The sequence below is a fragment of the Pleurodeles waltl genome, chromosome 12 (assembly GCF_031143425.1).
Source record: "Pleurodeles waltl isolate 20211129_DDA chromosome 12, aPleWal1.hap1.20221129, whole genome shotgun sequence".
In the NCBI taxonomy this organism is placed as follows: domain Eukaryota; kingdom Metazoa; phylum Chordata; class Amphibia; order Caudata; family Salamandridae; genus Pleurodeles; species Pleurodeles waltl.
The window spans coordinates 240,749,973-240,821,205 of record NC_090451.1 but is presented as its reverse complement, the minus strand read 5'-3'; the positions used below and the strand labels follow the sequence as shown (position 1 = coordinate 240,821,205).

At 49.4% G+C, this 71,233-nt stretch overlaps 1 protein-coding gene across 1 annotated transcript; it reads left to right on the top strand.

The window, feature by feature from the left end:
- Positions 1-45,034: 45,034 nt before the first annotated feature.
- On the top strand, positions 45,035-56,017 carry LOC138267114 (cytochrome P450 2D6-like). Its single transcript, XM_069215964.1, has 5 exons — positions 45,035-45,085; positions 49,882-50,023; positions 50,977-51,164; positions 51,797-51,938; positions 55,809-56,017. Exons 1-5 carry the CDS (start codon positions 45,035-45,037, stop codon positions 56,015-56,017), a joined length of 732 nt encoding a protein of 243 aa, XP_069072065.1.
- Positions 56,018-71,233: the final 15,216 nt, after the last annotated feature.

Here is a 71,233-nt window from a genome sequence, read left to right as displayed (position 1 = left end):
TTTCATTTTACTTGCACCCCTTTCCTATCCCCACCTAAAAAACTTTGATTTCGTTTAGCTAGAAACATTTTTTTATTAAAAGCTGCCGGTTATTCAGACAGTGAAGGATTATGTGGCAAATGCACCAAATCCCTAATTATGCAGAAAAACTCGACAGAGGCAGAATCGCATAATTTCTTGGTGAAGTTGTTGTGAAAGAGGCGGACAAATATATACTGAAGACAGTTTTATTGGGGAAACACCGGCAAACAGGTACACAGTAACACACTGACAGGTGAACATAAAGAAACAGTACAAAAGTACAGTTTCTTGCAAGCCGCCCCCGCCACTCACCAGTTTGGTGCCTGACACATCGACACGCCCACACGCAGGGGAATGCATCCTATAACGAGAAGCTGGGGCATCAGAAGGGTAGACATGTGGTAGGCAGGCAGAGGTTGGCAGGAAAACGGTTGAGGAATCATACTTTTGCCATGCAACAAACACAATGGGAAAGCTCTTGCATATGGGAGCCACGCCCAATCCATGTGTTAGTACTTGTGTATGTGTGTGGGAATGGGGCTTGAACCCGATTCCTCCACCGTGCCCCTTCTCCATCTACCACTGACCCAACAATACCAGCCGCCACTGTGGCCAATGCAGCCAGTTAGAACTGACAAACGCTGGCCTGTCGATCTAGCACTGCACGACAACCCAGTCTGTGGCTCTCTTGGCCCCTGCGAGTCCCCGTTCCTTTAGTCCTCTACTCCAGCCTCCAAATCTCCCCCTGCACCACAGTCTCTATTTCTTTTCACACTTATATTGATCACATCTTATGACGTTACTGTCTCTCTCATCCCCCCCACAGCTAGTCCCTCTACCCCAGCCTCTGCCTATGACCACACATTCACCACAGCTGCACGCCCTTCGCTTGACACTACAGCATCTCGGGGTCCCATGAGCCCCAAAATGCCTTGCCCTACCACTCTAACTAACAATGTCTGCCAGGACTCTCTCCCAAAACCCACAAATCTTTCCTCTGACTTCCCAGCCTCTACCCACCCACTTGACTCTCCACTGAAGTCTCGCTTCATCTGACCCCCTCCCCCAGCCTCTTCCCATCCCTATGACTCTCAGCAGAGGTCTCCCTTCCTCTGACTCCCCTCTCTCTACCCATTCCTAACTCTCCGTTCAGGTCTCCATTCCTCAGCCTCCCCAGCCTCCACCCATTCCTGACTCTCCGGTGAGGTCTCCCTTCCTCCGACTCCCCAGCCTCCACTAATTACTGCCTCTCCACTGAGGTCTCCCTTCCTCCGACTCCCCAGCCTCCACCCATTCCTGACTCTCCGCTGAGGTCTCCCTTCCTCCGACCACCCATCCTCCACCCATTCCTGACGCTCCGCTGAGGTTTCCCTTCCTCCGACTCCCCAGCCTCCACCCATTCCTGACTCTCCGCGAGGTCTCCCTTCCTCCGACGCCCAAGCCTTTACCCATTCCTGACTCTCCACTGAGGTCTCCCTTCCTCCAAATCCCCAGCCTCCACCCGTTCCTGACTCTCCGCTGAGGTCTCCCTTCCTCCGACTCCCCAGCCGCCACCCATTCCTGACTCTCCGCGAGGTCTCCCTTTCTTCGACTCCCCAGCCATTACCCATTCCTGATTCTCCACTGAGGTCTCCCTTCCTCCGACTGCCCAGCCTCCACCCATTCCTGACTCTCCACTGAGGTCTCAATTCCTCCGATTCCCCAGCCTCCACCCATTCCTGACTCTCTGCTGAGGTCTCCATTCCTCCGACTCCCCAGCCTTTACCCATTCCGGACTGTCCACTGAGGTCTCCCTTCCTCCGACTCCCCAGCCTCCACCCATTCCGACTCCCCAGCCTCCACCCATTCCTGACTCTCCTGACTTTCCGCTGAGGACTCCCTTCCTCCGACTCCCCAGCCTCCACCCATTCCTGACTCTCCAGCCTCCACCCATTCCGACTCCCCAGCCTCCACCCATTCCTGACTCTCCGCTGAGGACTCGCTTCCTCTGACTCCCCAGCCTCCACCCATTCCTGACTCTCCGCTGAGGTATCCCTTCCTCCGACTCCCCAGCCTCCAACCATTCCTGACACTCCGCTGAGGTCTCCCTTCCTCCGACTCCCCAGCCTTTACCCATTCCTGACTCTACGCTGAGGTCTCCATTCCTGACTCTCCAGCCTCCACCCATTCCGACTCCCCAGCCTCCGCCCATTCCTGACTCTCCGCTGAGGACTCTCTTCCTCCGACTCCCCAGCCTCCACCCATTCCTGACTCTCTGCTGAGGTCTCCCTTCCTCCGACTCTCCAGCCTTCACCCATTCATGACTCTCCGCTGAGGTCTCCCTTCCTCCGACTCCCCAGCCTCCATCAATTCCTGACTCTCCGCGAGGTCTCCCTTCCTCTGACTCTCCGCTGAGGTCTCCCTTCCTCCGACTCTCCAGCCTCCACCCATTCATGACTCTCCGCTGAGGTCTCCCTTTCTCGGTATCCCCTGCCTCCACTCATTCCCGACTGTTCGTCCAGGTCTCACTCTACCCCTTTGCTGATCTTCATAGATAATCTCCATTTTATCAGATTCTCAATTTTTGCTCTTTTTCTTCCAGTTTAAATGTCGACTCATCTATTCAGCTGTCTTCTGTCTCCACCCCCACCCCTCTGTGCACATCTCCCACGATTGTTTCTCTATCTGGTTGTTTCAATCTCACCCAATCTCAATCTTTATGTTCATTTGGTGCCTTTCCCTCTCTGTCCGCATGCATATTCCCTTCTCATCTCTTTACCTGCCCTTCTCTCCACCTATATATTTGTCTCTATCTCGAGTTCTCCAGATTCTATTATCTGTGAGGCGTCCTGCACATCTCATGTTCCGTGACCTTTAGTCCACAACCCTCTCAGTACCCTTTTGACTGCATCCCTCCCCATTGCCTCTCCCCATCAATAATCCTGTATCACTGAATTCCCTGTACATCCCTCTCTTTGCACTCGTCCTGTTTTTATGATTCCCCCATCTCTGTGCTTCTTTCACTGTAACTACCACTTCCCATTCTCAAACGATTGTCGCTCCATTAGTGCCCAGCTCTCTCTTCTAGTTTGTCTCTTTCTTTTTTTCAACTGTTTCTCTTTTGCTTACTTTGCTCACCCAGCACCATATTTTTTCTGTCATCTCCTTGTTTCCATGTTTCCCCTTCTTTCTCCCCAGTCACTCAGCTGATTATGGGGCCCATCCATTAACATTTCCCTATCTACGACCATCTCGTGCAGTCCTCTCCTCATCTAAGTATAAAACAGCACAGTAGCCTGGGGAAGAGACACTGTGGACGAGGTAGGCCTCAGCCCTGTAGCCCTGCCCGGCGTGTCCAGCCCATGGGAGCTGAGGAGAACTGACGGCCTATTAACCCAGTGGTCGTTGCGCGCCTAGAGCACGGCAATGCGCCTAATGTTCAACATATTTATTTTAAACAAAGTCTGAGATAACTCCACATTTTAAATTATTACAAAATACCCCCGCCCTCCAGAAGCAGAATCCTGTGAATGGAACCCTATGACATGCAGGACCTCCAGTGTGACGTCAGTAGGTCCAGGCTATCGCGGGGTAGGGGTTTCCGCCGCAGCAGGGAGACAGGAAGAATAAAATCCCACTAAGGGGGAGAGTGGGATCACTTTTTGGTTCATCGCAGGATCATTTTCGTCACTAAATGGTTGTTTATTTTCAGGAAACTGAATTAAACCCGTGCAATGCTTGTTCCCCGTTAAACTGAAGCACGTGGCATCACCCATAAACCTGTGACGTGTGATGACAGGTTGAAAAGTCTACATTGTGACGTGTCCTTGGTATAAGAGGCCGGTATCCAGGCAGCTGCAGCACTGCGCGCGAGGACACCGGAGGAGGCGGACACTGCTGGCTCCGGAGCTGAGGCCAGTGAGAGCCCGAAGCCGCAGGGGCCTATCAGGCTCCAAAACGGACAGGCAGGGGTGGGTCCAAGGGCACGAGGTGAGTATATAAACCAAACGAAAAGCGAATTGAAACTGAACTTGAAACCAAACTGAAAACTAACTTTAAACTGGCTTGATACTGGCTTGCAACTGGCTTGATACTGGCTTGCAACTGACTTGATACTGGCTTGAAACACCAGTTTCCCTTCCCCTTCTTCCCTTCCACTCCCCGTTCCCTTTCTCCATCCCCTGTCCCTTCCCTTTCTCTTTCCCTCACCCTTTACCCACACCCGTCCCCTCATTCCCTTCTCCATCCCCTATCCTTAACCATCCCGTAAACTTTCCTTCCCTGCCCTATCACCCTTGCCTTCCTCATCCCATTTCCTTCCCATCCCCTTACCCTCCACTCCCCCTCTTCCTACCCTTCCCTTCATTTACCTTCCCCTTTCCTCCTTTCCCCTTCAATTCCCACCCCTTCCCTCCCACTCACCCTTCTCCTTCTTTCACTCCCTTCCCTCCTCTACCCTCTGCACCCCTAACATTCCTACCTTCCTTTCATTTCCCTTCCCCATCTTTCTTTCACCCTTGCCTTCCTTTAATTCTCTACACTTCCCTTTCCCATCCTCTTCTCTTACTCACCATACTCAAGCGCCTTCCTTTCCCCTCCCCTCCCCCCTTCCTTTACCCTTCCCTTCTCTCGCCTTCTCTACTTTTCCCCTTTTCCTTCCCTTCCCTCCTGTACTCTCCCCCTATTCATCCTTTCTCTTCTCCCCCTCCCTCCCCTTTCCCTCCCTTCTTCCCTTTCCTTTCTACCTCCTCACTCTATCCCTTTTTTCCTTCACTTGCCCCCTCTTTCCTCCCCCTTCCTCTTTCCCCCTTTCCTTCCCCTTGCCCACCCCTTCCCCATCCTCTTACCTTTCGTTTACCACTATCCCCTCACCCTCCACATCCCCTCTTACACCCCTTCCCCCTTCCTCCCATTTCCTTTCCCTTCCTTTTCCATTCTACCCCTTCCCTTCCCCTTTTCCTTCACTTACCTCCTTTCCCTTCCCCTCACCTCCTTTCCCTTCCCCTCCTCTTCTTCTTGCCCATCCACTTCACTTTCCCATCCCCTTCCCTACCCCTTCCTTCCCTTCCCCTTTTCCTTCACTTACCTCCTTTCCCTTCCCCTCACCTCCTTTCCCTTCCCCTCCTCTTCTTCTTGCCCATCCACTTCCCTTTCCCATCCCCTTCCCTACCCCTTCTTTCACCCTTTTCCTTCTGCATCCCATAGCCTTTCCCTTCTTCTACCCCTAACCCTACCCCTTCCCTTTCCCCTACCTCCTCACCCTACCCCTTCCCTTTTCCTTCACTTACCTCCTGTTCCCTTTTCTGCCCTCTCTTCCTCTTCCTTCCCTTCCTGCCCCCTCCATTTCCTTCCCTTTCACTTCCCAACCTCTCCCTTTCTTTCCCTTTCCTTCTTTCCTTTCCTTTCCCTTCTTTTCTTTTCTTCCCTTCCCCATCCACTTCCTCTTCCCCTCCCTCTCCTGTCCCCTTCCCGTCTTCCCTCTACCTCTCCTTCCCCACCCTCCTTTCCTTTACCTTCGCTTTTCTTCCTTTCCTTTCCTACCCTTCCGCATCTCCTCACCTTCTCTTCCCCATCCCCTCACCCTCCACTTCCCCTCTACCTCTCAATCCCCTTCTCTTCCATACCCCACCCCTTCCCCTTCTCCCTTCCCCATCCCCTCAACCTAACCTCCCCTTCTTTGCTCCTTCCCTTACCCCTCCCCGTCTCTTTCCACTGCTCTTCCCTTCCCCCACCCATCCAGTTTCTCTTTCCATTCCCCTTTCCATTCCTTTTCACATCCTTTCTCCCGCCAACCCTCTTTCCTACCTCTCTCCCCATGTCCCTCCCCTTTCCCACCCCTTCCCTTACCCTTTCCTTGCATTTCCCCATCCTCCCTTCCCTTTTCTTCTTCGTCTCATACCCTTCCCAATTCCCTCACCCTTGCCTTCCTTTAATTCTCTACACTTCCCTTACCCATCCTCTTCCTCACCATACTCAAGCCCCTTCCTTCCCCTCCCCTTCTCTTCGTTTACCCTTCCCTTCTCTCTTCTTCTCTCCTTTCCCCCTTTTCCTTCTCCTGTTCTCTCCCCCATTCATTCTTTCTCTTCTCCCCCTCCCTCCCCTCTCCCTCCCTTATTCCCTTTCCCTTCTACCTCCTCACTCTACCCCTTCCTTTTTTCCTTCACTTGCCTCTTTCCTCCCCCCTTTCCTTCCTCTTGCCCATCCCCTTCCCCATCCTCTTACCTTTCCCTTACCACTATCCCCTCACCCTCCACATCCCCTCCTCCTACACCCCTTCCTCTTCCCTCTTCCTTCCCTTTCCTTTTCCATTCTACCTCCTCACTCTACCCCTTCCCTTCCCCCTTTCCTTCACTTACCTCCTTTCCCTTCCCCAGCCCCATCCCCCAGCCCCATCCCCTTCCTTCTCCCTTTTCCTTCTGCATCCCATAGCCTTTCCCTTTCCCTTCTCCTACCCCTCACTCTACCCCTTCCCTTTTCCCATTCCCTCACCCCTTCCCCCTTCTCCTTCCCTTTCACTTCCCAACCAATCTGTCTCCTCCCCTTCTACCCTTCCTTCTTTCCCTTCCCTACTTTCCTTCACTTTCTTCCCTTCCCCATCCACTTCCTCTTCCCCTCCCTCTCCTCCCCTTCCCATGTGCCCTCCACCTTTCCTTTCCCTTCTCTTCCTTTCCTTTCCTTCTCCATCCCCTACCCTTCCCCATCTCCTCACCCTTTCCTCCACTTCCCCTCTACCTCCCAATCCCCTTCTCTTCCTTACCCCACCCATTCTCCCTTCTCTTCCCCACCCCTTCCATTCCCCACCCCTTCAACCTAACCTCCCCTTCTCTGCCCCTTCCTTTACCCCTCCCCGTCTCCATCCCTTGTCTTCCACCACCCATCCCATTTCTCTTTCCACTCCCTTTTTACATCCTTTCCCCCGCCTCCATCCTCTTTCCTACCTATTCCTCCACATGTACCTCCCCTTTCCCCACCCCTTCCCTACCCTTTCTTTGCATTTCCTCCTCCCCTCCCTTTTCTTCTGCTGCATCCCATACCCTTCCCCATTCCCTCACCCTTTCCTTTCCCTTCTTCCCTTCTCCTACCTCCGGACCCTACCCCTTCCCTTCCCCTTCCCTTACCTGCCTCTGCCCCTCCCCTTTTTTGCCCCCTCTCTCCCTCCACACTCCTTTCCTGCCCCCTCCCTTTTCTTTTACTTCACTTCCCAACCCTTCCCTTTCTTTTCCATCCCCTTCACTTTCCCTCCCCCTTCCTCTCTCTTCCTCCTTCCCCTCACCCCTTCCTTTCTTGCACTTTTCTTTATGCCTCCACCTCTCTTAACCCTTCCCCTCACCCTCCCACTCCCCTCCCTTTTGTCCCTTCTCGTCCCTTCTCTTCCCCATTCCCTCTTCTTCCCCATCCTCTTCACTTTCCCTCAACCCTTCCCCTCTCCCTCCTGTCTTGCCTTCCCTTCTCTCTTCCCTATCCTCTTCCCCTTCTGTTCCCCTTCCCTTCTCTCCATCCCCTCCCTTTCCGCTGCCCTTCGCTTCCCCAAGTCCCTTCCTTTTCTCCTAACCTTCTCCTTTCCCACCTCCCTTCACTTTCCCTCTCCTTTCTTTCTTCCTCTCACTCCCTTCCTTTCCTCCTCTATCTCCAACATCTGCACTTCTCATCACCCTTCACTTCTCCCTATACCCGGGCCTTCCCCACCCCCTCACCTCCCACTTCCCCTCTAACTCCCAACCCCCTTCTCTTCCCCACCCCCCAACCCCCATCCCCTCAACCTAACCTCTTCTCTGCCCCTTCCCTTACCCCTCCGTTTCCTTCCCCTTCTCATCCCTTCCCCCACCCACCCGTTTCTCCTTCCATTCCCCTTACCATTCATTTTCACATCCTTTCTCCTACCCCAACCTATTTCCCACCTATCCCTCCCCATGCCCCTCCCCTTTCCCACCCCTTCCCTACCCCTTGCATTTCCTCCTCCCCTCCCTTTTCTTCTACATCCCATACCCCTTCCCCATTCCCTCATCCTTTCCGTTCCCTTTCCTTATTCCCTTTTCCTGCCTCCTGACCCTTCCCCTTTTCCTTCACTTACCTCCTTTCCCTTCCCCTCACCACCTTTCCCTTCCCCTCTTCTTCTTGCCCATCCACTTCCCTTTCCCATCCCCTTCCCTACCCCTTCTTTCACCCTTTTCCTTCTGCATCCCATAGCCTTTCCCTTCTTCTACCCCTCACCGTACCCCTTCCCTTTCCCCTACCTCCTCACCCTACTCCTTCCCTTTTCCTTCACTTACCTCCTGTTCCCTTTTCTGCCCTCTCTCCCTTCCCTTCCTGCCCCCTCCATTTCCTTCCCTTTCACTTCCCAACCTCTCCCTTTCTTTCCCGTCCAATCTGTCTCCTACCCTTCCTTCTTTCCTTTCCCTCCTTTTCTTTTCTTCCCTTCCCCATCCACTTCCTCTTCCCCTCCCTCTCCTGTCCCATTCCCGTCTTCCCTCTACCTCTCCTTCCCCACCCTCCTTTCCTTTCCCTTAGCTTTTCTTCCTTTCCTTTCCTACCCTTCCGCATCTCCTCACCCTTTCCTTCTCTTCCCCATCCCCTCACCCTCCACTTCCCCTCTACCTCTCAATCCCCTTCTCTTCCATACCCCACCCCTTCCCCTTCTCCCTTCCCCATCCTCTCAACCTAACCTCCCCTTCTTTGCTCCTTCCCTTCCCCCTCCCCGTCTCCTTCCCCTGCTCTTCCCTTCCCCCACCCATCCTGTTTCCCTTTCCATTCCCCTTTCCATTCTTTTTCACCTCCTTTCTCCCGCCCCCACCCTCTTTCCTACCTCTCTCTCCCCATGTCCCTCCCCTTTCCCCTTTCCCACCCCTTCCCCTATCCTTTCCTTGCATTTCCTCATCCTCCCTTCCCTTTTCTTCTGCGTCTCATACCCTTCCACATTCCCTCACCCTTTCCTTCCCTTTCCTTCTTCCCTTCTCCCTTTTTTTGCCCTCTCTATCCCTACACACTCTTTTCCTGCCCCCTCCCTCCCTTTCCTTTCTCTTCACTTCCCAACCTTTCCCTTTCTTTTCCATCCCCTTCTCTTCCCCATCCCTTTCACTTTCCCTCACCCCTTTTTCCTTACCTTCTCCTTCCCCACCTCCCTCCCCTTTCCCTCCCCTTCGTCTCTCCTCCTCCTTCCCCTCACCCCTTCCTTTCCTTGCCCTTTTCTTTACACTTCCACATCTCCTAACCCTTCCCCTCACCCTCCATTCCCCATCCCCTCAACCTAACCTCCCCTTCTCTGCCCCTTCCCTTACTCCTTCAAATCTCCTTCCCCTTCTCTTCCCTTCCCCCACCCTTCCCGTTTCTCTTTCCATTCCCCTTCCCATTCCTTTTCACATCCTTCCTCCTGCCCAATCCTTTTTCCCCCGTCTCCCTCCCATGTCCCTCCCTTTTCCCCCACCTCTTCCCTACGGTTCCCTTGCATTTCCTCATCCTCCATTCCCTTTTCTTCTGCGTCTTTTACCCTTCCCCATTCCCTCACCTTTCCTTCCTTTTCCCCTTCTCTCCCCCTTCTACCTCCCCACCCTACCCCCTTCCCTTTACTTACCTCCTCCTCCATTCCCCTCACATTTTTTGCCTCCGCTCTCCTTTCCTGCCCCTCCCTTTCCTTTCCTTCCCTTTCACTTCCCAACCTTTCTCTTTCTTTTCCATCCCATCCCATCCAACCTGACCATTACCTCTTCCCTCTTTCCCTCTCCCTCGTGCCCCCCTCCCATTCCCCCTCTTTCATCCCTTCTGTTCCCCATTGCCTTTGTTCCCCATTCCCTTCTCTTTCCCATCCACTTCACTTTCCCTCACCCCTTCCCCTCTCCCTCCTCTCTACCCTCCCCTCCCCCCTTCTCTCTTCCCCTACCCCCTTGCCTTCTAAAACCCCTCACCCTTCACTTCCCCTTTACCTCACAATCCCCTTCTCTTCTTTTACCTACCCCTTCTCTTCCCCTCCCGTTCCGCTTCCCTTCTCCCCATCCTCTCCCCCTGCTCTTCACTTCCCCATCCTTCACCCTTCCCTTTTTTTCCACCCTCCCCAAGTCCCTTCCTTTTCTCCTCACCTTCTCCTCTTCCTCCCTTCACTTTCCTTCTTCCTCTTCCTCCCTTTCCTTGCCCTTTCCTTCTCTGTCTGCAACACCTGCACATCTCATCACACTTCCCTTCTCCATATTCCCGGGCCTTCCCTCCTTTCTCTCCCCTTTCCTTCTCTTCCCCGCACCCCTTTCCCTTCCTTGCTCTTTCCTTCTCATTCCCATCCCCTCACCTTCCACTTCCCCGCTCAACCCTCCCCCACCCTTCCTGTTCACATCCCCTCTCCCTTCCCTTTTGACCTCCCATCCTTTCCCTTACACTTCCGACCCGTTCTTACCGTCCCCGAGAGGGACGTGAATGGTTGAGGGGAAGGGAGGGGTGGGATGGGAAGGGAGGAGGAAAAATGGAAAGAAGGTGGGAGGCAAGGAATACAGGGAAGGGATAAGGAAGGGGATGGAGAGGGGAGAAAGGAGAGAACAGGAGGGGAGGGAAAGGAGAAGGGAAGAGAAAGTGACTGGGTGGGGAAGGGAAGAGAGGAAGGGAATGTAAAGGGGAAGGGGAGGGAGGGGAATGGGAGAGAGGGCAGGGGAGAGAGAAAGGAGGGTCAGGTGAGTGGGGTACAGGAAGGGAAGAGAACAGACGGTTGAGGGAAAGGGAAGTGTGAGGGGGAGGCAAAGGAAAGGAAAGGGTCAGTGGAGGGGAAGGGGAAGTAAAGGGAGGGAAGGGACAGGAGAAGGGAAAGGGGAAGAGAAGGGGAGGGAGAAAGGGGGAAAGGAGAGTGGAAGAGGAGCAATGGGAACTTAGGTTGAGGGGCTGGGAATGGAAGGTGAGGCCGTGTGCCTGCCTGCCCCCCTTCTCTTATGTACCCCGTGTGAGTGGTTTTCTTATTCTTTTTTTGCCTTCCATTTTTCGATCGTCGCGATCGCCAAAGGGCTCCGCAGCCCCGTTTTTTCCCGCCGCTGCCTCCTGTGCGGCCCGCCCCCCTGCTCCCATTCGCTGTCCTACCCTCTTGCCTCCCAGCTGACCCCTCTTCCCCTCCTACCCTCTTATGGCAGCCGCTGCGCGGCAGAGACAGCAACCCTTGACCCTTGGGTAGGTCGCTTCCCCACCGCTGCAGCTCCGCCTGCTCTGTCCGCTGTGACCTGCTATCTTCCTGATCGGCGCTGAACGCCTGCACGATCGCCGCCTTGGTTCCCCACTGACTGCCTGTGCCCCTTGCTTTCTATGCCCCGTGTGCTTGCCTGCCCCCCTTCTCTCATGTACCCCGTGTGAGTGTGAGTGGTTTTCTTATTCTATTTTTTGCCTTCCATTTTCCGATCGTCGCGATCGCCAACGGGCTCCTCAGCCCCGTTTTTTTCCCGCCGCTGCCTCCCGTGCGGCCCCGCCCCCCTGCTCCCATTCGCTGTCCTACCCTCCCCCTCCCAGCTGACCCCTCCTCCCCTCCTACCCTCTTATGGCGGTCGCTGTGTGGCCGCACAGCTGGCGCGCTGCTGGTGCGCCAAAGGCAATCCTGTCTGCGCCTGTCCGCACCTGGACCGCGCCCAGCACCAGAACCCCTGGCCCCCACCGCACACAAAGCACCCGACTGAGATACGACTCCGCCTCCCTCAACGCCCTCAACACCGGACGAATAGCCACCTGCTACCAAGCCACCCCAAAGCGAACCCATGGACCCTTCACCGGTCAAGCCTGCAAATACACATGCCTCCAAACCTGCAGACCACCCACCGGCCCTCGCAACAACAACCACCTCAAGTGCATCCTCCTCAACACACGCTCCGTCCATAAGCACGCCATCGAACTATGGGACCTCCTGGACACAACAGCACCAGACGTCGCCTTCATCACGGAAACCTGGATGAACGCTTCCTCGGCCCCAGACATCGCCATAGCCATCCCCGACGGCTACAAGATCGCCCGGAAGGACCGTGTCTACCAAACCGGAGGAGGAATCGCCATCATCTACAGGAACACCATCAACATCACGACACCCACCGAAGACACACCCCTCACCGTCGAACACGTACACTTCCAGATTCACAGCGACCCCAAGACCACCCTCAGAGGAACACTCATCTACAGACCCCCGGGTCCACGCGTGCAATTCAGCGAAACCATCGCAGACTTCATCAGCCCGCACGTCCTAGCCTCACCAGAATACATCCTCCTCGGGGACCTGAACTTCCATCTGGAGAAAAACGACAACAACACCACCACCCTGCTCGGCAACCTCGCCAACCTCTGACTCGAGCAACTGGTGATCACCCCCACCCACATCGCTGGCCACACACTCGACCCCATCTTCGCCAGCAACCACGTCTCCTTCAGCCACTCCTCCGGACTACACTGGACCGACCACAGATGCGTCCACTTCACCTTCAAACGGGAGACTCACCACCATCGCACACAACAAATCCCCCGCAGATGCTGGAGCAAAATCACTACAGACCAGCTCCTCTCAACACTGAGCCAGAACCCACCAGCCAACATCACTGACGTCAACAACGCAGCCCACAACCTCACACAGTAGATCACCAACTGTGCCGACAACCTCGCACCACTTAAGAACCCCCCAGGCGGGACCAGCAACAGGAAAACCCCATGGTTCACGGACGCCCTCAAAGAATCTAAGAAATCCTGCCGAACCCTCAAAAAAAACCTGGAGCAACGAACGAACCACAGAAAACATAACCCTCAAGATCGCCACCCGTGAACACCACCAGCTGATCCGCTCCACCAAAAGGACATCATTCAAAGTGCGACTAGACAACAACTCCCACAACAGCAAGGAACTCTTCAACATCGTCAAAGAGCTCTCCAACCCCAGCGCCAGCTCCAACGACATTGCATCGTCACAAGAACTCTGCAACTCCCTCGCCACGTTCTTCCACCGAAAGATCACAGATCTACACGACAGCCTCGGGACCCAGACCCCGCCTCCTACCACCGAACCAGCAGCACCCACCACTACCCTCAGCTCCTGGACCCCTATCAGCTCAGAAGAGACCATAAGCATCATGAACACCACTCCGGCTCCCCCTAGGACCCTTGCCCCCATCACATCTTCAACAAAGCTGACACCATCATCGCACCCCATCTCCGGAACATCATCAACAGCTCGTTCGCATCAGCCACCTTCCCCGAGAGCTGGAAGCACGCAGAAATCAACACCCTCCTTAAAAAACCCACGGCAGACCCTAATGACCTGAAGAACTTCCGCCCCATCTCTCTTCTTCCCTTCCCGGCCAAGGTCATCAAGAAGACCGTCAATAAGCAGCTGACCACTTTCTTCAAGGCTAACAACTCACTCAACCCATCCCAGTCTGGATTTCGAGCCAACCACAGCACAGAAACCGCCCTCATCGCAGTCACCGACGACATCAGGACCCTGATGGACAACGGAGAAACAACCGCCCTCATCCTCCTGGACCTCTCGGCAGCCTTCAATACCGTGTGCCATCGCACCCTAGTAACCCGCCTCTGCACCACTGGAATCCTAGGAAAGGCCCTGGACTGGGTCATCTCGTTCCTCTCCGACAGAACCAAGAGAGTCCGCCTCCCTCCCTTTCGCTCAGAACCCACTGAGATCATCTGCGGAGTACCCCAAGGATCCTCGCTCAGCCCAACCCTCTTCAATATTTGCATGAGCCCCCTCGCCGCCATCGCACGCAAACACAACATCAACATCATCTCCTACGCCGACGACACCCAGCTCATACGCTCCCTCACCAAAGACCCTGCCACCGCCAAAACCAACCTACAGGAAGGAATGAAAGACGTCGCGGAATGGATGAAGCTCAGCCGCCTAAAACTGAACTCAGACAAGACGGAGGTCCTCATCCTCGGACAATCCTCATCCGCCTGGAACGACTCCTGGTGGCCCACGGCGCTGGGCACCGCACCAACCCCCTCGGATCACGCATGCAACCCCCTCGGATCACGCACGCAACCCGGGTTCATCCCGGACTTCCTCCTCACAATGACCAAGCAAGTCAACGCCGTCTCGTCATCATGCTTCAACACCCTACGCATGCTCCAGAAGATCTTCCGGTGGATCCCCACAGAAACCAGAAAGACGGTTACTCATGCCCTTGTCACAAGCTGACTGGACTACGGAAACACCCTATACGCAGGAACCACCGCCAAGCTTCAGAAACGACTACAACGCATACAGAACGCCTCTGCATGCCTCATCCTCGACATTCCTCGCCACATATCCGCCCACCTGAAACACCTGCACTGGCTCCCCATCAACAAGAGGATCACCTTCAGGCTCCTCACCCACGCACACAAAGCACTCCACGACATGGGCCCGAATACCTCAACAGCCGCCTCTCGTTCTACACGCCCACCCGTCAGCTCTGCTCAGCCGCCCTCGCCACCGTCCCACGGATCCACGGAACCACCGCCGGAGGAAGATCATTCTCCTACCTGGCGGCCAAACCATGGAACTCACTCCCCGCACACCTAAGAACTACCCAGGACCATCTCACCTTCAGGAAACACCTCAAGACATGGCTCTTCGAGCAGCAGTAACAACCCCCCCCCCCCTCCAGCGCCTTGAGACCCTCACGGGTGAGTTGTGCGCTCTATAAATGGACTGATTGATTGATTGATTGAGGGGAAGGGTTAGGAGATGTGGAGGCGTAAAGAAAAGGGCATGGAAAGGAAGGGGTGAGGGGAAGGAGGAAGAGAGAGGAAGGGGAGGGAGGTGGGGAAGGAGAAATCAAATCATAATCATAAACATTTATAAAGCGCGCTACTCACCCCTGCGGGTCTCAAGGCGCTAGGGGGAAGGGGTTACTGCTGCTCGAAAAGCCAGGTCTTGAGTAGTCTCCGGAATGTGGAGTGGTCCTGGGTGGTCCTGAGGATGGTGGGGAGGGTGTTCCAAGTCTTGGCCGCCAGGTAGGAGAAGGACCTCCCACCCGCCGTGGAGCGGCGGATGCGAGGGACGGCGGGGAGAGCGAGGCTGGTGGAGCGGAGAAGACGGGTGGGAGCGTATAAGCTGAGGCGGCGGTTGAGGTATTCTGGTCCCTTGTTGTGGAGGGCTTTGTGTGCGTGGGTGAGGAGTCGGAAGGTGATCCTTTTGCTGACGGGAAGCCAGTGCAGGTGTCTCAGGTGTGCGGAGATGTGGCTGTTGCGGGATATGTTGAGGATGAGGCGGGCGGAGGCGTTTTGAATTTGTTGTAGACGTTTTTGGAGTTTAGCGGTGGTTCCTGCGTATAGGGTGTTGCCGTAGTCCAGGCGGCTCATGACGAGGGCGTGGGTCACACTCTTTCTGGTGTCGGCGGGGATCCAACGGAAGATCTTCTAGAGCATGCGGAGGGTGAGGAAGCAGGAGGATGATACGGCGTTGACTTTTTGGTCATGGTGAGAAGTGGGTCCAGGATGAAACCGAGGTTGCGTGTGTGGTCTGAGGAGGTCGGTGCGGTGCCAAGGGCCGTGGGCCACCAGGAGTCGTCCCAGGATGTCGGGGTGTTTCCGAGGATGAGGACTTCCGTTTTGTCTAAGTTCAGTTTCAGACGGCTTAGTTTCATCCAGTCTGCGACGTCTTTCATTCCGTCTTGCAGGTTGGTCTTGGCGCTGGTGGGGTCCTTGGTGAGGGAAAGTATCAGCTGGGTGTCGTCGGTGTAGGAGGTGATGATGATGCTGTGTTTGCGTACGATGTCAGCGAGGGGGCTCATGTAGACAATGAAGAGTCGGGCTGAGCGAGGAGCCTTGTGGGACGCCGCAGATGATCTCGGTGGGGTTTGAGCGGAAAGGTGGGAGGTAGACTCTTTGGGAGCGGTTGGAAAGGAAGGAGGTGATCCAGTCTAGGGCCTGTCCTTGGATCCTGGTGGAGCGGAGGTGGGTTATTAGGGTGCGGTGGCAGACGGTGTTGAAGGCAGCCGAGAGGTCGAGGAGGATGAGGGCGACTGTTTCTCCGTTGTCCATCAGGGTTCTGATGTCGTCTGTGACTGAGATGAGGGCGGTTTCTGTGCTGTGGTTGGCTCGGAATCCAGACTGAGAGGGGTCGAGAAGGTTGTTGTCTTCAAGGAAGTTGGTAAGCTGCTTGTTGACGGTCTTCTCTATGACTTTGGCAGGGAAGCGGAGGAGCGAGATGGGGCGGAAGTTCTTCAGGTTGCTTGAGTCAGCCGTAGGTTTCTTCAGTAGGGCGTTGACTTCAGCGTGTTTCCAGCTCTCAGGGAAGGTAGCAGATGAAAAGGAGCTGTTGATGATGGTCTGGAGGTGCGGGTGATGATGTCGTCGGCTTTGTTGAAGATAAAGTGTGGGCAGGGGTCCGAGGGGGCACCGGAGTGGATGGAGTTCATGGTGGCTTTGGTCTCTTCCGTGTTGATGTGGGTCCAGGCGTTGAGGGTGATGGCTGGGGTTGTGGGTTCTGTGGTGGTCGGCTGGGTCTGGTGTCCGAAGCTGTCGTGTAGGTCGGTGATCTTACGATGGAAGAAGGTGGCGAGGGAGTTGCAAAGGTCTTTTGAGGGTGTGATGGCATTGGCGTTGGAGAGCTCTTTTACGATGTTGAAGAGTTCTCTGCTGTTGTGGCTGTTTTTGTCCAGTCTGTCTGTGAAGAAATTCCTTTTGGCGGCGCGGATCAGGTGGTGGTGTTCGCGGGTAGCGTTCTTGAGGGCAGTCATGTTATCTGCGGTGTGGTCCTTACACCAGGCTTTCTCGAGAGTGCGGCAGGTTTTCTTTGATTCCTTAAGGGTGTCAGTGAACCAGAGAGGTTTTTTGGTGTTGGTCTGTCTAGGGAGGCGTCTGAGAGGAGCGAGGTTGTCTACGCAGTTAGTGATCCAGTTCGTGAGGCTGAGGGCTGCGTCATTGGGGTCGGAGGAGAAGGTGGGTTGGTTGTCGATGAGAGTGGAGAGAAGCTGTTCTTTGGGGATTTTGTTCCACTTTTGACGTGGGATGGGTTGTGTGCGGAGGTGGCGAGTCTCGCGTCGGAAGGTGAAGTGGACACATCTGTGGTCGGTCCAGTGTAGAGCGGAGGAGTGGCTGAAGGATACGTGGTTGCTGGCGGAGAAGATGGGGTCGAGCGTGTATCCGGCGATGTGGGTGGGGGTGTTCACCAGTTGCTTGAGACCGAGGTTGGCAATCAGGGCGGTGGTGTTGGGGTCGTTGTTCTGTTACAGATGGAAGTTGAGGTCGTCGAGGAGGATGTAGAAAGGGGTGAGGGAAAGTGAAGGGGAAGAGAAGGGGATGGAAAAGAAAGGGAAAGGTTGGGAAGAGAAAGGAAAGGGAGGGGGTAGGAAAGGAGTGTGGAGGGAGAGGGGGGCAAAAAAAGGGAGGGGAATAGAAGGGCAGGTAAGTGAAGGAAACGGAAGGGAAGGGGTAGGGTCAGGAGGCAGGAGAAGGGAAAAAGGGAACAGAAAGGGTGAGGGAATGGGGAAGGAAGGAAGGGGTGGGGAAAGGGGAGGGGCATGGGGAGGGATAGGTGGGAAAGAGGGTGGGGGTGGGAGAAAGGATGTGAAAAGGAATGGGAAGGGGGAATGGGTGGGGGAAGGGATGAGAAGGGGAAGGAAACAGGGAGGAGTAAGGGAAGGGGCAGAGAAGAGGTTAGGTTGAGGGCATGGGGAGTGGAAGGGGTGGGGAAGAGAAGGGGGTTGGGAGGTAGAGGGAAAGTGGGAGGTGAGGGGGTGGGGAAGGCCCGGGAATAGGGAGAAGGAAAGGGTGATGAGAAGTGCAGGTGTTGGAGATAGAGAAGGAAAGGAAGGGAGTGAGAGGAAGAAAGAAAGGAGAGGGAAAGTGAAGGGAGGTGGGAAAGGAGAAGGTTAGGAGAAAAGGAAAGGAAGGCCAGCGGAAATGGAGGGGATGTAGAGAAGGGGAACAGAAGGGGAAGAGGATTTGGAAGGTAAGGGGGTAGGGAAGAGAGAAGGAGAGGCAAGACAGGAGGGAGAGGGGAAGGGTTGAGGGAAAGAAAGGAATGGCGAAGAGAAGGGACGAAAGGGAGGGGAGTGGGAGGGTGAGGGGAAGGGTTAAGAGAGGTGGAGGCATAAAGAAAAGTGCAAGAAAGGAAGGGGTGAGGGGAAGGAGGAAGGGGAGGGAAAGGAGAAGGTAAAAAGAAAAGGGGGAGGGAAAGTGAAGGGGATGGAAAAGAAAGGGAAAGTTTGGGAAGTGAAGTAAAAGGAAAGAAAAGGGAGGGGACAGGAAAGGAGTGTGGAGGGAGAGAGGGGGCAAAAAAGGGGAGGGGAATGGAGAGGTAGGTAAGGGAAAGGGAAGGGGTAGGGTTCGGAGGTAGAAGGGAAGAAGGGAAAGGAAAGGGTGAGGGAATGGGGAAGGGTATGGGAAGCAGAAGAAAAGGGAGGGGAGGAGGAAATGCAAGGAATGGGTAGGGAAGGGGTGGGGAAAGGGGAGGTACATGTGGAGGAATAGGTGGGAAAGAGGATGGAGGCGGGAGAAAGGATGTGAAAAGGGAGTGGAAACAGAAATGGGATGGGTGGGGGAAGACAAGGAAAGGAGACGGGGAGGGGTAAAGGAAGGGGCAGAGAAGGGGAGGTTAGGTTGAGGGGATGGGGAATGGAAGGGGTGGGGAAGAGAAGGGAGAATGGGCGTGTAAGGAAGAGAAGGGGATTGTGAGGTAGAGGGGAAGTGGAGGGTGAGGGGATGGGGAAGAAAAGGAAAGGGTGAGGAGATGGGGAAGGGTAGGGGATGGAGAAGGAAAGGAATAGAAGCTAAGGGAAAGGAGGGTGGGGAAGGAAAGGTGGAGGGAACATGGCAAGGGGAGGAGAGGGAGGGGAAGAGGAAGTGGATGGGGAAGGGAAGAAAGTGAAGGAAAGTAGGGAAGGGAAAGAGGGAAGGGTAGAAGGGGAGGAGACAGACTGGTTGGGAAGTGAAAGGGAAGGAGAAGGGGGAGGGGAAGGAAAGGGTGAGGGAATGGGAAAAGGGAACCGGTAGAGTGAGGGGTAGGAGAAGGGAAAGGGAAAGGCTATGGGACGCAGAAGGAAAAGGGAGAAGGAAGGGGATGGGGCTGGGGAAGGGAAAGGAGGTAAGTGAAGGAAAAGGGGAAGGGAAGGAGTAGAGTGAGGAGGTAGAATGGAAAAGGAAAGGAAAGGGAAGGAAGAGGGAAGAGGAAGGGGTGTAGGAGGGGATGTGGAGGGTGAGGGGATAGTGGTAAGGGAAAGGTAAGAGGATGGGGAAGGGGATGGGCAAGAGGAAGGAAAGGGGGAGGAAAGAGGCAAGTGAAGGAAAAAGGAAGGGGTAGAGTGAGGAGGTAGAAGGGAAAGGGAATAAGGGAGGGAGAGGGAGAAGAGAAAGAATGAATGGGGGAGAGAACAGGAGAAGGAAAAGGGGAAAAGGAGAGAAGGAGAAGGGAAGGGTAAAAGAAGGGGAGAAGTGGGAGGGGAAAGGAAGGGGTTTGAGTATGGAGAGGAAGAGAAGAGGATGGGTAAGGGAAGTGTAGAGAATTAAAGGAAGGCAACGGTGAAAGAAAGATGGGGAAGGAAAGGGTGAGGGAATAGGAAAGGGTATGAGACGCAGAAGAAAAGGGAAGGGAGGATGAGGAAATGCAAGGAAAGGGTAAGGGAAGGGGTGGGAAAGGGGAGGGACAAGGGGAGAGAGGTAGGTAAGAGGGTGGGGGCGGGACAAAGGATGTGAAAAGGAATGGAAAGGGGAATGGAAAGAGAAACAGGATGGGTGGGGGAAGGGAAGGAGCAAAGAAGGGGAGGTTAGGTTGAGGGGATTGGGAAGGGGTGGGGTATGGAAGAGAAGGGGATTGAGAGGTAGAGGGGAAGTGGAGGGTGAGGGGATGGGGAAGAGAAGGAAAGGGTGAGGAGATGCGGAAGGGTAGGAAAGGAAAGGAAGAAAAGCGAAGGGAAAGGAAAGGAGGGTGGGGAAGGAGAGGTAGAGGGAAGACGGGAAGGGGACAGGAGAGGGAGGGGAAGAGGAAGTGGATGGGGAAGGGAAGAAAAGAAAAGGAGGGAAAGGAAAGAAGAAAAGGTAGGAGACAGATTGGACGGGAAAGAAAGGGAGAGGTTGGGAAGTGAAAGGGAAGGAAATGGAGGGGGCAGGAAGGGAGAGGGAGAGAGGGCAGAAAAGGGAACAGGAGGTAAGTGAAGGAAAAGGGAAGGGGTAGGGTGAGGAGGTAGGGGAAAGGGAAGGGGTAGGGTGAGGGGTAGAAGAAGGGAAAGGCTATGGGATGCAGAAGGAAAAGGGTGAAAGAAGGGGTAGGGAAGGGGATGGGAAAGGGAAGTGGATGGGCAAGAAGAAGAGGAGGGGAAGGGAAAGGAGGTGAGGGGAAGGGAAAGGAGGTAAGTGAAGGAAAAGGGGAAGGGAAGGAAGGGGTAGGGAAGGGGATGGGAAAGGGAAGTGGATGGGCAAGAAGAAGAGTAGGGGAAGGGAAAGGAGGTGAGGGGAAGGGAAAGGAGGTAAGTGAAGGAAAAGGGGAAGGGAAGGGGTAGAATGGAAAAGGAAGGGAAAGGAAATGGGAGGAAGGGGGAAGAGGAAGGGGCATATGAGGGGATGTGGAGGGTTAGGGGGTAGTGCTAAGCGAAAGGTAAGAGGATGGGGAAGGGGTGGGCAAGGGGAAGGAAGGGGGGAAGAGGAAGGGGGAGGGGGAGGAAAGATGAGGCAAGTGAAGGAAAAAAGGGATAGAGTGAGGAGGTAGAAAGGAAAGGGAAGAAGGGAGGGAAAGGGGAGGGAGGGGGAGAAGAGAAAGGATGAATAGGGGGAGAGAACAGGAGGGAAGGGGAGGAAAAGGGGAAAAGTAGAGAAGGTGAGAGAAGGGAAGGGTAAAGGAAGGGGGAGGGGAGGGGAAAGGAAGGGGCTTGAGTATGGTGAGTAAGAGCAGAGGATGGGAAAGGGAAGTGTAGAGAATTAAAGGAAGGCAAGGGTGAAAGAAGATGGGGAAGGGAAATGAAAGGAAGGTAGGAATGTTAGGGGTGCAGAGGGTAGAGGAGGGAAGGGAAGGAAGTGAAAGAAGAAGGGTGAGTGGGAGGGAAGGGGTGGGAATTGAAGGGGAAAGGAGGAAAGGGGAAGGTAAATGAAGGGAAGGGTAGGAAGAGGGGGAGTGGAGGGTAAGGGGCTGGGAAGGAAATGGGATGAGGAAGGCAAGGGTGATAGGGCAGGGAAGGAAAGTTTAAGGGGATGGTTAAGGATAGGGGATGGAGAAGGGAAAAGAGAAGGGAATGAGGGGACGGGTGTGGGTAAAGGGTGAGGGAAAGAGAAAGGGAAGGGGCAGGGGATGGAGAAAGAGAACGGGGAGTGGAAGGGAAGAAGGGGAAGGGAAACTGGGGTTTCAAGCCAGTATCAAGTCAGTTGCAAGCCAGTATCAAGTCAGTTGCAAGCCAGTATCAAGCCAGTTTCAAGTTAGTTTTCAGTTTGGTTTCAAGTTCAGTTTCAATTCGCTTTTCGTTTGGTTTATATACTCACCTCGTGCCCTTGGACCCACCCCTGCCGTCCGTTTTGGAGCCTGATAGGCCCCTGCGGCTTCGGGCTCTCACTAGCCTCAGCTCCGGAGCCAGCAGTGTCCGCCTCCTCCGGTGTCCTCGCGCGCAGTGCTGCAGCTGCCTGGATACCGGCCTCTTATACCAAGGACACGTCACAATGTAGACTTTTCAACCTGTCATCACACGTCACAGGTTTATGGGTGATGCCACGTGCTTCAGTTTAACGGGGGAGCAGGCACTGCACGGGTTTAATTCCGTTTCCTGAAAATAAACAATCATTTAGTCACGAAAATGATCCTGCGATGAACCAAAAAGAGATCCCACTCTTCCCGGCATTCTCCCCCCTCAGTTGCCTCTCCTTGCCTCTCTTTCTGCGGAGGAGCCCCCACCCCTGCACATAGCCTGCACCTAGTGACGTCACACTGGAGGTCCTGGCATGTCATACGTGTTCCATTCGCAGGATTCTGCTTCTGGAAAGGCGCGGACCTTTTACATTCATTTAAAATGTGGAGCTTTCTCATACCTTGTTTAAATAAATGATATTTTCAACGTTAGGTGCATTGTTACAATTTGCTTGCACAACAGGCACAGATACACACATACAGACACATTCAAACACGAGCGCACACTCGCATAGAGGTGTCATGCTCCAGTCTTTATCTTAAGAAGAGAGCCCAAAGAGGGCCGCTTTTCAGTGACAATGAGATCATTTCAAACCAATCACATACAGGAGCAATGGCTGCTTCTCTGCTGATAGTGGGGCTCGTCTCCATGGGGATGTATCACTGGCTCGGGTATCTAGGGTTCATTACCAGACACAATAGATCTTGTTCTCTAGCGCACTCTAGTGGTTTCCAGAACAAATCTTTCTGTGGGTCGTCCCTGGTGCTTTTCACTTTCCCATGTGAGTCTTAGGCATAGCTGCCAATTTTCCGAGGTCCTTGCGTGGTGTGCTGCTCCAGTTAAGGTTTTTCCTTTTGAATTCACAAATGAATAAACACGACTACAAGTCCCAGAATGTGAAGAAAAAATATGGACTGCAGCAGCACATCATGGATGGATTGGCAAAACTTGGCAGTGCTTCTTAAGTTGTCTTTCACCGACCTACCCTAGTGAGACTGAAGGGTTCCCTTCACTACTCCGGAGTGTAGACAGAAAGTAATGAGACAAAGGCGTGGGTGAGCTGGTTTGAGGGATGAACCTCCTCGCTCCTTCAGGCGCTCACTGAAAAATGTGCTGAGACTCGGCTCTCAATGTGTGGGCTATTGCCTGGTGTTTAGAAGTATGCAAGGTGTGGAGCGCCCTCAACCCTCCAAAGAAAGTAGCAGAGTCCCACCTGCCCTCATTCCCAAACTCTGGAAAGCCCCCTCCCAGGTTAAGACAATAAGGGAAATCACACCTTCTCAGCACCCCTGTCCCCTTCACCGTGTCTACCTTGTGCATTGGCTCTTATGGAACTGACAGATTCAACATTCTCTCCAAACATATTGTCACCACACTCCAAGTATACAACCAATCAGACACCTGCTGGTGCTGTCAGTCATGCTGCACTCAGCCTAGGCACACCCCGGACACACCATCTGTCCCTCCTATTGAAATACTTTAGTGCACCCAAGAAATTGTGCCAGATACCTGCATGCCCACAGTAATGAACGAACACGAGACCTTGAGCCCAAATATTTACTTCATGCGTACCTGCAGGAAGGAGCAGCCAACGAATGAATCAATCAGTGTTTTGGCATTGTACAAGGACATGAGGCTACTTTGAACTCTAGAATTGTTTATTTCATATATTTGATCTCACGTTTGTATGCTTAATTCCACATTAGTAGTTTGAGTCCATCATCAGTCACATTTTTTTTTTTTCAAAATAAGACTTCATAACTTGTCACTTCCTCAGGGCACAAAAACATATGAATAACATTTGTGTTTCGAACTAGTGGTTTTGCAGTAGGCTCAGAGATGGGAGTAAGTGAACAATGTTCATATTTGAAACCATCCTTATAGCTCTGTGTTAAAGAGTTAGGGATGATTTAATCTAATTTGAAGTAATGAAGTGCACGTTGAGGGGCAAGACCTTAGTTCTTTAGTACATGCCATGTTGGGGAGTGGTTAGGTCAACAGTAACTAGTGCCTGCAAGTCAGCATTGAGTCATCACTGCAGTGCTATCTGGTGAGGTAGTGTGAGTTGCCTACGTTCTTCAAGGCGCTGTGGGTAGACAGTGAATGTGAGTCTTCTGTGTTCTTGGTGCACATGTGTGCTTGGGAGTGTCTGTGTGTGTCGTTCGTGTCTATGCATGTGCTTGTTTGTATGTCTGTGTTTGGGTATGTCCGTTTTTATGTGTTTGTTCTTTTGCATGTGTGTATATGCTTGACTGCATGGCTGGGTGTATCTCTGCCCCTTTGTGCTCCTTCTTTGAAGGTGTGTGTGTGGAGGGGAGCACCCACGTGCAGGCCGGGCCCAGTGTAAGCAATGTTGGGTTCTAGACTGCATCCTGGTTTCCTGCACTATGAACCTCGGTATGAAACTACGTACATTGATTATTTGTATGGTACTTTTTTTTGTTTACAAACTAATTTTGTGTGATTATAATTCTCCATTAATGAACAATGGAGGAAAGGACACAATCTTTGCTGCCTGCAAGGATAAAGCTTGATTTTGGATCAGAATGAAATGTCCACATGCCCCATGGCCATCCCTAAGACAAGCACATGGCTGGTCCCTTGCTGCAATCTCCAACTTAGTTCGAGCCTGCTCCCCTCCCCCTACCCCCGCCAACAGACTGCTTCCCGGCAAACAAGAGACTGCTTCCCTCCAAGCATGAGGCACCTTACCTTTAAACAGGAGACTGCATGACTTCAAACACGAGACTGCATGTCTTGAAACAAGAGATCACTTCCCTTTATGCTTGAAACTGCCCCCACCACTTCAAAGATGGGGTTGTATCCTAACAGCCACAACATTGTATCCCACCAAACACAAGAGTGCACGTCTTTAATCATGAGACTGCACCCAAAGTAAGGGAGTGCATCCTTCCAAGCAAGAGACTGTATCCCTTTGAGCACAAGAATACATCTATTCATCTACAGCATTGCACCGTCTTCATGCTTGTCTGCCTTTTTTCCCAGTTCTTGGGGAGAGGTCAGATCAGAGCCCACCAGGTACTAATGCAGGTGATCAGATATACAGTTATTCAAAACGTGCTCTCAGAATTAAATTGTATAAGCCCAGGTAGTCACTTACTTCGCACCCATGCAACCAGCCTTCCAGAGCTTTCACAAAACAGTCCGCAAAATCTACCCTATCTTGGGAGGACTCCTTTTGTTTTCCCTGAACTTGATCCTGTATTGTTCAGTACTCAAACTAAAACCATCTAACAGTGCACTTTTTAGAGCTGTATAATTGCCTGCATCTTTATCTTTGACAGTAAGGAATTTGTCCCTGCCTTTGTCAGAGAAGGGGAGCCACAAGAGTACTGCCCACTGCCTTTGGGGGGACCTTTTGGACTTTACAGGTCCTCTCCAAAGCACTGAGTCATTTGTAAATGTTACCTCCTACTGTGTAAGGTGGGACTATCTTGCTTAGGTTCCTAGAATCATGAGTCCTCCCTGATTCTGGTGTCCCTAAAGCTCGAATTGCTGCCACCATAGGGTGCTAACCCCAGACCATGTCTTTTCATCTCCACTGCCAAGACCTCCCTATCTAGGGCCAGCTGTTGCTGCTGCAGCCTCAGCTTGGCCTCCTCCAACCTCAGTTTCCTAGGCTCCCTGTCCAAGAAATCTTCCCCTGAGGTGGAGCAGTGGGTTCCCTCAGATACTGAGGAGATATGGGTGTTGACAGAGGATGATCTATCCCTCCTCCTGAGAACTCTCTGAATCAACCCCCTAGGAGTGAAGGTGGGCCTACTGACCTGAACCCTCTCTCATTATCTGCAGTGCTCCTAACAGGGCTGTGGTGTTCCCAAGGTTCCCTCTGACCCTCCCCAGTGAAGCCTAAGTCTACCTTGTCTAGGACTGGAGGGTCAGTTTCTACTTCTTCCCCCTCCTGGCTGCCAGCATTGTCCTGGTCAGCTTGGAGAAGTAAGCCAAGAAGTAGACTTTTATTGGGATTTCTCCCTGTCTTCAGTTTTCTAGTGGCACGCTCTTGGAAGGTAAGACCCTCATAGTGACAGTCTGGGGCCTGAGAGTTGTGCTCTACTGAAGACATTTTCTTGCTAGAATGGGGTAGGGTCCCCCATGGGCTTCAGCATGTATTATGCCACCTATGGGGAGCCCTGCCACTGCAGCCTGCGTGAAAGGGTGCATGCACCCTTTTCACTACAGGTCACTCCACCAGGTCACTGTAATTCACCCCTATGGTAGGCCCCCCTAGCCCAGAGGGCAGGGTGCAGGTACCTGTGTGTGAGGGCACCCCAGCATGAGCAGAGGTACCCCCACGAACTCCAGCTCCATTTTCATGGACTTCGTGAGTGTGGGGACACCATTTTACGTGTGTACTGGACATAGGTCACTACCTATGTCTAGCTACATAAGCGTAACTCCGAACCTAGGCGTGTTTGGTATCAAACATGTGGGAATCGTACCCAAGTATGATTCCATGCACTCTGGGGGCTTCTTAGAGAACACTCAGCATTGCTCCTACCAGCTTTCTGGGAATTTCTGGGCAGCCGAAGCTGCTGCCACCCCTCAGACAGGTTTCTGACCTCCTGTGTTATCAGCTCAAGCCCAGGAGGGCAGAACAAAGGATTTCCTTTGGGAGAGGGGGGTAACACTGTCTCCCTTTGGAAATAGGTGGTACATTGCTAGGGAGGGCTCCTCCAGAGGGTCCCTTGATTCTGCCATCTTGAAACCAAGGTGGGCAGAGGCCTCTGGGAGCATGTGAGTGGCCAGGTCAGACAGATGTCGTCAGAGCCCCCTCCTGATTGGTGATCCCCTGGCTAGGTGACCAATCCCCATTCCAGGACTATTTAGGGTTTCCCTCTTGGGTGGCTCCTCAGATTCAAAGGTGTAACTACTTTGGGAAGGAATAAGGCCCTAGTGCATAACACCACTTTGTCAGGGTGCAAAGACAAAAATGGGGGGCTTTGAAGAAAGTGCCGGGAGCTCACTCACTCGGCAAGCACAGGTGATCGCAACAAGAAAAACAGTTTTGAAAGTAAGGAGCCATAAGGGACAATTGTGTAACAGCTCAAAAGCAGCATACATCAAGTAAGTAAGGACAAGATTGAGGTCCCACTGAGGCATGATAAATGGAGTGAGAAGAAATAAATGGGTGAGAGGCTTAAGTTGACTTGAGACTTAAAAAGGGAAGGTTGATCAGGCAATCTAAGAAAAGCTGAGATAGCCGATAAGTAACCTTCAAGAGTGCCCAAAGCAGAGCCCTGCTGGGCAAAAGAAAGAATGAACAAAAGAACCTCAGAGAGAGGAGCAGAAAGGGGATCAACAGACTTGTTGGTACACCATTCCACAAATGTATGCCAACAGGCATATACCGTTTTGGTGGAGGGACTCCTGGCTTCCAAGCTAACATCACAGACTTCGGGTGGAAGGTCAAAAGCCGTCAACTGTCGCTGCTCAATCTCCACACATAAAGACGAAGATTGGACAGGTTCGGGTGGAGAACCATCCGGTGCTGCTGTGACAAAAGATCCTCCTGAAGGGGCAGTCTGACTGAAGGATCGGTGGCCATACTCAGTAGTTCTGGATCCCATACTCTCCGTGCCCAGTCTGGAGCTACCAGGTTTACTTTGGCCCGGTCATTCTTGATTATCTTCAGAACTCTGGACAGAAGTGGTATAGGCATAAAGGAGGCCGGAGTTCCACTTGAGACTAAAAGCGTTGCCGAGCGAGTGGTGCCTTGGAAAACGATGTTGACCCATCAGGATAATGCTCTGATGTGCCATCCATATCCAGAGGCGCAGAGCCTCCTGAAATAAGGTCCTGGATGCCACTCTGCCCTGTAGATTGCAGTACCGCATGGCAGTAGTGTTGTGCGTGAAGACCTGCACCACTTTCCCTTTGAGAGAGGGAAGGAATGCTTTAAATGCAAGAACGATCACCCGGAGCTCCAAATGACTGATGTGGAGTCCAAACTCTGCCGGAGACCTGAGACCTCTGATCGGCACCTCTCCCTTGTGGCCGCCCCAGCCCAGGAGTGACGCGTCTGTCACTACTGTCAGATCTGGTTGGGGAAGGGAGAGGGATCCGGCGCTGGTCCAATCCTGATACGAAAGCCACCACTGCAGGTCTTTTGCAGTCCCCGCCGAGATATGGACCATGTAGGAGAGATTCCCCGGATGATGCACCCAATAGGACTTCCAGTCCTACTGCAGAGCCCGCATATGCCATCTGGCATGTGTCACTAGCAGGATGCAGGAGGCCATGAGACCCAGCAGCCTCCTAGTCGTTTTCACCGAAACCCAGGATAGAGGCTGAAATACCGGAATCATCGCCTGAATATCCTGGACTCGCTTTTCGGGAGGTTAAGCCCAAAACTGCACTTTGTCCAGAACAGCTCCGATGAAAAGGAGCATCTGTGAGGGAGTCAGGTGTGACTTTGGCATGTTTATAGTGAACACCATCGTGTGCAGGAGGTTTGCCGTAGTCTAAAGGTGGGAGATGACTTTCTGGGGCGTGTCCGCCCTCAACAGCCAGTCAAGGTAGGGAAAGACTGAAACCTCCAACCTGAGCAGGTGAGCTGCAACCACTGCCATCACTTCGTGAACACCCAGGGGAGCTGGTAAGGCCAAAGGGAAGCATGGTAAATTGAAAGTACTCGTGACCTACCATGAATCATAGGTAACGTCTGTGGGCAGGCAAGACGGTAATATGGAAATAAATGCCCTGCAAGTCCAACGCTACCATCCAGTCTCCTGTGTCCAAGTCAGACAGGACCTGAGCCAGGATGAGCATTTTGAACATCTCCTTCTGAGGGAGAGCTTGCGGGCCGAAAGGTCTAGGATAGGACGTAATTCCCTGTCCTTTTTGGGCACTAGAAAGTATTGGGAATAACCACTACAACCTACTTCTGGCACAGGGACCCCCTCTAAGGCTCCCTATGAGCTAAATCCTCATAGAGAAGTGCCAGATGATCCTCCAGTAAGTGGCCATAGGATGGAGATATGGACAGAGGGGCAGTCTCGAAGGGGAGGGAGTAGCCCTATTGGACAATCTGCAAAACACACCTGTCCGTGGTGATGGATTCCCAGTGGGGCAGGTGATGGCGAATCCTGGCAACTGGACTGGGTTGGGGGAACGGACTAGGAAGGCTTGGGGGTGGACTGGGAAGACCTCTGGTTCCCTGTCCCACAAGCCAGTGGGATTCTACATCCCCTGCCATGCAGGGGCTAAACAGCATGGGTGGCAGGGTGGCTGGGAAAGGGATGCGACAGGGAGCCCCTTCCTTGGCCACAAAAGGGGCGGAAGGTGGACTGTTGGGGATGAGGGGGAGTCGAATGGACGGGGGACTGAGCTGTAGCCCCGGTGTCCTTGAACCTCTCAAGCGCTGAGTCCGCCTTGTCGCCAAAAAGACGGGTGCCATCAAAGGGCATGACCATAAGGGTCTATTGGACATCCCCTGAGAAACCAGATGTTCTCAACCAGGTGTGGCGCCTCAAGGCCACCGTCAACGCAACCGATCTACCCAGAAGAGTCAGTTGTGTACAGTACACATTGAATAGTGAACTTCGCAGTGTCTCTCGCATTAGCAACTGCTTGGGAAGTGATAGTCCAGGCCTCCTCCTGTATTTGTGGCAAGACGTGCGCGATCGTATCCCACAGGGAGTGAGTACAATGGCCCAAAAGTCATGCAGTGTTCACTGACCGCAACGCCAGACTGGAGGAAGAAAACATCTTCTTCCCAAGGTGCGGAAGGGAATGCGCCAGATGACGAGGATGCTTAGATAACAAGGCTCTCAAGCATGAAATTTGGGACAGGAATGGAGAAGGTCGAGATGGTACGATCGGTGTTGGTACGGATCCGGTAGGGGATCCAGGTAAGTCACCCCTCTAGCAGGCCTTACAGGCCTAAGGCAGGGTGCACTATAACACAGGTGAGGGCATATCTGCATGAGCGCTGCACCTCTACAGTGTCTAAGTCAATTCTTAGACATTGTAAGTGCAGGGTAGCCATACTGAGTATATGGTCAGGGAGTCTGTCATTACGAACTCCACAGCACCATAATGGCTACACTGAATACTGGGAAGTTTGGTATCAAACTTCTCAGCACAATAAACCCACACTGATGACAGTGTGGGATTTATTGAAAATGCACACAGAGGGCATCTTAGAGATGCAGTGCAAGGCTGACCGGTCTGTGCCAGCCTGCCATTTCAGACGAGTATCTGACCACATGGGGTGAGTGCCTTTGTGCACTCTGTGGTCAGAAACAAAGCCTGTGCTGGGTGGAGGTGCTTCACACCTCCCCCTGCAAGAACTGTAACACCTGGCGGTGAGCCTCAAAGGCTCAAGCCTGGTGTGACAGTGCCCCAGGGCACTCCAGCTAGTGGAGATGCCCGCCCCCTGGACCAGCCCCCACTTTTGGCGGCATGTCTGGAGGGATAATGAGAAAAACAAGGAGGAGTCATCCCCTCAGCCAGGTCCACCCCTAAGGTGATCAGAAACTGAAGTGATCCCCCTCCTTGAGAAATCCTCCATCTTGCTTTGGAGGATTAGGACCAATAGGGATAGAGATGTACCCCCTCCCTAGAGGTAGTGGGCACAAGGAGGGTGTAGCCACCCTCAGGGACAGTAGCCATTGGCTACTGCCCTCTGACCCTAACACACTCTAAACTTAGTATTTAGGGGCAACCCTGAACCCAGCTCTTCAGATTTCCTGACAACCTCAAGAAAGAAGGACTGCTGAGCTGAAAACCCTGCAGAGAAGAGAAGGAGACACTGACTCGGCCCTGCCCTATCGACCTGTCTCCTGCTTCAAAATGTTGCAAGAAAGAAAGCAACGCGTTCTGCAGGAACAACGACCCCTGAAAAGCATCCAAGGGACTGCCTGCATCATCAAGGGCCAAGAAACTCAGTAGACAGCGGACCTGCCCAAAGAAAAGACCAAGAAACCAACTTTAAAGGGACTCTCACCTCACCTCAGAAGCGTGAGTTCAATTACTCTGCACCTGACGCCCCCAACCCATGTCCAGAGAAAACAACTATCCAGATAGGAGCCCAAGGCACCTCTGACAACGTTGTCCACCCTGGGCTGACCTCTCTGCACCCCCACGACGACACCTGCAGAGGGAATCCCGAGGACCCCCCTGACCGCGACTGCTCAGGACGAAGATATCGGACACCTGGAGAAGCACTGCACCTGCAGCCCCCAAGCCCGTGAGAAACCGACCCACCGGTGCAGCAACGACCAGCAGGCGGCCCTCACCGTTGCCCAGTTGGTGGCTTGCCCGAGAGGCCACCTTGTACCCTGCCTGCAGCGCCTAAGAGACCCCCGGGGCCCTCCATAGAGTTCTATTGAGAACCCGACACCCTGTTGGCACACTGCACTCGGCCACCCCGTGCCGCTGAGGGTGTTGTTTTTGTGCCTACTTGGGGCCCCTCAAGTACCCCTCCAAACCCCTCTCGTCTGCCCTCCAACAACACGGGTACTTACCTGTAAGCAGACGGGAATCAGAGTACCCCACGTCTCCATAGGCGCCCACGTTATTTTGGCACCTGTTTGACCTCTGAACCTGACCGGGCCTGTGTTGCTGGTGCTGGGTGTTTGGGGTTGCCTTGAACCCCCAACGGTGGGCTACCTATGCCCGTGAGACTGAACCCGTAAGTGTGGTACTTACCTCAGAAACTGTACTTTACTTACCTCCCCCAAGAACTACTGAAAATTGCAGTGTCCACTTTCAAAATAGCTTTTTGCCATTTTAAAGAAAACTGTGTACAATATTGATTCTAATCAAAGTCCTAAGTATTACTATGCAAAGTACCTTTCATTTGGTGTACTTACCTGCTAAACGAATCTTGTAATTCTAGAAATAAATCAACAAAAGAATATTTTTCTATATAAAAACCTATTGGTCTGGAGTTAAGTCACTGAGTGTTTGTTTTCCTTTATTGCTTGTGTGGGTACAACAAATGCTTAACACTACCCTCTGATAAGCATAACTGCTCAACCACACTACACGAATAGAGCATTAGTATTATCTATTTTTGCCTATGTCAAGCCTCTTGGGGAACCCCTGGACTCTGTGCACACACTATCTCTCACTTAGAAATAGTATATACAGAGCCAGCTTCCTCCAGGGGGCCAAACCATATACTAAAATAGTGGAATGCGAAGTGAGGTCCCCCACCCAAAGATGTAGTATAGTTATGAGGGAGCTGGGAGAACTCATCTCCAAAGGTGAGTACCTAGATGACCCCCCTGCGACCAGGAGAGCAGAGGTAAGTTACTTGGTCTTCTCATAGACTAACAAGGGGACTCGGAAAAGGAACTTTGCAAGAACAGGACCAGTCTAGTGGAACCCAATGGTGGATTCCGGAAGAAGAGGAACTGCAAAAGAAGGGGACAGAGTCCAGTCCATACAGGAGTGTCCAGGTGGGGCAGGACCCACTACCCACCCTTCTGTGGATGAAGATCCAGATCGATGATAAAAGATGAAGGCCAGCTGTAGAGTCCAGGAGCTGCAGAAGAGTCCCTGAAGTCGTGTAGAAGCTGTCCCAGCCCATTCACCGGGTCGCAGTCAGGTCAATGGTAGGAGGACCACCAACAAACCTTAGCAAATGGAAATCTGGACAGAAGAGGATTTGCATAGCTGAAGAGGACCAGTAAAGTCCAGGGGACCCAACCCTTAGAGGGGAGTCCAGGCTGACCCTCAGCAGTCAGGAGAGCCAGCAGAAGTAGTTGTAATCCCCACAGGCAACTTACTGGCAGTAGGCACAGTAAGTTGCACTGAGGCCCAGTCAGCGCACCTGGAGAGGAGTCCCACATTGCTGGAGCAGCAGAGGGGAGACTGTCCTTGCAAGGATGCAGTGCTGGGGCCGGGGCTCCTTGGAGCCTGAAGATCACTCATAGCTGGAGTCAATAAGCCTTGATTGCTGCAAGAGTCGCAGTGCACAGGGATTCTGTCCTGCCAGGAAAGGCAAGGGCTCACCGTCTCCCAAGTTGGGCAGAGGGCTGAGAGGACAAAGAGGACAACTCAGAACCACCACCTGTATTGAGGGATCCATGCAGTTCCAGTGGTGAGCAGATCCCAGCAGCCAGATGTCATTGCATTAGGTACTTGCAGATGCAGGGGAGGTGATTCCTTCACTCCAAGGGAGACTCCTTCTTGCTTCTTTGGTGTAGCTGAAGTCTTGCCGACCCCAGAGGATGCACGGCCGTGGAAATGTTGCAATTGCTGGAAGGAGCTGAGAAACAATGTTGCAGGGCGAGGTAGTCTCGGGATTTGCAGACTTGTTTGGTTCCAGTAAAGTTCAGCAGAGGTTCCGGTGGCCGGGAGCAGAAGGAGTCCTGGTGGTGTCTTGCACGCGGAATCAGGGGACCCACCCACAAGGAAGTCCCTAAATAGCCCTAACATGGGGCTTGGTCACCCTGCAGGTTGACCACCTATCAGAGGGAGTCACTGACGTCAGTTACCTGTCTTGACCAACCAGATCCTCTCAGGGGCCTCTGCACATCTTATTTCGATGATGGCAGAATCAAGTGGCCACCAGGGAGAGCTCTGAGCACCACCCCTGGGATAGTGATGGACAGGGGAGTGGTCACTCCTCTTTCCTTTCTGTGCTTTAGTGCCAGAGCAGGGATCAGGGGTCGCTGGACTAATACAAATCATATTATGCAAGGAGAGCACCAAATGTGCCCTTCAAAGCAAGCCGGTGGCGTGGGTAGGCTACCTCTCCCCTGGCTTGTATCACTTATTTCCAAGGGAGAGGGTGTTGCATCCCCTCTCCCGCAGGAAATCCTTTGTTCTTTCTTCCCCTGCTTGAGCTGGTCAAGCAGCAGGAGGGCAGAAACATGTCTCTGGGGATGCTCGCAAAACCCTGGAAGACTGGTAGGAGCAATACTGGGGGGGGGGGGGTTCTCTGGCACTAGTATTGGGGTATGATTCCAACATGTTTGATTCCAAACATGCCTAGGTTTGGAGTTACCATTATGTAGCTGGACCACAGGTAGTGTGACCTGTGGCCAGTACACCGGTAAAATGGCCTCCCCGCCCTTACGAAGTCCAGTGCATTGGAACTGGAGCCCATAGGGGCTCCTCTGCTTATGCGGGGTGCCCTCACACACAAGAACCTGCACCCTGCCCTTTGGGCTGAAAGGCCTACCACAGGGGTGACTTACAGTGACCTGGTGTAGTGAACATTAGTGAAAGGGTGCATGCACCTTTTTACGCAGGCTGCAAATGGGAGGCCTGCAGACACAGTTTGAATGGGCTCCCATGGGTGCCATAATGCATGCTGCAGGTCATCAGGGACCCCTGGTGTACGCATGCCCTGGGTACCTAGGCACCACATTCTAGACACCTACAGGGGTGCACCAGTATGCCAACTGTGGGGTGTAAAGGGTACCAAAGCAACCACGTTTAGAGGAGAGAGCACAATCACTGGGGTCCTGGTTAGATGGATCTCAGTAAAAACAGTCTAAGCACACTCAAAACAGGCAAAAACCATGCCAAAAAGAGTGACTTTCCTATAATAATGAAATCTGGAAGTGGAGAGAGAAATGTTAGCCGTGCTGAAAGGTTGCTGGCGGATTGGCACCATAGAAGTGCCTTTTTCATAGTCTGAGTAGTTCGAATTAGAGCGTTGAATGATCCAGTTACTTGGAGCCACTGCTTGTCCAACTGTTCTTGGAAGGATCTCATTCTGAGACGTGCATGACGCAGCATGAGGATGGCTGAGGACATCATGCCGAGAAATGACTTGAGGATACACACAGAAATGAACTCTTTTCTGGACAGATCGTGAGCCTGGGATATTATGCTTCTTTGTCTCTCTGCGGACAAGAATGGCTTGTTTTGTATGGTGTCCAGAGTTGCCCTGAGAAAAGTTATCCTGTGAGAGGGTGAGAATACCGATTTTTGGAAATGGACTGTAAGTCCTAGAGAAAACAGTTGGAGGCACATTGATGTGGCTTCTGACACCTTCTGAAGAGACAGCGCTTTTACAAGCCAATCCTCAAGATACTGAAAAGGTTGTAGTCCTTTGAGCCACAGATGTGCTGCTACCGTGGCAAGACATTTGGTAAACACTTGGGAAGCTAAACGGAGACCAAAGGGTAGGACTTTGAATTGAAAGCGAGCTCCTGCCACAGTAAAGCAGAGATATTTGGGTGGATAGTGAGGTGAAAGTAGAGTTCTTGCAAATCGAGTGGCTATAACATCTGCATGGTCGAGAAGTTGCAATTTCTCTTGGAGAGTTACCATACGGGAGGCCTTTTTCTGTAGATTTTTGTTCAGCTTCCTGAGGTGTAGAATGCGGTGCCATTCTCCCGACATTTCTTTATTAGAAAGAAACAAGAATAAAACTCCTTTCCTCTCTGAGAACGAGGAACATTCTCTAATGCACCCTTTTGTAGCATGATGGCTGCTTCCTTTTTGAGTAAGTGGATTTAGGGTAGAGGTGATGTTTATGGCAGATGAGGAGGTGGAAGTTGGACAAACTCCAAAGTATGGCCATATCTTATTATATCTAGAACCCACTTGTCTGTGGTAATTTGTTTCCATTGGTTGTAGTAACAAGATGTGTGTGCTTCCTTGGGTGGCAGGATAGGAGAAACTGTAGGGGGCTCCACTGAACTGTCACTTATTCCTTGATGTGTCTTTAGATTGTGCTGGATGCTTACGTTTGGGCTGCTGTCTGGAAAATGCAGCTTGCCGTGGTGCAGGATATCGGTGCTGCTGGTAGGTGGAACAAAATGATTGATAGTTTTGTGGTTGGTACTATTGATTGCTCCCACAGAAGGCGTAGGTTTCTTGATCTAGTGCTCGATGAAAAGGTGTTTTCCTGTACTGAAGTGTTACCAAGGACCTAGCCGTATCGGTATCCGCCTCAATGGCCTGTAAGGAGTCATCTATATGCTTGCCAAAAAGCATATGGCCGTCGAAATGCATGTTCAGAATCTTACTTTGTACCTCTGGCCGGAATGTGGTCGCCTTAAGCCAACTTGGCATCTAAGGACGGCTGCTCCAGCCAGCTGACAAACAGCAAGGGAAGTAAAGTCCATTGATTAATCAATTATTTCGGAAGCTGCTCTTTCTCCTTCTAGTAAGATTTTGCGTGCCTCCTGTTTTTTATCATCTGGCAGAAAGTCTAGATATGGTGTGATATCTTACTACATCTGGCGATCATACCTCCCCAGTATTGCTAAGGCATTGGCTGCCTGCACTGTAGTTCCGGAGATGGTCATAAATCTCTTGCCTATGTTATTGAGTCTTCTACTCTCCTTGTCAGGAGTGGGAGTGATAGGCGCAGAAGGATTCTTTGATCTCTTCTGTGCAGCCTGGGTGATCACTGAGTCTGACTTTGTATCTCCCACCAAACATGCAGGTGCATTGTTTATGGCCTTGAATTTTTTATCTATTTTGGGGAGGGATGCGGTACTGTAGTTGGTGCCTACATGACCTTTGCGCCTTCTTCCCATACATAGTAGATTCTTGGAATCCCTCTCACAGTTCTTCTTGACTGGCCCTTAAAATGGTAAAGAAAACAGTCAGACTGCTTGACCGTTATAGGAAGGTGAAACCTAGTTGCGTCACTTTCCATCAGGGCGTGAAAACCACCCATGTCCTCTGGTAGTGAGTCTGCTGGTTGGGCAGGTGGAGGAGAAGGTGTGTGATTCATCCCATTCATTGCTAGAAGGTCTGGTGTCTTGAATTTCACCCTCCTCCGCATCATCATCAGTTGAAGGCAGATCTTGCATTGAAGGAATGGCAATGTGTGAGGGTGGAACAACCTTTGGTGTTGAAGCAGGTATAGGCGATGGCGTTCTTTGAGGAGGAGGTGGTTGTGATCCCACAGGTGTTGGAAAACGTGTACAGTACTCTATTAACATGGCGTGCAAGTATTCTACTAATGCCACACGAAGCTGAACCATGGATACCTGAATGGGTTCTATATATTGCTGGGTCTTGTCAGCCACACATTGTGGGCGGAATTCCTGGATGTAATATTGGTCATATTCGTCATCATCATCCTCTTGATATTTGTTATTCAGCTGTGATGGACTGTGTGCTGGGCTAAATAAACCATCATCAGATTCTTCCAGAAAATTGTCAGGCGGTAATGGTGATACCTGCAAAAGATCTTGGTAAAAATATCTGGATGATGGTGCCTGAAAAAGAGGGATAACTTCCAAGCTTGAGAGTCATTTCATTCTAAATGATGGAGGCGTCGACAAGAAGCATGCTGTTGACGATGGAATTATATGATATGATGTGATGAGGTTGTCTGTGTTGTCATCGCTGATGGTTTTGTCGTCGTCGATGTAGTGAATGTCGACGATGTAGTCTTCGAAGGGTGGAGATGCCGTCGACGGTGGAGATGCCGTCGACGGTGGAGGTGTCGTCGACAGTGGAGGCGTCACCAACGGTGGATATTTCCACAATAAAGGCTTCGCCAAGGAGGCTTTCGCTGGTGTCTGAGGAATCTCCATCTAGGGAGTGGAGGTTTTTGCTACCGTCGATAGTGCAAGTTTCTTCTTTGATGGAGATTTTGATAACAGATGAAGAACTAGATAAAGGTTTTCTTTTTTGTGAGGAGATTTGGGAGGGTCCTGGTGCGTTTTCTTAGCAGCCTTTTTATGACCCTCTTGAGACTCTTGTGAACTCTCCCTCTTTTTGTGCTTTTCAGAAGAGGTGTTCAGAGCTAGCAGTGTCTTCATCTTCAGAGATGACATCAGATTTAGTTTTGAGTCTCTGTAACCAAATCAACAACCTACGCTCTGTCTTTTAGGGTTTTGGTTGAAAAGGTCCTACAAATTTTGCAGTCTTTGACCTTATGCTGTGGGTAGAAGCTATATATAAAATCCCTCTAGGGATCCTCCTGGTGAAGTCTCTTCTCACCACAAGAGCCACATGACGTGAAGAGTCCTTTCTTAGACGAGTTGATATGGTGAGAAATGGATGAAGATATCAGAAATGTGAAGAAATACTGTGCAGAGCTCAGGGAGACTCCGTTTCACATGACGTGCGGTAGAAAATGTGAGCAACTCAGTCTCTCTTGCAAAGGTTCTACAGGGTGCTGTCGTCTGATTGGTTGTGACCTAGGTTAAGTTATTTTTTACAAAAGGATATGCATAGGCTATTGCAGTGGCTATCCATTACAGTGTACTATATTAGTGTATATTGCACTGCTGTTCTGGTGATACAGTGGGACTCCCACTTCGACGACGGGGAAGATTCAAGCATATGAATCTATGAAAGATCCAATACTGGAGAAAGCTATAAGCCAATACAACAAACATAACACAGGGTCCTTTTTCTGGTTTTTGGAACATAGTAACCATTGCCGCTCCTATTGTGAGACAAACTATGCATGTTGTTATATGACAGAGACTGGCAAAAAGTTTTCATTACTTTGATTCCACTGTACCTTAGAACTGATCTTTGCAGTAATCACTGCCCCCACACATTTCATATTCAGAGTTTTAATCACCTTCCACACTGCATTCTGATTTTCAAGGGTCTCAAACTTTTCACCTCACCAACTATCTCAGAAGTACTTGGCAAACTGAACCTGTCAAGGAAACCCAATTGTTTCACTCCAACAGAGTGAGCAGATATATAAAGCTGCTGGTGGAATCTCCTAAACTGTTCCAGTCTCTGTTTTTCAGTACTAAATTATACTTCATTCCTGTTATTAATTGTGCTAATTTGTTTAATACTTTTATTTGTGCATTTTCTCAAATACACAGTGAACAAATGGTCATAGCAGTTGGTGTAATGTGTGAAGTGGGAGTATCCAGTTGACCCCTACCTTTAATTGTGCTAATTAATTGCAGTTTGGACTCCACTTGCTGAAAGCCTATATGGTACCAATGTACTGGACTAGTCATTTTGTTAAAAAGAAAAAACAGTTTGCATTTTAGGAGTGTGTGGGCCATAGCATTGTTAATGTGAATATTTAACTGCCCCTAAACGTAATTGCTGCTACTTTTTCTGATTCTGTATAGAACCATTTTTTTGTGTTTACCTTTTAGAATTGTCAAGTCTTTTCAAAGTCATGTTGTATATTCTGCTTAATTCTTATGTCAGCTACCAGAGAAATGTACTTCTCTAGACAGCAGATTTCACCATATCTAACATGAGCTCATCCATTTCCCCATCATTATTTAGCTAAATGTACTTCCTCACCTGGTTCTTCCTCCAGTAGTTGGCACTGAGCTTCCAGTTATTCTGTTTAAAGCCCCTTCGTCCCAGCAGAATGATTTTAAGATAAACTCTAATGAGTTTGTGCTGGACTGATGTCCTTATGCACCATTTAACTATGGACCAGACATGGTTCTCCTTTAAGCTAAAAGTTATTACTATTACTTTGAAGTATTGGTATTCATCACCTTGGTTTTGATGAATAATCTAACAGCATCTACGGGTTGGTATGTCCTTAGTAGTATATTGTTTGCTATGAATGGCAGTGACAACACTTGTTTCTGTCCGACATGAAGGATCAAGAATCACCAAAGAATCTCCCAGATGTGCTACATAGATATAAACCAAGAAATGTGACGGGGTGCAGCCCTATCATACATCTCTGTATGTGCCAATATATGTATTGTGGAAAGCAATAAGACAATGGATTCAAGCTCTAAATGCATGTGCTTTCCCAGAGTTGAAGATTAGCTTTAGTCCTATTAAGCATCCATTCACTGTACCTATGGACTGGACCTCTTAAAATAGAGGAATGGAAATCTTGCGTTTATCAGTGTAATCTTTGAAAGCGTTAAGTGGACATGAGTTAGCTGTACCAGGTGTTTTCTAAGGTGGAGGGGGAATATGGTTATTGTGGCCCTTCACCATGCCAGCAATTTTCTATAATGAGTTTTGAGTGGTTGCTGTGAAAGACCTAGGCATTTTGTGTTCTTCACCAATTTATGTGGGTGTGTGTTAGTCTCAGCAATATAGTGTTCATGATGCTTCTGATTCTTGTGAGGATTGTTTTTGTCTTGGTTTTCATTATTTTTTGTGAAACCAGTGATGGTCATTGGATGCTGTTAGTCTTTAGGATGAGATGCAGTTCCAGGCCGCATGCCAAATTTCTGAAGGTTTAATAGTTGCTGATCTAGGGGAGACAATTGGTGAGGATGAAACTGAGTTATTGTTGCTTAGACCTTGAAGGGGTACCAGCTGATGGCTCCAAGTATGTGGGTTTACTGGGTGGGGATGTGGAGAAGGGTGCTAACTGTCTCTCAGCTCATATTCTGGTCAGTGGTTGGGGGACTTGCAAGTTGGGGCGGTGTACTGCCATTTGATAAGTTTTGTTTTGACCAATGACTTTGTGTTTCACCACTGCGCATATTAGTTGCAGTAGCACATGGTATGTTTTGTTCAGTTTAGCCGCCTATGGGCTTTGACATTGCATTACATTCTGTATTCTGCCTATTGGCTTTGACATGGCATTAGCCATTACTTTCTGTATTCAGTTGAGCCGCCTATGGGCTTTGACATTGCATTAGTCATTACATTCTGTATTCTGCCTATTGGCTTTGACATGCTGTATCCAGTCTAGCCGCCTATTGGCTTTGACATTGCATTCCTATTGGCTTTGACATGATGTATTCAATTTAGCTGCCTATTGACTTTGACATGCTATTAGATATTCTGCCTATTGGCTTTGACATGATATTGTATATTGCATTTTGTATTCAGCTTGGCTGCCTATTGGCTTTGACATGATATTATACATTACATTTTGTATTCAGCTCAGCTGCCTATGGGCTTTGACATGATATAAGACATTGCATTTTGTATTCAGCTTAGATGCCTATTTGGCTTTGACATGACACTAGACATTGCATTTGATATTTAGGTTAGCTGCCTATTGCCTTTAACATGACATTGCATTTGATATCTAGGTTAGCTGCCTATTGCCTTTAACGTGGAGTTAGACATTGCAGTTGAGAATCCAAGCTGTATTTTTCCAAGCTGTGTTTTTGCACCAGAGAACCAAGATGTTTTTCTCACAGTAGACTAGACCTGATAAGAGAGAGTACATGGGTGTTTTTCTCTTCGCTTGAGCTTGGGAACAGGAGTAGTCTTGGAGACCTGGCCAGTCTCCAAAAGGCTTGCTCAGTTTCCCAGGTCTGAGAGGAGGGGGCACACCTTTGTAACGAATGTAACAGGCTGCAGAGAGTCAGATTCGAATCTGCCGGACCTCGTGCTGGAGCTAGGCGCCAGCTGCCAGCAATCCCGTGTGGGTAGATGAATCTCTTTCTCGCGGCTGACAGGGGTCATCAGCTTGCAGACCTTAGAAAGATGAAGCTGTAAATAATTCCCACACGGTGAAGTATTTGTTTTGCTTTGCATTCAATATCTTATAAATATAACCTGCTGTGTATATTGCAAACTGATATATTTTGTTTGATTAACGCTGACTTGAAAGCTACTAATTCGTCATACATAAAAATTGTGGTTGGGGAAGAATTAACAACAATAAAAGTCTTCTTTGAACTCAAAAGTGTATTTCTGGTGTGTTATGTTAGTGCTTAGAAACTAGCTAAGAGGAAAGCACTACAATTGGTACCAGGAGTGGGGTCGGTCATTAAGAGGTGATTAAGAAGGGGTTTGACGAGTTAGTAGATTTCTAAGTGCACACTTTAAAAGTGTAATTGTTTTTTTTGTTGTTTGGAGAATTACAGAAATTGTTTTTTTTTGGAGAATCACAGTAGCACGGCAGACCATGTCTGGGAATGCATGTGTTGATAAACTGCCTGATGGTGCTAAGAAAAACTGTGAGTTGTTTTTTGTTTGGAGAATCACAGTAGCACGGCAGACCATGTCTGAGAATGCATGTGTTGATAAACTGCCTGATGGTGCTAAGAAAAACTGTGAATTGTTTTCTGTTTGGGGAATTACAGAAGAAAATGCATGTGTAGCTAAAATGCCTGATAATGCTTTGAGAAATAATTTCTGTTGTACATATGTAGAAAAAGTGTCTTTTGGAAGTAATGATGACAGAAAGGTCTGGATACCTTTATCTGCTTACAGAGAAATGCAGGAGAAATGTAGGAAGTTGGAACATGAAAATAGGAATTTACGTGAGCAAATTAGCCCGACTGAAAGTTATAAAAAGGCTGTTTTTGAAGAATCTTTCTTGTCCCATACCAGTAATGAGGGGGTTAAGACAGCTCCGAGCTGCACTGAGTTTTCGTGTGAGCCAGGGTTTTTGGCAGACAAAATGCATTCCTTAACTGATAACACGGACAAGAGAGACCAGAATGTGATTTACGAGTTACCGTTGCAAAATGCACAAAGGATTTTAGAGCAAGACACCCCGAGTTTCATTAGCTTGTTTGATTTTTGGAAAAAGAATAGCCCACATTTGAGTGAAATCCTAACACTTTTGTATATGGTCACTGTGAAAAATTATATGCAGCTGCGCGCTTGTGATTTGGCAAATGAAATAATGCAGACTTTAGGTTTCTGCGCAGTGCAAGAAGGAAATACTTATGTACATGTAACTCAAGAACAAGGAAAGAAAATAGTGCCCCTAGGTAGAATCATACAATGGATCTGGTACTTGCAAGACAGGGCTAGAGTACCACAGGTAAAAGAGTTATCAATGAAGTTGTGTGCACCATTTGAATTCGTGTCCACTGAAGATAAAAAGCATGTTTGTTTTACTAATGATTCATTGACTGAAATGTTGTTTTCTGGCACAGTAGAAGGAACAGCGTTGTATAATGTGTGTCAGATTTTAAAGCAAGAGCTACGTGAGATGTGTCATTTTTACGCTGATTTTTGGTTCATTGCTAATGTTTTAGCACCTAACTGGTTCAATTACCTTGCAGATGTTAATGAGAAAAATTCAGAGAGAGAAGTGTTCACCCAGAATTCTGCCTTAGTGGGGATGGCTAAGTGGGTGCCCCAGAAATGTGAACAGCTGAGAGAAAAAGCCACTTACAGGTGGGCAGAGATGAGAGAGATGCACATTCCCCTAGATTGGATAAAAACTGTGCAGCACGCACAAAAGCAATCTGTCATGCAAGCAGTCACAGAGCAGTTGGGGAGAGGAAAGTTACCAGAACAGAAATGGCAAATTGATCAGGTTTTAGGGAGAGTGATTGCTGCAAATTACCAAGGAAAACTCGAAATTATGCTGATACCTAGAAAAGAATCTGATTCATTCATACAAATTGGAGACAGAATGGCCCAAATTGACAAAAGTGCAGTGAATGGAGGTTTGGTAAAGAATGAGTCTGCCCCAGCCCTTCTGACAGTGCAAGAAAAGGGAAGCTGTGGCGCAGCAGATAAAAACCTCAGTACTGATGTGTGGGCTGAAGCCCCAAGTGATCCTCCAGAACCTGCAGAAAATATAACAAAGGGCCTCAAAAACGTCCTGCTGATTATAAAACAGGGAAAGAAAGAGGAAGGGTGCAGTTTAAATGAAAAATGTTATTTGCAAGAAAAGTCATACTTGTTTCTTTTGCAGATCCTACCACGTTTCGCCACTGTCCCTGAGTGTGCTGTGTGGTCCCCCTTCCGGTGTGTGCGTGTGGGGTCGGGGAAGGGACCGAACCCCCAACCTGAACCTGGCTGAGTAAAGTGCCAGCACCATGGATCCATTTTGCTCAAACTGCGCCTTCAGTTCAAGTTCAACTTGTTTGATTGCATTCTTCCACTGGAACTAAGCTGTGATTTTTTTTTTTTTCCCTTCTCGTACGGAACTCTGACTTTTGCTTATCTTCCAGCAAACCTTTCAGGTGGACCGTGCATCTTTTACATGAGTAGAACTCATGCCACATCAAATTGCTAACACTGTTGAATTAGAGACTCACTCAGAGTATAAAAAATTGCCCAGTCTTTTCTGTATAGATGTATCTGATGTGAAAGGTTATGAAATGAATGTGTTAATTCACTTCTATTGCTTTACAGGGATTGCTTTGATCATTCAAATATGACTTGCTGATAATGTTTTTTTTTGTGCTGATGTTTTTTTTGTTTTTTGTGTTTGTTTGAAACAAGAGATATGTGAAACAAAAATTCATTGGTCAAAGGGCGGAATGTACTGCCATTTGATAAGTTTTGTTTTGACCAATGACTTTGTGTTTCACCACTGCGCATATTAGTTGCAGTAGCACATGGTATGTTTTGTTCAGTTTAGCCGCCTATGGGCTTTGACATTGCATTACATTCTGTATTCTGCCTATTGGCTTTGACATGGCATTAGCCATTACTTTCTGTATTCAGTTGAGCCGCCTATGGGCTTTGACATTGCATTAGTCATTACATTCTGTATTCTGCCTATTGGCTTTGACATGCTGTATCCAGTCTAGCCGCCTATTGGCTTTGACATTGCATTCCTATTGGCTTTGACATGATGTATTCAATTTAGCTGCCTATTGACTTTGACATGCTATTAGATATTCTGCCTATTGGCTTTGACATGATATTGTATATTGCATTTTGTATTCAGCTTGGCTGCCTATTGGCTTTGACATGATATTATACATTACATTTTGTATTCAGCTCAGCTGCCTATGGGCTTTGACATGATATAAGACATTGCATTTTGTATTCAGCTTAGATGCCTATTGGCTTTGACATGACACTAGACATTGCATTTGATATTTAGGTTAGCTGCCTATTGCCTTTAACATGACATTGCATTTGATATCTAGGTTAGCTGCCTATTGCCTTTAACGTGGAGTTAGACATTGCAGTTGAGAATCCAAGCTGTATTTTTCCAAGCTGTGTTTTTGCACCAGAGAACCAAGATGTTTTTCTCACAGTAGACTAGACCTGATAAGAGAGAGTACATGGGTGTTTTTCTCTTCGCTTGAGCTTGGGAACAGGAGTAGTCTTGGAGACCTGGCCAGTCTCCAAAAGGCTTGCTCAGTTTCCCAGGTCTGAGAGGAGGGGGCACACCTTTGTAACGAATGTAACAGGCTGCAGAGAGTCAGATTCGAATCTGCCGGACCTCGTGCTGGAGCTAGGCGCCAGCTGCCAGCAATCCCGTGTGGGTAGATGAATCTCTTTCTCGCGGCTGACAGGGGTCATCAGCTTGCAGACCTTAGAAAGATGAAGCTGTAAATAATTCCCACACGGTGAAGTATTTGTTTTGCTTTGCATTCAATATCTTATAAATATAACCTGCTGTGTATATTGCAAACTGATATATTTTGTTTGATTAACGCGGACTTGAAAGCTACTAATTCGTCATACATAAAAATTGTGGTTGGGGAAGAATTAACAACAATAAAAGTCTTCTTTGAACTCAGAAGTGTATTTCTGGTGTGTTATGTTAGTGCTTAGAAACTAGCTAAGAGGAAAGCACTACAGGCGGTGTGAGCTAACAAAGTTCAAAACTCAGATGCACTGGGGTATTCTGGTGTTAGTACTTTGCAAATAGGGAAAGTCTGGTAGTAGAATGCCTTTCAGTCACTTTGACCCACTCTTCATGTGTGCTGTGATGGTGAAGGTGTCATGGGGTAGAGTTGTTTAGGATGGTAATCGGTTTGGATGTGTTTTTTAAGAATGTGAATAAATGGATGCAGGTAAATGGTATGTATGTATGTGTGTATGTCATATTTGTAAAGCGCATTCCGACTCACGAAGAGCATCGAAGCGCTAATGTAGAAGGTGAGAAAAGAGGGAAATAGCAAGAATCCAAGGAACCCACCCAAAAAACAGATAATAGTAAGAGAAAAAATTACTTAAAAGTACAAACCGGGGTACGAAATGGATGCTATCTGGGGAAGAGCCAAGTTTTACCTAGTTTCCTGAAACTTAGGTAAGAGGGTTCTTGCCTGATATTCAAGGGAAGCGAGTTCCAACCTTTGGCAGCAGCCACGGTGAAAGCTTTATCCCCCCATTTAGCTTTATAAGTACGGGGAACCTGAATTTGATAGGCTTTGGAGGACCTCAGGTTTCTCTTAGGAGCATGCCAACAGAGCGTGGTGGTGAGGTAGCGAGGACCGATCCCATGAGTAGCTTTATACGTTAGACAGAGCGATTTAAAGATGATGCGCTGAGCCACCGGAAGCCAGTGTAATTGTTTGAGGCTCTCTCTGACTGATACCTGCCGTGAGAGGTTGAGAACCGCTCTAGCGGCTGCGTTCTGGACCAATTGCAATTTGTTGATCAAGGCCTTGTCCAGATTAAGGAATAAGGCATTAAAATAATCTACCTTAAACATCACCAATGCTAAAATGGCAGAGACTCCATTCATGCTGGAGATAAGGAAAAGATTTCCTGTGCATTTTAATGAACCAGAGGCATGTCTTTAAGGTGTGGTTTACCTGATTTTTAAAGGATAAGCGACCATCAAAAAGAATGCCCAAATTCCTACTGACAGTGGTGGGGACAGGAAGCGCAACACATTCTGAAGGCCACCAGCGTGAGCTCCATAACTATTTTCCTGGTCCGAAACAGAGAATTTCAGTTTTGGTGGCATTCATTTTAAGCCAGTTAATCTTCATCCAATTACTAACTGCTTGCATACAGTTGTTGAACCGGTCCGCAACCTCCTCCCAAGGCTTTTTGATTGGGATGATAAGCTGAGTATCGTCTGCATAAGAGGACAGGATGAAGCCAAAGGAGTGAATCAGACTAGCCAGTGGGGCAACATACACATTAAACAGAGTGGGACTCAGAGAAGATCCCTGTGGAATCCTGCAGGGTAATAGATAAGGCGTGGATCTAAAGTCATCACAACTTGCAGTGGTCCATCTGTTAGTAAGAAAAGATTCCAGAAGCTTAAGGGCTCGCTCTCTAATCCCTACTTGACAAAGGCAGGACGTCAATAGGTGGGGGGAGATGGTATCAAACGCCGACAATAAATCTAATAGTACTAGGATGACCCCTTGACCTCCTTGAAATCAAGGCCGTCTCCGTACTATGCACCTTTCTGAAACCATGTTGAGAGGCGTCAAGGGCTCCCACTTCCACTAAGAATTCAGCCAGTTCCAAATTCAAGATTTTCTCTAAAATCTTTGCCAGATAGGGAAGAAGTGCTATTGGCCATAAATTGTTTAGGTCCTGGCTGTCGCCATCTGGCTTCTTCTTAAGGGGAACCACTATGGTTTCTTTCCATAGGGAGGGATACACGCCAGATATCAGAACCTCTTGAAAGATAGGAGCTAACGCCCGAGCCATCAGGTCGGGGCCAGTTGAAAAATAGAATGGGGGCACGGATCCAAAGGGGAACCAGACTTAATTTCTAGGATCCTCTTTCTAATACTGTCATGAGATGGGATATGGAAATCAGATAGAACTTTACAGCTAGCTTTGGAGTCGGTAGGTACCCTATAGGGGAGTTCCGTAGAGATCTCATGAGGAGCAAAATTTGTGTGTATTTGGAGAATTTTGTTCTCAAAGTGCCTAGCAACCTTATCACAGAACTCCTGAGAATTTTCCAGATCGAATGGCCTAAGGGGAGTGGATAATGCCTTTATCTCCTTAAATAGTTCTCTAGGGGCATTTAATGCCTCCTTCACTTTGGCAATATAGAAATTAGATTTGGCCTTAAAACGCGCCGCTTTGTAAGCCTTGAGGGTGGACTTTAATGCAGCTCTTTCCTCTGGGACTGGTTTTATTTCCACTGGTGCTCCTGTTGTCGGTACTTTTTCTGGAAAGATTTAAGTTTGCTCGTAAACCAAGGTTGACCAAGCTTCTTCCGGCTGCAAGGCCCCCAGATCTTTCGGGGAGCCAGTTGAGTCATGGACATTTCAACCCCTTGCTGAAAACTGTCAAGCAGGGGCCGAGCTAGATTCTTGGCTCTGTCCCAGGCCTCTTCAAAGGCCGGGAACTAACTCTTCCACTTTAATCTGCTTCCATGGCCTAAATACTTTTCTCTTCACCTCATACAGAGCAGGAAAGTGCGTTATGTCAAATTTAAAGTTTAGCAGATGATGATCCGTCCAACTTAACTGGGTATTGGTTAACACCAGCTGTAGAGAAGTACGAACAAAGACCCCATCTAATATATGTCATGCACTATGGGTAGCTGCCGAGACTCTGAGGGACCAATCCAAGGCCTCCATAAGATCTAAGAACTCCCTAACCACTGGAGTGCAGATCTCGTCAAAATGAATATTAAAATCGCCTATTATAATTGCCTTTGGGGACAAAACCATAGGTTCTATCAGCTTAATCCAAGATTGGACAAGGTTTGTAGGAGGGCCCAGCAGTCGATAAATCAGTAGGCCCTCCTACAGTACTCCACTGTTCTGAGAGATCTTAAAAGCCATTGTCTCGCATGTTTCAGCGGCGGGGCCAGACCAAGCGCACACAAGAGTAGCCCTGCAGATAATAGCCAAGCCCCCACCCCTATTGTGGGGTCTATATAATCTGTAGTAGGTATACTCTGGGGGAGATGCTGCTACAAAATCCGGGTCTCGTTCTGTTTTACCCCAGGTTTCTGTTAAAAACAATCAATATGCCAAGTATCAATCATTTCTCAGATTTCCAGTTTGTGGTTGGGGAGTGAGCAGAAATTTAACAAGGCGTACTGGAACGGCTGACCGTGAGCTACCGTGTTTTCCTGAGCTGCCATTCCAGACATCAGAGGCCTCCTATGCTGAGCTCTGGCCTTCTTCAAGGTTAATGGAGCTTGTAGTGTCCAATTACATTCCTCACAGGTCCAAGCGCCCTGTAATCGGATGGCGCCTTCTGCTTACAGGGCATATTCTTAATCTTGATTTTGCTGCTATACCCCTGAGGGGCCGCACATTTTAAAAAATGGGCAGAATCTCTGGCCCCTGGGCCCGTTCGGGCGCAGGCGGGCTTGCCTTAGGCGCGCCTTTGGCGTGCCCGGTGAGCGGCCGCTCAGCTGGATTAATTTATAGCGCCGGGCCAAGAGCCCGATGTCAGCTGGACCGCTAACTCGCAGTACAGAGTTTCTGATGGCTGGAAGGAGGGCTCTAACTGACCCTCACGTCCGGTGCAGGCTCTAGAATGATGCCTGGCTGAAGAGACGACAAAGAAAGGTAAAAAAGCCCCAGTTAAAAGAAATAAAAACAGCGCTCCCCCAGGCAGTGTTTCCCCCACCCTAATGTAAGTATATTTAAAAAGTTGAAAATAAACTTCCCTCATGCCGCGCAAAGCTGCCGAGTGACGCGCTCTCCTTCAATGCGCGGCCGCTCAGCTGGATTCATTTATGGCGCCGGGCCAAGAGCCCGACAGCTGGACCACTTACTCGCGGTACAGAGTCTCTGATGGCCGGAAGGAGGGCTCTAACTGACCCTCACTTCCGATGCTGGCTCTAGAATGATATCATAATACTGATACAGGCGCGTAGCAGAGGGCAGGTTCCCGGACACACCAAGGACGTGATACATTCGTTTTCCTTGGTTGATGCTAGCGCAGACCTAGGGAGCCCAATCTCTAATATGGGATGGGCGACTATACTGACCGATTGACTTAGGCATATTCTGTCTTCCACTCTGTAAGTGACTGTACGTGCACTTGATAATATTACTGATATATAGGAGAAGTAGTTTTATAATCACAGGCTTTTTTTGTGGGTCCTGAAGAAGCGTCACTGGATCACTTTGTGACCAAACATAGACGCGAAACATGTTGACCATGCAGGATTAGGTGAACTACCTTCCCTGATTATAGAGTGTAACGGTACATTATTCCTAGTAACACTCTGATATTTTTGTTTTTAATATTGGCCTGAACCCAATTTCTATCGCATTAAAACAGTGGCTTAGGTTCAGAGCTAATTTTAGAGTCTTGTCTTCTGTTCTACACTCTCCATCTTTGATTCAATTCTTTTCCCAGACCACCGTTGTTAGCAATTTTATTATGGTTGAGTGCCACCCAGAATGCTGGGCGGCCCGCCAGGCATTGCAGCACCAGTCTGGCGAGGAGTAAGCCCGATGATGATACCTGTCACCCAAAAGGGTGCTTGAGGGCTCTCCTAAGTATACTCAGTATAGATTCGCCACCTCTGATCTCTTTCTTGTTTTCTCTCTGTCGTGGAACAGTGCACTTATTTTGATATTATAGGTTCAGGTCGGGAGACTGTGCACTGGACCAGTAATCTCCCAGTCCCCACTTTTGTTTATAAAGGCTCTAGAATGATGCCTGGCTGAAGAGACGACAAAGAAAGGTAAAAAAAGCCCCAGTTAAAAGAAATAAAAACAGCGCTCCCCCAGGCAGTGTTTCCCCCACCCTAATGTAAGTATATTTAAAAAGATAAAAAAATTGTACATTCCTATATACATCAATGGTGTTTGAAAGTTACGTGGCCCTGTGTACAAATTATAGAAAATGCTGTCTAGAGTCGGTGTCACATTTGAACATACTTGTTTGTACTTCCCTTTTCCTGTATGTTTGACTGTAGCAAAACTCAAATCCAGACTCCACATTCTCGTCTGAAAATCTACAAGCTTGCATTGCTGACCTCTTTGTAGCTGGGACAGACACAACTTCCACCACTCTCAGATGGGGGTTTCTGTACATGATCACCTACCCAGACATCCAAGGTAAGATATGCAAAATGATGACCTAAGGCTAATATATACAAATTGATACCTAAAGTACTAGATACACAATAACAGTCTGTGTGTGAAGTTGGCACAATATATTTTATGCAACGTTAAGGGTGACTGCCTTCTGATGATGATCTGACTTCTACAGTGAATAGCAGCAGAGAATTTAGAAGAAGCTTAACAGGGATAATGGGGAAAAAAGCAAGGCTGGTTTCTGACTTTAACAGAAATCTGCACAAGCCAGGGTTTTAAAACTCTAAGTACAGGATAAATTCAAAAGGTAGTAGCAGTCGGGAAATGGACAGCCAAGGACCAGAAGAGGAAAATGAAAAGGAGACAGATTTGTTCTTGCATAACGATGACTGCATTGGGAGATTCTAGGGGTGTGTAGTGCTCCAAGCAAATGACATGACATGCTGTTGTATATTACCATTCCTCTTCTTACCTGACATGAAATGAGAGTTCACTGGTCTGAAAAGTAATGCTAAGCCGCAAGGTTATGACAGGAAGGAAGATCCTTTTGAGCCCTTTCTTTGGATTGAGTGCATCCATGGTATCCTTCATCCTGTAACAAACTGACCATAACTTGGAGAATTATGTTGGTCCAATGTACTAAATATAGTGCTGAGGGTAGTTAAGTAGGATCTGAGGCATGAGGTTGAGATACACATTGGAGGATCTTTGTTGTCCCATAGTTTTGGAAAGGCAGGTGATTTGCGTGGGAGGAGTCGGATTCATTGTCAGAGCTGTGTTTATTCTGAATTAGCAATGCAGTGCCGAAGTTACAGTTTGGAATATTGGTAGCATGTCTCAGTTTGTTTGGTCGTAGGACTCCTCACCATATCCCACCATATTCACAGACGTGGGAGGCAATCAAGGGGTGTTGATGATAACACCACTATCACTGAGCTTGCCTTCTCTTCTCTACCTCACATCTCTGATGCTAGTCCGGTGCCAGCAGGAGATTGAGCAAGTGGTGGGCTGGGACCGCCTGCCTGCCTGGGATGATCGGCTCCAGATGCCCTACGTGGAGGCTACTATCAATGAAATTCTGCGCTTTGGGAACATCAGCCCTGCTGGAGTTTTCAGAGAAGTCACCAAGGACACCACTCTCCGAGGGTACCACCTGACCAAAGTGAGTACCCAGAAAATGACTGAAGCCAATCTCCAGTTCAAGAGAACTAAGTAGGTAAAGCTAAAAAGGAAGTGAATTAGATTTGGTACCCTAAGAAAGATACACTGAATTCCCAAATACGTGCCACTACATGAAGATTTACAAGCTAGATCATTTACATTTAAGCAAACCTCTGGGTCCCTGCATGCCATTGTAACCAAATCAACAACACCTGTTTTCCCACTTGTGCTCTGTAAACATACCTGTAGACGTGCCTTAAACTATGAAGTGAGTATTGGCACATTAGTTATAGCTTAGGCCTACAATGCTTCCTTGCAATTGTTTTATCATCTGAGTCAAAGTGATAGAGAAAGTGTAATAGGTTGAAAGTGACATTGTCACTAGAGTCATAATGTAAAATAAAAAATTGGGTGATGCTGTAAAGATGAGGTATTTCACATAATGCTCCACAGGTAATGATTTAATCCCACAAGTGTGCATGCTGTCTCTTGGATGTTCTTCAGTTGCACTGATTCTCTCCAATCCCCTGGTTCTTTTTGTATGTCATCCCAGGTTTGTTCCACAGTTTTCTTAAGGTTGCATCCTCTACACCTGAGATTTTGTTTAATGCCTTTCATTTCATCTTCGTTCAGGGCACCTCTGTGATCTCTAACATGACCTCCCTTTTCTTCGACCCTTTGGTGTGGAAAGACCCCAATCACTTCAACCCCCAGAACTTCCTAAACGAGCAAGGACAATCTGAGAATCCAGAATCTATGATCCCTTTTTCTGCAGGTGAGTCAACTCTGGAAGTTTTTGGGTGGGAATTTTATTTTGTAGGCTTCCAGCCTCAGACATTATGGGGGTCACTCTGACCCTGGCGGTCTCTGACCGCCAGGGCGCAGAATGACTGAAGCACCGCCAACAGGCTGGCGGTGCTTCAAAGCCCATTCCGACCGCGGCGGTAAAGCCGCAGTCGGAAAACCGGGTCCGGCGGTTTCCCGCCAGATTTCCCCCGGCTGGGCGAATCCTCCATGGCGGCGCTGCAAGCAGCGCCACCATGGGGATTCTGACCCCCTTCCCGCCAGCCTGTTTCTGGCGGTTTTCATCGCCAGGAACAGGCTGGCGGGAATGGGTGTCCTGGGGCCCCTGGGGGCCCCTGCACTGCCCATGCCACTGGCATGGGCAGTGCAGGGGCCCCCTAACAGGGCCCCAGCCTGCTTTTCGCGACGGGTGCAACTGCACCCGTCGCACACCTGCAACACCGCCGGCTCCATTCGGAGCCGGCTTCAGTGTTGCAGGACCCTTTCCCGCTGGGCCGGCGGGCGCTACCTTAGGTAGCGCCCGCCGGCCCAGCGGGAAAGTCGGAATGGCCCCAGCGGTCTTTTGACCGCGGGGCGGCCAAATGGCGGTTCCAGCCAGGCAGGCGGCAAACGCCGCCCGCCGGGGTCAGAATGACCCCCTATGTGCTTTAGGTGACTAGGGAACCTAACTGGTTGATGTTGAATGGGAGCATGGACAGTCTACCTATAAGATGTGGGGCATTCTGTACAAATTTAGAGGTGCCTTACGAGGTAACAAGATCCTCATACGTCCACATTGATAACTTTACCTGCTTCAAGTGCTACACACTTGCAGCAGATCATCTTAGGATTTTTGGCGTTTCTCTTTGTTAAAGCAGCTGAGATTTTCTACGTTTCACCTGTGCCCTTTTTATTTCTGTGATTGAATTTATTGTTATGCTCATCCACTGCCTCTGTATTTGCTTTCCCTTGTGTAATGTCTGAAGTTCTGAATTATTTTTACCTGTCTGCATCTCTTTCTCTGGGGATCTGCATCCTGTAGCCTGCTGCCCACATTTGTCTGTAAGGTTTTTAAGATCTCAGAAATATCTTCAGTGACAAAGAATATAGTACATTTTGCTCCACAAAATATTGCCTGATTTAGGCACCCAGGCAGATGAAAGATGCCACCTTTGCTTCACAACTGAACAAGGTTTTGAAGTCCACATATAGCCATATTCTAAGACATTGTGTGCCAGAGTGATAGGTTGAACTGCCTTGGGTCTGGGTATCTCGTGTGGCCTTGAATCTGTGTGAGAAGATCCGTTCTGAGAATAAATGTGCTTGTGGGGGATGATGAACATCTCCAGAAACATGGAGTACCAGGATTGTCAGGCCCTCCTGAGGCCACTAGGATGAGTGTCAGAGATGTTTGTAGCATTTTTTGACCACATATGAGAGGAGTGGGAGAGGCTGAAAACTGCAGGCAAAGATCTCTGACCAATTTATTCATTGTACATTGCACATGGACTCTTGGTGTGAGCACCCAGAGGCAAAGTTTGATCATTTTGTGTTTTTGGGGGTGTCTGTTTACGGGTTTCCCCACCACTGGAAGTATACCTTTGCAGAACTTGAGGGCAGAGTTCTCTCTAGTGGACATGTTGATACATCCTGCTGAGCGGGTCTGCAAAAGTTGTTGTCCTCTTCTAGGAATATGTCTTGGCAGATCGCACAAAGCCACATCCTCTGTGCTAGTGATGAGAACGGGGAAGGGTGTGTGCCACCCTTCTTCTGTTGGTAGAACATGTCTGTCATGTTGTTCGCCTTGATGAGGACTACCTTCCATCTAATGACATAGAAGAAGTCATTGAGGGCTATTTGTATGGTTAGCACTTATAGCTAATTGATGTGGTAGCTGTATTGTCGAGGAAGCCACATTCCCTGTAGTCATGTCCTCAAGATGTGTTCCCAAGGTTTTGAGAGATGTGTCTGTGGTGATGGTCACAGGTGAAATGATGTATGAGCCAAGGTCTGCCCAGCAACAATTTGTTATTGTTCCCCATTGCAGCACATTGTGAGTGTTGGCCTTTATTAGCACCAGATTTCCCCAGTGACCCTCTGCTTGTGACCACTGAGCCGCAAAGCAGTCTTGTAGGAGGCACTGAGAGAGCCTTGAATATGGGGTACAATAACAATACATAAGGCCATCATCCCTCGGAGGTACATCATAGTTCAGACTGCGCATTGATGATTGAGCTGCAGAAGAGTCAGCAGCTTCTGAAATGCCAAGAATCTTTGTTGGTTGGGGTGGACTTTCCCCTGTAACTGTGGTTAACAGATCCCTAGAAGTGTTGAATCTGTTGAGGTTGTAGGTGGAACTTGGTGGCATTTATGATAAACTGCAAGCAGGGAAATTGCTGCCAGAGGGCAGCCTTGGCAGTGCTGCCGCTCTTGATCAGCCAGTCATTTAGATATGGGAGGATGTGAGTGGCCCCATTTTGTAGATGTGCAGCCACCACTGCCAGGCACTTTGAAATACCCATAGCACTGCAGTGACCCCAAAATGGAGCACTTTGAATTGGAAATGATGTCTACTTAACTGAAAGTGAAGATATCACCGATGACAGTGTGAATGGCTATGTGAAAGTAGGCATCTTTGTGGTCAAGCACTGTCATATAGTTATCCAGTTGGATCAATGGAGAGACATCCTAGGGAGTTGTCATACGCAAGTGTTGCCAAAGGATGTGTTTGTTTAGAGGCCTGAGGTCTAGAATAAGCCCAAAGGAGCACTCCTTTTTGGGAATAAGGAAGTATAGGTGGGGGCACGGTCTCTGCAGCGCTCGTAGCTCTTCCTCTGGGAGGACATGCTGAAGACGTGTGGGGCTATTATTTTGGGAGGGGTAGTGACAGCTACTAGGCTGTAGCTGGAACCCTCTATGTGATCTGATCTCCTCCCAACTTGGGAGGAAAACTTTTATGCCTCCAACACATGATGTGTGATCAGGAAGAGGAAATAAGGCAACTCACTGCAGTGGAAGATATTTACTGGAGCCACCTCTGCCCTCACCTTTGATGTTGATCCTATAGACAACCCTGGTGTAGCCCATACCAGCCTGCAGGTAGAAAGCCTCTTGCTGTCTTTGATAGGATTACTGCTTGTTAGGTGAGGTGGATTTAGCTCTGCCCCTGAGCTGTTGCTTCCAAAGGGAGCCCTTAAGCAGAGGATTTTTTGGGACATCCATGGATTTTGAAATGTGTCTGTCCTTATTTATCTTTCCAAGCTTCTCATCAACGTTGGGACCAAAGGGATGCTCGCTGTCATATGAGATGTTGAGGAGATGGTGCTGGATTTCAGGTTTGAACCCAGAGATTCAGGAACCAGGTGTATCACCTGAGTATGTCACTGGTATTAATGCCTCAAGAAGCTGTGCTCGCAGTGTCCGAGATGTCCTTGCCCTCGGCACTGTTTCTTCCCCCTTCTCCTATAATCTTCTGCGAGATGTTTGGCAAGTTCCTGCATCACCGCTCATTGGGACCTGTGTTATCTGGAGAGGGGTCCAGCAAATTTGCCTACACGTCAGTACATGGCTGCCTGCTATGCAATTACTCTCTTCCTCACAAATTCAAAATTTTGTCTCTGCCAGTGATGCATGTGCTTAGAATTCAAGTGCAGACCACAGCCACCTAGCTCTGTAAAAAGAAACACAAAGAAACAAATAATATGCTATTTCTTGTTTCTTTTTGCTCAGTGTTATTCCTTATAGACATCTTGTTCTGTTTTCCCTACTCATGCCCTGCTCCTGGTGTCCTTGTTTCTTGGGTTCTGTTGTGTGATGAGATTTTGTATCTGGAATTCTTCTCATGCCCAGTTTCTTGTTGTAGGTCAGCGGGTGTGCCCAGGGGAGGAGCTCGTCCGGATGGAACTCTTCATGTTCTTCACCAGCCTACTCCAGAATCTGGACATCTTTCTTGATGACAAAGAGCACCGTCCTGATTTCTCTTACACAAGCGGCCTTGTGTGTGCCCCCCATCCCTACAAGCTGAGCTGTCGGACACGGCCACAGTCATTTATGCAAAATGCAGAGAAGTAATCCCTTAGCGTGATACCTCAATCTGGCCATCCCAGTTATACAAGAACGTAACTGTAAATATATTTCTAGCGTCAATTGCTTCTCCTTTGCCTCAAGTGTCCTTTGCAGGAATAATTTCCAACATAACTCTAGACCTATCAGTAGCTGAGACACATCTAGGGCCAAGAAGGCCGTATCTGCAAGGCACAATGTATAACCCAGCTGGATGTAATACAAAAAAGGCAATAGACTAAAAGGCTTGAAAGAAATATTCAAATTGTAACAATAAAAGAAACTAGAAATCATTAAGCCCAAGTATATGATGTGATCTTAGGAATACATTAATGACACAGAACTGAGGGACTTGTGCATTACTGGTCAGGGCGCAATGGAGTTGGCGTTTCTGCGCTCTGACTGAACTGCAATATGGCCTTCATTTGCAATGCATATCATGTCCTGATCAGCATCATCTCAAAATATGGAATCCCAGAGGTCGAAAAGCCTCCTACTTAATAAGTTGGAGACAGCAGGCACTTGTGGCACCGGATGAATGCTTGTGAATGCTGGAATGAAGGTCTGCAAGCAGCAGCAGTTCTGTATTTCAAGCGTTTCTAGTCATGGTTTCTAGAGGTGCAGGGATCCCAAGGGGATGGCTTTCCCTTTGCTAACCAGTTATCACCCCAACTCAGAGGCAGGTAACAGAATGGTTTGTGACCACAGTTGACTCATAAAGAGAAGGGCAACGTCTCTTAAATGCTTAAATGCCCTCTCCCATTTGCAATTGGAAAGGGTCATAAAAACACTTTTGTGAGTCATAATTCGATTTGCAAACAGGCTTTAGTGCATTATATTAAGGTGTTTTGTATTCACAAATACTGTGTTTTTGCAGATCTCAGAATTCTTGACTACAAAATACTTTTGTAAGTTAAGCCTAGAGACCCTGTTTCCACCTATAACATATTACCTATGAGCTGGGCCCCTCAGTTGTGAGAGGAGTTTTGTTTCTGTCTCAGAATTTTCTGATCACCTTTTGTTTTTTAAGTTTCTAGGTGTTCCGTACAGGTTTCTATGCATCTTTATGGGCCTTGATTTCTATAGTGATATCCTCTGTTGGATTGTTCCAGCACTGCCTAGATTAGAATGGGATCTTTATATTTCAGGATGTTGAGGGTGCAACTATGGTTGCCTAAAAGCATTTGGTCAGTTGCCTTCTCACCGCCACTAGCTAATAATATTCCTTGTTTGGCATTAATAAAGCTTGGGTAGCATCACTGTGTGTTCCTTGTCTACTCACCGCCTTACCTCATCCCTACAATTTGGTGAAGAGTGTCTCTAAGTATGGTGGAAAAACATCTAAATGGGTCAGCAGAGAAGACTGTGGCAAGTGCACACAAATGGAAGACCAACCTGTGTATATGACCAAGTACTTCATTGGGCAATGATTAGGTAGTAGCAATTATTGGAGGAACTAGAAGATGGATCTACAATGCATTGCGTGATGACACAGGAGCCATCTAATGCAGTTTAGTAAATACAATTCCAAATACTTGTCGCAGGGAGAAACACTTAAAAGGACGGAGATCACACCAAGAAAAATTAATTTTGGGCGCTGCAGAGAATGGCATTTTTGGAAAGAACAATGATAGTTGATTTTTTTGTGTAAATGCCACAAGCTCTACAGAAGCATTTTTAGGTGTGTCAACTCATCATCCAGAAACCTGCAATTTGTCAAATTTACTTTGCATTAGTGATGCAGGGCATCAACAAATGGTCACATATTGCCTTGTACTGGGGTGGATCTTGGGCAAATCCCACAAAGAGTTGATGTAAGTGGAAACAGTTATTGAATTTCCACTGGTGGAAATGGTGGATATGGCACAGATAGTCTATGAGGCTCATTTCTGAGCCCGGCGGGTGCCTCCCGCCGGGCGGAAACCGCCGAAAGACCGCACCGCGGTCAATAGACCGCGGGGGTCATTTTGACTTTCCCGCTGGGAAGGCGGCCGATCGCCAGAAGATCGCCCGCCGGCCCAGCGGGAAAGCCCCTGCAACGAGGAAGCCGGCTCCGAATGGAGCCGGCGGAGTTGCAGGGGTGCGACGGGTGCAGTAGCACCCGTCGCGATTTTCACTGTCTGCATAGCAGACAGTGAAAATCATGGTGGGGCCCTGTTAGGGGGCCCCTGCACTGCCCATGCTACTGCCGGATCCCCTTTTCTGACCGCGGCTTTACCGCCGCTGTCAGAATGGCCCTGGAAGCACCGCCAGCCTGTTGGCAGTGCTTCCGTGGTCCCCGGCCCTGGCGGTTTCAAACCGCCAGGGTCGGAATGACCACCAATATGTATTTAGAAATATCTACAAATGGCTGACGATCCCATGATTCCCAAGGGAGCTGATCCCAGTAAGGATTGGGTAGGCAGCGGTGACGCGCTCATCCAATCACTTGTTTTTCACTCGAAAATCCACAGAGTGTTCCTGTAGTTTTTCTGGCTCACAAAGGGCCTTATTACGATTTTGGCAGATGGAAAAACCTGTCCGCCTAAATCCTGACCGGGAGGTTGCCACCATTGTGGCTGCCTCCCGCCGGGCCCATTACGAGTTTCCAACTGGGTCAGCAGGAAAGGGCCTACAGCATTGTCTCAGACTCGTAATCGACATAAATAACACCTTAAACTCACATTTCTCATACAACACGCAAAGATGCTATGTGAAGATAGCCATATCTCTCTCCTGATCACTACACTCAATCCATACTTTACATCTATGAAGGTAACAGCATCCCTCGGGTCATTACTCATGACACCAAAACTCTCCTTTTATAGTCCACACAATATCCTACACCCTTCCCACCAAACATGCCCTAAGGAGCAGTAAGCTACCCTTCTAAGAAAGCTCTTTGTATTGCAAAATACTAATGACCCCGCAGTAGAGAGATTATTATCTCTGTTGCGGTACCATAGATCTGTCTCCTTTGTCAATGCCTAAGGTAACGAGCACACTAAGGACTCAGACACCCCCCTCTGTCGCTGTTCCCTTTGAAGGCAAGGTTGCTACTTCCTAATTAATGGTTATACCTCTTTATGCCATTTACTTGGACATTTCCACCCACAATAGTAATAAATAACACAAGTGTGTGGGGTGGAGCAACTCAAAGAAAAGTGAAAAACTGTGGGCCTTATTGAGATATTGGTGGACGAGTTGCTCCTTCACAACGGTGATGGATATCCCTCCGCCTAAATCTAAATCCCATAGGATTTAAAGGGGTTTAGATTTGGGTGGACTGGATATGAGTCACCGTTGTGACAGAGTAACTTATCCGCCAATGTCTAAATCAGGCCCTTTGTTTCTTAAATATCTAGAATACAGGATTTTTCACTGGTAGAGAGTCTAAACACTTATACAACCGAACCAGCAGAAGGGTGAGCTTTACTTCAAAAGGTCACAAGAAAAGAGCCAATCAATCTACAAACTATGTACAATTGTATCCATCCTTTGAGATAAACATCCACTTCATGACCTCCCCATCCATCAAAAAGAAATGGAGCAGATTGGAAAAATGCTGCAGTGTGCAGTGTGCACCAGCATCCTTGCAATGTTCACTGTCTGCAAAGCGGACAGTGAACACTGTGATGTTGCTGGCCAGGGGGGCTCCCTGCACCCATTCTCCGCCAGCCTTTTCATGGCGGTGCTACCCCCAAGAAATCGCTGGTGGAGAACAAAGTCGTAATCCCCTGGGCAGCGCTGCCCTGGCAGATTAAGACTGCTTGGACCACCAGACTGCCGGGATGACAAATCCTGGCAGTCCGACCGTGGTACAACTGCCGTGGTCGTAATGTGGCGGTGGACCGTCGCATTGGCAGCAATCCCACCACCACCGCAAACCTTTGTAATCAGGCCCAAAGTGTTTTGTCTATGTAAGTATGTCCTACCTGTTTACTGGTTTTTACATTGGCGTTGACACTGATCTTTGGATCAGGGTCTTTATTTGGAATGACAGAATTATGACCTTGAGATGTATCAAGGATATTTCTACAGACATTTTGTCTAAATATTTATATTTTAGGCCGGGTTTAGGGTGAGAAATCTTCCTACAACATGTAAGAGGTATAATTTTATAACTGAGTGCTCTCTGTGTGGGGACACTTTATGGATTTAGCATAGCACCCCACTACTTGTAGATTAGGTTGATCAATCCCTGAAGAATTGTCATAGATCTTTTAAGGCTAATCAGACAAGAAACATGTCGACCTTTTAGGTGAACATAGGGGGACAATATTTCCCAACATATTCTCGCTTTGTCTTTTATTTTTAACAGGGACCCTCCCAGTAAAGTATCCTCAGAGGGATACCCCAGGTAATTTTATCCTCTTGTTTACCAATCAATGGATTCAGTCAATATTGACTTTCTGATGGATACCTCAGACTCTTGATGGCACACACAGAAAGAAAAGCTTTAAGGCAAAAAGCCCCTGTAGAGGGCCCTGCGGGGCCTTGCAGTGCCGGCCCAACGTGGAGCTAGCCCAGTGATAAAGCATGCCACCGCTTGGCGTGGGTGAGGGCTTTTCCTCCGGAAATGGTGTTAACCTGAATCATTTTTAGGAACAGCACACTGTTTTTTTATATTATATGTTTGGAGAGTGTGTGCTGGACTTTAATTACTCCCAGTCCCCCTATTTTATGTTTATGACAACAAAAAGAAATGCCTGAAAAAAAGCTTTGCAGCGTCCTCACTAGTTCTTTCGTATTGACAGCTTCTAGCAAAATTAAAACAAGCATACTGAACATAGGGTTATGCAACTCTTGCATTTGTACCCTGACAACATATCAGGAAAGTTTAAAGTGGTTTCGTTTTCTCAGTGAATATTACGAACCGCTACAGTGAGTGCTAATAGCTCAATTAATGAAACAAAATAAGTCATCTGCCTTGATTCTGGCCAGGAATAAATTGTTCATCCTCATTTGAGTGTGTACTAAATGTTTTCTACAGCAACAAACTAAGGATTATACTTTTTCAAAGGTCGGAAGGACAACCAGCTATTTTGCCTCCCAAAGCTTTCAAAGCAGTGTCAGGTCCCATTCAGAAGGCTTCAGGGCTAGCAGGGGCTTCTGAGCCACAGCCAGGGGAGTTTAGGCCTTTTACCACTGCTGTCCTCTGGTGAGCCCTACTGTGGCTCTGAAAACTGGGCGCAGCACAACGGTTTCAGCAACTGACTCTGTAGTAGCGTAGGCGAGCAGTCGCAGACTTCTCAGGGATGTTAGTGTGGGAGTACTCAGACTCAGAAATCAATATTACCCACCCAGCAGCGCAGTGAAGTCAATGCGCAGCCCAGGGCTTCTCTTTGTTGAAAGTACTTTATTATTTAAAAAAACAGAATTCCTCTACACGTTTAATCATGCATGAATACCTGATTCACGGATACAAGTCTTAGTGCTCCCTGTCTGCTGAGTAGGCCTTTATCTGGCTCTATTGGGACCCTCCCCTCACACTGGGATCCTCCCTGTTGTAGGTTTGGAATCTAACGGTCAGCTATATGGGCACAGCCCATGTCCTCTTTGTTATTAGCAGCACTCCAGTAGTATTCCCTCAGGTCTAGGCCCCTTTCATTTCTCAACTAATTTGTGGTTGCATGGTGGACCTGCTTTCAGGTGTCCTGCAGCAGCAGAATCTCACTAGCAGCAGGTGTGAGACTTCAAGCAGCACATGGTAGTCCAGCAGCAGTGTTGGCGAAGCTCAGCCCACCTGCGGCAGCAGGATCTTCAGCAGGCAAGCAGGAGCCTCCACACAGTACACAACAATCATCCCAGGAGTACGTGTCAGCTACAGCTCAGCACATCGGTCACAGAGGGTAGAGGCAGGTGCTGAGGCATCTGTTGGTGGCCCTCTTCTGGGCGGCTGCACTCTCAGGATACCTCGCTGAATACTAAGGGGGTCATTACGACCTCGGCGGTCTTTTTGCAAGACCGCCGAGGTACCGCCGTGCTGAAGACCGCCAGTGGTGGCGGTCTTCCGCTCGGCGTATTATGACCGTTGGCTGCTCTCCGTCCTTGTTCCGACAGAGAGCTGCCAACAGCCATACTGGCGGGAGGCGGGGAAGTGGAGGTTGCTCCACCTCCACCGCCACGCCAACAGAACACCGCCCAGCGAATCACGACCTGTGAGTCACCGTGGCGGTGTTCTGTTGGCGGTGTGGTGTCGGCGGAGCTGCCCCCATGGCTCCCGTCCCCACCCGGAGGATCGTCGGACCAGGTAAGACGATCGTCAGTGAGGGGAGGGGGGAGGGGGGTGTTGTGTGGGTGCATGGGGGTGTGCGTCTGTGTATGTAGAGGGGGTGTGTGAGTGCATGTATGCCTGCGGGTATGTCTGTATGGATGTATGCGTGTATGTGTGAATGTGGGTGTGCGTGTATCATTGTGTGTGTGGATGTCGGCGTGTGTGCGTGTAAGTATGTAGGTGGTGCCTGCGTGCGTGTCGTGTGGGTATGGGTGCAGTGATGTTGGGGGTCAGAGTGGGGAGGGGGGCCCTGCCACCTCTGGGGGGTGGCAGGGGTGGTGGGGGTGTAGGGGAAGGAGTCGGGGTTGGGGTGGGGGAGACCCCTATCAGTGCCAGGGAAGGAATTCCCTGACACTGATAGTGCTTACCGCCATGGTTTTCATGGCGGTTCAGACCACTGGAAAACAGCAGCGGTAAGCCGGGTCCAAATACCGCCGGCGGCAGAGTGACGGACGCCGGGCTGGAGACCCAGGTCTCCAGCCCGGCGGGCGAAACGGAAAACTGGCGGATGACCATGGCGGTAACCGCCATGGTCATAATACGGAAAAAAAGACCGCCAGCCTGTTGGCGGTCTTACTGCCGGTTCTCCGGCTTCCGCCAGGGTCGTAATGACCCCCTAAGTCTTCAGTTCTGATGTATACTTCTCATCGTAGATTTCTCACCTTGTGAATAATCCCCATGCATCACACTGTATTTGAAACTTGTAGAGCAGTTCCCCTGCACATCGTTAGACGGAGGTGTCTGGCTTCACACCAATGTCATTCCACTCCAGAAGTGAGCTGAGCTGCATATAAGAACCACCCATGCACACTCATGTCTGTTCCTTACTTTCTGTGCCTTTCTGCATGGTCAGACACTGATCTGGAGTTTCTCCCTGGTATTTGAACAGATTAATCAAAGAAATTTCATCCAGTGAGCAAGAAAAATGTCACAACCTAAAACCACAGGGTTTAAACCGTGCAGAGACTGTCAGATGTATCTGGCAGACCCCCATGAAGTGTGTGTGTTTGTAGTGTCTGGGGTCGGACCACGACTCCAAAGTCTATAGCTAATGCTTCCAGATGAACCGGAAAGCCATACAAAAATGTGCAGCCAAACTCTATAATGTCAAACACAATAAGGATCTGCACAGTGCCCTGTTGAATTCAAAAGGAAGATCCTATTCTAGCTCCGTAAGTCATTCCTGTGGCAGATTGTTGTCTTGGTCGAAGGCTTCAGGTAAGTAAAACAAAAAAATCCCAGAATCGGCCTCTTTCTGCCACTCTCAAACTCCAGAGAGGGTGCAAGGGTGTCACTATGCCTCCAGGTCTTGCTCCTGATCTACATTGGAGCGATTCCTAGGATGGTCATCATGTGTTTCTAGGTCTGTCGGGGACATCGCAACAAGTAGTTTTCAGGGAGGCTAAACTGTGTTTTCTCAAGACTTTATTCGCTCCTTCTGGCATACCTTCAGGTTTCAAGGATCCACATGGACCTTCAGTCGGACTTGCACTGGAGGACCTGCCCTCGGTGCCATCTGCGCCCTTTGGACCAGTTTCCAAATCAGCACTGGCTCTGGTGCCTGCTTTGGCTCAGGTGCCATCTGCTGCTCCAGTCCTACTCGCATCAACACTACTGACACCGGATGAGGATATACACCCTCTTGTGCTAGCTGAAATGAATCGGCCATGACCTCAACCAACATCGCTCTCAGGCTGACCTACAATTGCCAACCATGGAAGTGAAAACTAGTGTATTGACTGAAGTATTTCAACTTGGGCAGGTTCTCACTGAGCCATTGTTAACATTTAATAAGGCAATTACTGACATCCTTTTGGGCCCATACGCTAAGCCCTGTTCAGGGCCACTGGTTAAATGAACAGAATGCATGTCGCCATCGCCCTGCACCTGGTGATCCTGCTTTCCTAAGAAGGCCTCCAACTCCAGAAAGTCTGGTGATACAAGCGTCCACCAGCAGGGTCAACACTAATGCCCTCCCTACCGCTCCTCCCAATTATTAGTACCAACGAATAGAGACATTTACATGAGAATTTTTTTTCTCCACGAAATTCGTGCTGAGATCCGTATATGGCAACTGTCTCCTTGGCCATTACGCTGATGCCCTTTGGGATACAGTGGCTCAAGTTTTACCAGCTGTTCCATATGATCTTCGGGTGTCTCTTACACATGTGATTGAGGCAGTTGCGATATGGCAAAATCTGTGATATGCTGAGGAGTGGATGTGACTGATTGTAATGTGTCATGGGTGCCAGTGAGGCCCATTCAGTACCATCCCTGAATGAGGTCTGTGGACTTCTGCGGGGGCGTCCAGGCAACTCTAATGGGTATGCCCTTTGAGGCCGCTAACCTTTTTGGTGACAGAGCAGACTTGGTCTTGCAGCGTTTCATGGAGAGTAGAGCCATGGCAAGTTGTGTGGGCCTTTCTTCTCCCACTAGTTAATTCCGTGGCTACAGTAAACTATTCTTCATCTGTTAACGCTTGACTCCTCCTCCAGACCAACAGTCTTTTCAATTCTTCCATGGAAGACGCTCTCAAGGACAACAGGTACAGCAAGGACAATGCGTTAATCACGCACCCAGAAGCCCCAACCCCAAAACCTCTTTAGTATGTTCTTGCCAGCACAAAGCAACCATGTTGGAGGGAGGACCCGATATGCAGGCCATACGGCAGGCAAGTGGTTCCTCCAACTGTCCGTTGGTGCTATTCTTTTCTTCCTAGCCATGCCTTCTACCATCTTCAAAGCGGCTGACTGAGGAATATATGTCCATCTTATGACAGGAAAGCAGGCCCTTTTGGCCAAAGTGACCATAGAGAGGGTTCCAGCCTCAGAAGTAGAAAGTTACTTTTGCTAATTAATTGTGCCAAAGAAAGACAGAGTCCATTGTCCTGTTTTAGATCTTCACCCTCACAATTCATCCCTGTGGAAGAACAAATCAAGATGCTTACCCTAGCCCAGGTCCTGTCTACCCTATACCCTGGAGGCTGGATGGTGGCTCTTGGACCTGCAGGACTTTAATTTTCACATCCTCGTTCTGCGGGCCCACAGACACCACCTGCGGTTCATGGTAGGCCAGGAGCATTTTCAGTGTGCAGTGTTCCCCTTAGGCCTCACCAGTGCCCTATAGTGATGGCTGTGGTTTCAGCACACCTTCAGAGGTTAAGGGTACCAGTCTTCCCAGCCTCAATGACTAGCTGGTTAAGGCAAGATGGCCCCAGACAGTCATCAAACACCGCCAGATGACTGCAAACCTTCTCACATGCTTGGGGTTCATTATCAAGATGCGGTTGTCCTACTCAAGCCCTTTGCAGATGCTGTCATTTATCATAGCTTTTCTATATATCGTGGAGCTTCGTGCCTTTCCCCGGGAATGAAGAGCTCTGGACATTGAAGCTATGATTCTGATGTTCTGTGAAGCCCTGGTAAAAAACGTGTTTGAACAGTGCCGATACAATGGCGCAATTGGCAGTGCTGCGGTCACAAGTGCACTTACAGGACACATGGGGAACCAGCAGGTGCTTATACGAGCTTCAGTCATGTCCACTGTAGGAAGCTGGCCTGGTGTGTGGTACTTACACCTTATAGCAGGTCCAGGAATCCCCTATTAGTGTATTGTAGGCAGTTTGGAAGCCAGGCTCTCTAGAGGTAGCTGTGGATGAGCAGCCAAGGCTTACCTAGGAGAAATGCAAAGCTCATGCATACCACTGTAGTCACACAGCACTAACGCACATGAAAGAAAACACTCAGTGTTCCAAAAATAAAGGTACTTTATTTTAGTGACACAATTACCATAAAGTACTAGAGAGGCAACCCTCCAATAGGAGGTAAGTAATACACCAGGTATGTACACTAGTAATCAGCAATAGGCATACAAAGTAATAGAAAACAGTGCAAATGTAAATGGTCAATAGTGACCCTAGGGGGAGCCCAAACATATACTAAAATAAACTGGAATGCGAATGAAGGACTCCCACCTAGGTAAGTGGAATGTGTAGAGGGGAGCTGGGGGAAACTACGAAACCCAAAGGTAAGTACCACAGTGGCCCCAGCAACCAGGAAGAAAGGAGTAAGTAACTGGATTTTCCCCAAACCACCCAAAAGGAAAGAAAATGCAACACCCAGACAAGACTGCAAGAAACCAGCGGTGGATTCCTGAAGAGGAAGACCTGTGGAACAAGGGGACCAAGTCCAGAAGTCACAGAAGAGTCCAGTGGGGGCAGGAGCCACTACCCACCCAACTGTGGTTGCAGGAGTTGGTCGGCGGTAGGACCAAGAGAGTCAAGAACCGAGCCCTGGAGCAGGTGAAGAGTTCCTGGAGGATGCAGTCAGGGTCCCACGCAAGATGGATGATTGCAGGTGGTCAGTGGCGTGCAAAAACCACCAACAAGCCTTGGCAAAGGCAGAAGTCGCGATGAAGCAAAAGTGGAGCTGCCGGGGACCAGCAAGGTACAGGAGGACTCAACCCAAGGGGGGAGTCCTAGAGGGACCCTCAGCAAGGCAGAGAATCCACAGAAGAAGAGGCAGCCCCCAAAAGAAAGAGACCCGCTGGAAGAGGAACCAGGAGTCGCAGAGGAGCCCACGCAGCACAACTGGAGAAGGGTCCCACGCCGCAGGAGAAGCACGCAGAGGGCTTTGTGTCGCAGGAAAGAGTTCTGGGGTCTAGGGCTACACAGAACCTGAAGATCCCTTGGGGTAGATGCCAACATGCCTTTGTAGCTGCAAGAGATATGGTGCATGGGGGTACTGTCCTGCAAGGGCTCAACCAAAGTTGGACAGCTGGCAGAGAGGAGCAAGAGTACTACTCAGGACCACCACCCATGATGCAGGATCCACACAGCTCAGGATGAGAAGAGATCCACGCAGCCCTTTGCAGTTGGTTCCTGCGGATGCAGGGGAGTGACTCCTTCACTCCAAGGGAGATTCCTTCTTCCTTCTCGTGCAGACTGAAGACTTGCTGTCCTCAGAGGATGCACAGCTGGGGAAAAGTTACAGAAGCTGGAAGAAACTGTTGAAACAAAGTTGCAAGCAGAGTCTTCGTCGTGGATGCAGATTGTCGGTTCCTGGGGGGTCCAGTCGCGGTTCCAGTGGCTAGAAGTCCACGTAGAGGTTGCAGAAGAGTCCTGCTGGAATCTTGCTAGCCGAATCTGAGGACCCACCCAAGAGGGAGACCCTAAATAGCCCTGAAAGGGGGATTGGTCACCTAGCCAGGTGACCACCTATCAGGAGGGGGCTCTGACGTCACCTGCCTGACCTGGCCACTCTGCACTCTGATGCTCCCAGAGGTCCCTGCCCACCTTGGATTCAAGATGGCAGGTCCCAGGGACCCTCTGGAGGAGTTCTGGGCACCACCCCTGGGGCGGTGGTGGACGGGGGAGTGATCACTTTCTTTCCATTGTGCAGTTTCACGCCAGAGTAGGGACTGGGGGTCCCTGAACTAATGTAGACTGGTTTATGCACGGAGGGCACCAAATGTGCCCTGCAAAGCATACCACTGTCTTGGGGTGGCTACCCTTCCCAAGCCATGGAAAACCTATTTCCAAAGGAAGAGAGTGTTACCCCCCTCTCCCACAGGAAATCATTTATTCTGTCTGTCTGGGCTTGAGCTGTTCAAGCAGCAGGAGGACAGAAATATGTCTGAGGGGTGGCAGCATCTTGGGCTGCCTAGAAAACCCCAGAAGGCTGGTAGGAGCAATGCTGGCGGTCCCGTAAGGAGCCCACTGAGTGCACGTAATCTACTTCCAGTACTGGCAACAGTATTGGGGTATGATTCAGACAACTTTGATACCAAACATGCCCAGGTACGGAGTTAACATTATGTAGCTGGACAGAGGTAGTGACCTATGTCCAGTACACGCATAAAATGGCGTCCCCGCACTCACAAAGTCCAGAAAAATGGAACTGGAGTTCGTGGGGGCACCTCTGCTAGTGCAGGGGTGCCCTCACACACAGGTACTTGAGGGCCTGTCATATGGGTGACTTAGTGACCTGGTGTATTGACCTGAAGTGAAAAGGGTGCATGCACCCTTCCACGCAGGCTGCAATGGCAGGCCTGCAGATACACTTTGCATAGGCTCCCCATGGGTGACATAATACATGCTGCAGCCCATAGGGATCCCCTGGTACCCCAATGCCCTGGGTACCATATACTAGGGATGTATATGGGGGCACCAATATGCCAAATGTGGGGTGTATGTGGTTCAAGTAACCAAGTTTAAAGGGAGAGAGCATAGCCAATGAGGTCCTGGTTAGCAGGATACCAGTGAACACAGTCAAATACACTGGCAAAAAGGCAAAAAGTGGGGTTAACCATACTAAAAAGAGGCTACTTTCCTACATCGCCCGCATGGGCATACCACTCCAAGGGCTTAGCAGCATTAATGGGGCTCTTCCAGGAATGCCACAATGCCTGACTTGGCAGTACAATGATTCATTTGGTGCACTTACAGAGTCTCTGTCAGACAGACCATACACCAAGGTCAATTACAGCAGTCTCTCCCATGATCTGCTTCTCCTGCAACATTGGCACTTCCTTCCTTTGCTCCAAAGCAGGATATCTTGGCACCCAGGACATTCCTGTAATTCCTCATTCAGCTTGTACTCCAGGTAATGTTCCTTCGCTTCTTGGGGCAGTGACTGTCAGTGAAGCACAAACCCTTGGCTGCGTAGCATTCCCTGAATACTTTCCAGAGTACCCCCTCTTCCGTGGAATAGACCACTGCAATGAACAACAATGGGTCTTCAGCCACCATCTTTATACAAATTTCAAAGACGGTGGATATGTATTCCATGACTGCTTCCTTGGAGCCAGTCTGGGTCAGTTCACCTTTCATCTGACTTGACCAGTCCACCTCCCAGGCCTCTCCCTTGTCTGCAAGTGTGTTCTGTCCAGTTGGATGGTCTCTAGGTTGAATGCCCACTACAGAAGTACAAGAAGATGAGAGCAGGCTGCACCCAGATTTTTATGATGCCTCCTTACAGAGATCAGGAAAATAGACAAGAATCTGTGCCCTTTCAGTGGTCTCCTTTCCATAACAACAGATTCTGCTGGCCTAAGCTTGTACCCCCTGCCGTCTACCTAATCACAGCTGCAATCAGCCATTAACAGCTTCATGTAGTAGGAAGGGTCCTGGCACAACTAAGGAAAACCTGTCTTCTTTTTCCTTACCATAGCATCTGGTGCTCCCCCTTCCATGTAGGAGATGCCTCCTCTGCTCCCTCTTGTTCTCTGGTCCAGGCTGTGGGCTTCCAAAATAGAACACACAAGCCTGTGTCTTTTGGGCACATCATATTATTAACCCTAGCACACATACAGCATGTGGGGTGTCACATTCCATGCTCTAGTTTCATCATGAGAAGCAAAATGTTTTAGATGAATGTGCCAGTTGGCCCGCATTCATGTCTCCTGTGTAAAAAAACCTATCACTATAATTCTTTAATACGGTATGCAAAAAATGCGACAAGGACTATAGTTGCTGTCAACATGACAGTGTGCTTGGTGCATGTTAGACCTGCCATCTTTTGGCGTGTTTCCCCTGTCTTTTTGCCTTCTGACCTCCTGTTTTGTTTGGTATGCTGGACTCTGTTTTGGCTGGTTTATTGTCTGCGCACTTTACCAATGCTGATCAGTGCTAAAGTGAAAGTGCTCCCTATGTAAATTGTACTGGTGATTGGTTACCCATGATTGGCATATGTGATTTACTGATAAGTCCCTAGTAATGTGCACCAGAGGTGCCCAGGGCCTGTAAGTCAAATGCTACTAGTGGGCCTACAGCATTGGTTGTACCACCCATATGAGTAGCCCTGTAAACATGTCTCAGACCTGCCACTGCAGTGTCTGTGTGTGCAGTTTTAAACTGCCAATTCGACCGGGCAAGTGTACCCACTTGCCAGGCCAAACCTTTCCTTTTAATACATGAAGGCACCCCTAAGGTAGGCCATAAGTAGCACCATGGGCAGGGTACAGTGTATTTAGAAGGTCGGACATGTACTGATGTGTTTTACATGTCCTAACAGTGAAATACTGCCAAATTCGGTTATCGCTGTTGCAAGGCCTATCTCTCTCTTAGGTTAACATGGGGGCTGCCTTTAAATAATATTAGCCCCCGCCGGCCCAGCCGGAAGGAGGGCTGCAACACAGAAGCCGGCTCCGAATGGAGCCGGCGGTGTTGCGGCCGTGCGACGGGTGCAGTTGCACCCGTCACGCTTTTCACTGTCTGCTAGGCAGACAGTGAAAAGCCGGCCGGGGCCCTGTTAACCATACGAGTCAATGGTTTACCTGTCTTTGCATGGCAGAGTTGAATGGTTTCAGTAATCCATCCTCCCACTGTGGCTTTGGTTGCTGGAAAGCCTTTCCTGAAGTTTCCATATGAGACAAATAACTGACTTGATGTGTGAAATTGTTGTGTTCTATGCAAATAGAATCTAATGCACCTTCTAACATCTAAAGTGTGAAGCGTATGTTCAGCAGTCGACTGGGGATTTGGAAAAAATGTTTTTAGAATGATGGGTTCTTTTAGATGGAAATCCGATGGAATCTTAGGGTTCGTTCTAAGGAGGATACAGTCCTTCTTGAACTGCATGAAGGGCTCTTTAATGGTAAAGGCGTGTATCTCACCCAGTCTTCTAGCAGATGTTAGTGCTACAAACAGGCAGTTTTCCCTGTAAGATATTTGAGGTCTGCTTCGTGTATAGGCTCAAATGGGGCCCTCATTAGCTGGCTTAAGACAATATTAGGAAGCCATGTAGGAAGTGGTTTTGTTACTGGGGGAAAAACTCTGAAGAGGCCTTTCATAAATTGCTTGATAACTCTTGACGACCATAGGGAGGGTGTTTTGTCCTCTCGTCTATATCGAGATATTGCTACCAAGTGAACTCTTATGGATGAGTGTGCGAGCCCGGATTTTCCTAGTTGCAAACAATATGGTAAAATGTGTTCAGGATTCGAGGAAAATGGGTGCAAGTTTCTTTGAT

Excerpts from the sequence above, each read along its gene's own strand:
- LOC138267114 (XM_069215964.1), top strand. The coding sequence starts at position 45,035 with ATGGTAATCGGTTTGGATGTGTTTTTTAAGAATGTGAATAAATGGATG. Across the intron at positions 45,086-49,881 it reads ATGTGAATAAATGGATGCAG|CAAAACTCAAATCCAGACTC; the intron begins GTAAATGGTATG and ends GTTTGACTGTAG. Across the intron at positions 50,024-50,976 it reads CACCTACCCAGACATCCAAG|TCCGGTGCCAGCAGGAGATT; the intron begins GTAAGATATGCA and ends CTCTGATGCTAG.